Here is a 72,089-nt window from a genome sequence, read left to right on the forward strand (position 1 = left end):
ATGAAAACCAACAGTGTAAAAATTACCTGGGGTGTTGACAGCCTAGGTGTCAATGTAACTTCATTATTTCATAGTTATGCTCCTGTAAATGAGCTAAACTGCTCTAGACTATTTTAATCCTCATTTAAATGATTCACTGCATGTTTATTTGCTATAGGTGGTTGGCAGCATAGCCCATTGTGACAGGACTGATGAGTAAAGGTTGGCATGCTACTAATTGAGAGTAGGCTACTATGAATCCGTGGGGTTGCCCTGGCGATGCCAACTTAGCGTGACTCTGTCTGTCTGACTGTCCTCAGCACTGCTCATTTAAAACCATTACCTTCACTTTACATACTCCATGGTCATAATCAGTTGTTCCGTTCATTATCAATGTGTCCATGTAAATTACAATAATGTATTTATTACACACATATTACACTAGAGGCCCAGAGGCTAGAGAAGAGGACCAGTAGCCGGAAGGTTTGAATCCCAGGCCGGGCATTAAAAATAGTGCCAGAGGCGCTGCACTGCGGCTGACCCTGTGCTACTCCCAAAGTATGGTATTTTTCCACTTCTGATGGACTATAGTGCTACAGGCGCACATTTCTTGATTGATGGACATCATGGGTCGTTGCACTAAAGTAGTTTGGGGCCGGTGTCTGTGAAATGGGACAGCAGCCAACTAGCCAAGTCCATGGGCTGCATCGGTTTCCTCTCTCTTTCTTTTTAATAACCAAATATGATATTTACTTTCGTTTTGATAAATCAATGTCATATCACTCTTTTACACTTGACTTAATATGATGGAAATAATCCTTCCCTCCTATACATGCAATAACAAGTTTTTCTGAGAGAGTGGTACATTCTACAATACTAAGTACACTAAGTGTTTTTCGCAATAACTTAGTAATTTAGAATGTGAAATACACAATAGATTGATGTCAGCAAGTAAGACAAATATAAATCAATATACCAATTATTTAGAGGATATGACTATTGATAAAACATTTATTTTAAGCTTGTTGAGCTTTATTTCTGTGTCTGAATACAGTTTTGTGGGTATTTTTTTCTTCCAATTTATAGTACATTCCAGTACATTATGAAAAGTAATTACGATTAAGGCAGTGTTTTTGTCTGTCATAATGTATTTGGTGTCTGTCATCACCTTGATTTCCTTCCTCTTGTTTGATGAGGGTTTTTACCAGTGATGACTCACTGACATTGCTCAACTCTCCGGGCTTTGAGTGTATATAAGACGTCTCCTGGCCACACACCACACAAACAAGACACTCTTGAGGAAGAAGCATCATGAAGACTTTCAATCTGTGCTTACTACTAATCAACCTGGCAATAGTGGTTTACTCTTTGCCAATATCGCCACCTAGTGAAGAAGATGAAGCCTTTGCAGAGGTATGCTTTTTGTCACATCTTTTGCTAGAAGGGTCTATATGGGTTTTACAACTGAAATGATTGTGATGGAACAGATGTGTACATGTAACTTCATATGGCTTGGTCAGTTTGTTATTATAAAAGAGAATGTTGATAATAAAAATACATTGGACTTAGTTGTGTTGAACTATTGACGTGGAAGTATTATTGAAATACTTGCTTAGTTAGATGCTATACTCATAACACAGTAAAGTCAATGTTTATCTTAACACTTGTTGTGTGAGCCTTGTACACCTACCATAGGATATTATATTCATAACTGTAGTAAAGGTCACCATAATGTACTATCATATTAACATCATGCTTGCTGTGTTTTCTGTAGACGTACCTGAAGAGGTTTTTTAACCTGACAGAGGAGACGGGTCCTGCATTCAAACGGGGGCCCAGCCAGCGGAGCAGGAAGGTCAGCGAGATGCAAAATTTCTTTGGTCTCCAGGTGACAGGAACCTTGGACGCTGAGACTGTGACGATGATGAAGAAGCCACGCTGTGGGGTACCTGATGTCCAACTCAGCCGCTTCACCACCTTCGACAATCGCAAGTGGCAGACCAACCAGGTTACCTACAGGTGAGAGGAGTGAGAAAGACTAATTTGACCATGGTGAATTTATGCTAAGAAAAAATAAGGCTTGTCATGTTATCATTTAGTTATTTGCGTTTATTAATCAGGTGGTCTTTAAACTTTGAGAAAAACATAAAGGCAAGTATCCACTTAGTGTGGATAATAATGTTTTTGTATTTGCAAACATCAAGTTATGCACAAAGACAGTGATGATAGCCCTTTGAGAAATGTTTTTCTAATGTTGACTGTTGGTATATTGTGTTCTTCAGGATTGAGAACTACACCCCTGACATGTCTGTGGCTGAGGTGGACAACTCCATAGAGAGAGCACTACAGGTGTGGGCCAAGGTCTCCCCCCTGAGGTTCACCCGCATCTACAGCGGCATCGCTGACATCAGGATCTCCTTCGGCACCAGAAGTAAGCAACTTTTATCCTACCTAACACAATGAAACAGAAAAATACTGTGAAACATTTATTGTACATTATGATGCATTGTGGGAACATTTTGTGGGTGGGGAAGGAAATGCTATATTTCGAGTGGTACTGTAATTCCATCGCACAGAATACAGTACCAGACCGTATTTTTGGAGTGCCGAAAGCCTTTTGTCCACTAGTGAGTGAATGGCATTGTTGTCTGGCTCATTAACATATTTTGAGGTGTGCCTAGTAAGAGGCTATATTTGTTGCACCCATTAGTGAGAATGCTGTACCAATTTAACTGGTATGTGGTAGAAGTGCCCCATCAATTTACAATGTATAGGGGACAAATTGGAGTGGCAGCAAGTCTTAAACCTTTAATTGTCAACCTCAAATTACCTAACAGCCAACCTGCTGGCACCAACCCCATGTAATTACAGCAAAATACAAACCTTACCTCCCCTAATTGAATATCATTCATTCATCCATTCCAGTCTACTATAGTCAATTCTGCAGTATTGTAATGTGTGTAATTACACAGTGCATGCTTTGATACTGTATTTAGATTACAGGTGGTATATTGCAATATGAAATACAGTAACTTACTAACCACTTGCTGCTTGTAAGTTACTGTCATATTCACAGCAACCCCTTTACAGTGTACTATAATTAGCTAATAAGCTGATGTACCAAAATGTCATACTGTAGGTGTTCACAAAGAATGTATCCATTTAAAAAGGGAACATAAAGTACTGTATGTACTGTATAGTGCTTTGTTTTGAAAGACAGACGGTCACTTCAAAGGCTCTCAGGATGGTTTTGTATAGCAGAGTTAGAAAGGGAGGGATGCAGGGAGATACCTGTAGAGGATCCACTGTTTGCATTCCTCCTGTCAGAGCATAGTGCAGGTATAGACCTATTCAGGGGCAACCTCCGCTACATGCCACTTACATAACCAACATCACCACCACTCACAAACACAACATCATCCACAATGGTCTCAGTGGCATTCTACTGCACTTTAATCTCTTTTACATGGTTTGATGTGCTGACAGAATGGAGAGACACCCAAATACCACTTACATAACCATCATCACCACTCGTAATCTTAAACACATACATCCACAGTAGCATCAATATCATGTCACTGCTTGCCCCTCACTGTAATCCGTATTTACAGTTTGATGAGTTGAAGGGGTGTTATTAGAGCCACTCTGCCTTATTTCACCCTCTGAGGTGTTACGAAGTGTATCGGTTTTAAGAAACTAACATTCTATATAAATAATTTGAATATAAATGTTAAAACAGTATGCATTTGTCCTCATCTCTGATGGCTCAAATGATGATTTCTCCTGTCCGTGTAGATCATGGTGATTCTTACCCCTTCGATGGCCCTGATGGCACCCTGGCCCATGCCTTCTCCCCTGGCGCTGACATTGGAGGAGATGCTCATTTTGACGATGATGAGTCCTTCAGCTTCAGCTCAACCAGAGGTGAGACCCTCTATCACAACAATATGTGGAACATGACTTCATTTACGCTGTTTCAATTGTAGGACAGTCCTGAGTGACATGTCATGATAATTGCCACAAAAGAGTAGAAGATCTGTAATTATGTATTGTCATCATAAAGGGTACAACCTGTTCTTGGTGGCTGCCCATGAGTTTGGCCATTCCCTTGGTCTCAGCCACTCCACCGACCCTGGAGCGCTGATGTACCCAGTGTACAGCTACACAGACCCCAGCACCTTCTCTCTGCCCCGCGATGACGTCAACGGTATCCAGTACATCTATGGTCAGTATTCAATTATCTTTTCTCTTTCTGCCCAGTTTGCTTTAGCTTTATATTGCTATATTCCATTTTGTTTGCTTTTGACTGATCAACAAAAAGGCTCAGGCCAAATAATTTATATAATTGATCTCCAAGTAATTTTATACTGGAACTTGAATTAATGAGTATCTGTGTCCTCCAGGTCCAAACACAGATGTGAACCCCAACCCAGACAAGCCAGATCCTACACCCCCTTCCACCCCTAATGCCTGTGACCCCACCCTAGTTTTGGATGCTGTCACCACTCTGCGTGGGGAGAAGATGTTCTTCAAGGGCAGGTACAGCAAATCATGTAGCCTAGATCAAATGTTCAGTGATGGTAACCTACAGCTCAAAAAAAGTCAAAGAATGACACGGTTTCCCAGGAAAACAGGTTGCCTGTTCATCTGTAATCAAGAGCTTTAACGTCCTGATGTCTTCCCTCCATCCTCAGGTTCTTCTGGCGTAGCTACTCTCAGAGCAGCAAACCACAACAGAGCCTCATCAAGAACTTCTGGCCCGAACTCCCCGACAACATCAATGCTGCTTACGAGAGCCAGCTATCTGACAGAGTGTTCCTCTTCAAAGGTATGGCAGAGTCACCAAATGCCTCAAATTAGCCCTGGTATGGCTGTAGTCTCCATAACTTGTCTAGAGACATATCAGAGCTAGCCTCATAGACTACAGTGGGTTGCGAAAGTATTCACCCCCTTGGCATTTTTCCTATTTTGTTGCCTTACAACCTGGAATTAAAATTGATTTTTTGGGGGGTTTGTATCATTTGATTTACACAACATGCCTACCACTTTGAAGATGCAAAATATTTTTCATTGTGAAACAGACAAGAAATAAGACAAAAAAACGGAAAACTTGAAAACGTGCATTACTATTCACCCCCCCAAAGTCAATAATTTGTAGAGCCACCTTTTGCAGCAATTACAGCTGCAAGTCTCTATAAGCTGGCACATCTAGCCTCTGGGATTTCTGCCCATTCTTCAAGGCAAAACTGCTCCAGCTCCTTCAAGTTGGATGGGTTCCGCTGGTGTACAGCAATCTTTAAGTCATACCACATATCCTCAATTGGATTGAGATCTGGGCTTTGATTAGGTCATTCCACAACATTTAAATGTTTCCCTTTAAATCACTCAAATGTTGCTTTAGCAGTATGCTTAGGGTCATTGTCCTGCTGGATGGTGAACCTCCGTCCCAGTCTCAAATCTCTCGAAGACTGAAACAGGCTTAGCCCAAGAATTTCCCTGTGTTTAGCTTCATCCTTTAATTCTGACCAGTTTCCCAGTCCCTTACGATTAAAAATATCCCCACAACATGATGCTGCCACCAACATGCTTCACTGTGGGGATGGTGTTCTCAGGGTTATGAGAGGTGTTGGGTTTGTGCCAGACATAGCGTTTTCCTTGATGGCCAAAAAGATCAATTTTAGTCTCATCTGACCAGAGTACCTTCTTCCATATGTTTGGGGAGTCTCCCACATGCCTTTTGGCAAACACCAAACGTGTTTGCTTATTTTTGTCTTTAAGCAATGGCTTTTTCTGGCCACTCTTCCGTAAAGCCCAGCTCTGTGGAGTGTACAGCTTAAAGTGGTGCTATGGACAGATACTCCAATCTCCGCTGTGGAGCTTTGCAGCTCCTTCAGGGTTATCTTTGGTCTCTTTGTTGCCTCTCTGATTAATGCCAACCTTGCATGGTCTGTGAGTTTTGGTGGGTGGCCCTCTCTTGGCAGGTTTGTTGTGGTGCTATATTCTTTCCATTTTTTAATAATGGATTTAATGGTGCTCCGTGGGATGTTCAAAGTTTCAGATTTTTTTTTATAACCCAACCCTGTCTGTACTTCTCCACAACTTTGTCCCTGACCTGTTTGGAGAGCTCCTTGGTCTTCATGGTGCCGCTTGCTTAGTGGTGTTGCAGACTCTGGGGCTTTTCAGAACAGGTGTATATATACTGTGATCATGTGACAGATCATGTGACACTTAGATTGCACACAGGTGGACTTTATTTTGCTAATTATGTGACTTCTGAAGGTAATTGGTTGCACCAGATCTTATTTAGGGGCTTCATAGCAAAGGGGGTGAATACATATGCATGCACCACTTTTCCGTTTTTTTTTTTTTTTTTAATGTTTTGAAACAAGTACATTTTTTAATTTCACTTCACCAATTTGTACTATTTTGTGTATGTCCATTACATGAAATCCAAATAAAAATCTATTTAAATTACAGGTTGTAATGCAACAAAATAGGAAAAATGCCAAGGGGGTGAATACTTTTGCAAAGCACTGTACTACTACACTATATGCTAGTACACTATACACTATGGCTGTAATGAATACTGTGTGAATATGTGAACCTGTTTAATTGGAGCCAGGGTCATATCTCAGTACTACTTTCTCTATCCCTGCAGATAGTCAGGTCTGGGCTCTCTACGGCTATGACATCGTCCCCGGTTATCCCAGAAACCTGAACAGCTTGGGTCTGCCCAGTACCGTGAAAAAAGTTGACGCTGCCCTGTATGATGTAGATTCTCACAAGACCTTGTTCTTCGTTGATGACAACTACTACAGGTTAGTGGAGTCTGTTTAATCATTACAAGTTATTGCATTTTTATTCATTTTTCTATGTACTGTGTATTGCCATTAGATGTCAAGAGTATCACAATCTCACTAATATTTCTGTTACCGTAGTTACGACGAGGCAATGAAAAGGATGGACAAAGGTTTCCCCAAGCGTGTTGATGAAGGGTTCCCAGGCATGACAAGCAAAGTGACTGCCGCCTTCCAAGTCCGAGGTGAGTGTGATACAGCATCTAAACACATTACAAGCCAAGCATATGGAAATATACAATGACGTAGAAAAAAATGTTGATTCAACCAGTATGTGCCCAGTAGGATGTCTCTAACCTCTCTACCCTATATGGTTTTACAGGCTTTACCTACCTCTATAGTGGCTCCTACATGTTTGAGTACAGCATGAGGACCAGGAGACAGTTACGCGTGCTAGGAAACAACTACTTCCTGCCCTGTTAGAACATCGTCCCTCATGAGCCGTTTAAAGTAGCAGCCATGAACAACAATGAATGAAGCCAAATATTTTTTTATAATATATAATATAGTTGTTGTAACTTTGACATTTTAAAGATTTGTTTTCTAATAAATATTATTGTCACATATCTATTTAAATATCTATTCAAATATCTATTCATGTATCTCAATTATTTTATATGTTTCTTGATTAAATTGTAACCTAAATAATCTGAAAACATGAATGTATTGAATGAAGGCCAAACAAGTTTTTACACTTTGCATATTCAAATAAATTCCAAGTAATTGCGATTTTTTTTGCCTTTTACTATGGTGTACTTGTGGTGGAAACATTATGGAGAAAATATGCGTATTTGATCCATTGCTTCAAATGACATTACCAAACAATTCACTTAAACAAATATACAACCCACAGAGGGTCGTACTAATCACCCCAAACAACCCCAAAAAGGTACCCCAAACAACCACAAACAACTACAGAACAGGTGTCCCAAACAACCCGCAACAACCACAAACAGATACACCAAACAACCCAAAACAACCACAAGCAACCACAAACAGATAACGCAAACAACCCAAACAAACCCAAACAACCACAAAGAGGTACCACAAACAACCTCAAATAACCACAGAGGTACCACAAACAACCTCAAATAACCACAAAGAGGTACCACAAACAACCTCAAATAACCACAAAGAGGTACCACAAACAACCACAAACAACCTCAAATAACCACAAAAACAGGTAACCAAAAGAACCCCCCAAAAACCCAAACAGGTACCCAAAAGAACCCAAAAGTACCCTGTCCCCAAATAATGAGAAGCATCCAGCTGCAGATTATGCACACTGAGGCCACCTGTTATAAACGAAACCTCAAAGTGCATTTTGTGGTGTATTTTTGCATCTCAGTTGGTATGTGTTCTCTAACGCCCTGGACCACAGCTATAATATGTCACTAGCTCTGGTCCAAGGCATAGCTTGTAGCTAGCTATGGTCCCCACTCGCTCTGGTCCAGGGCATAGCTAGTAGCGCTGGTCCCCAGATCCTCAAAAGGTTCTACAGCTGCACCATCGAGAGCATCCAGACCGGTTGCACCACCGCCTGGTATGGCAACTGCTCGGTATCCGACTGTAAGGAGCTACAGAGGGTAGTGCTTAAAGCCCAGTACATCACTGGGCCCAAGCTTCCTGCCATCCAGGTCCTACATATATACGAGGCGGTGTCAGAGGAAGGCCCAAAAAATTGTCAAAGACCTTTGTCACCCAAGCCATAGACTGTTCTCTCTGCTACCCCATGGCAAGTGGTACCGGAGTGCTAAGTCTAGGTCCAAAAGGCTTCTTAACAGCTTCTACCCCCAAGCCATAAGATTGCTGAACAATTAATCACATGGCCACCCGGACTATTTACATTGACCCCCCCTGTAACGGTTGTCGTCTGGAGGAGAAGAAGAGGACCAAGGTGCAGCGTGGTAATTGTTCATCTTGTTTAATGAAGGTGAACACTCAAAATAAAAAAACAACAAATGTGAAAAACCGAAACAGTACTTGTCTGGTGCAGACACACAAAGACAGAAAACAACCACCCACAAAACCCAACACAAAACAGGCTACCTAAATATGGTTCCCAATCAGAGACAATGACTAACACCTGCCTCTGATTGAGAACCATATCAGGCCAAACACAGAAATAGAAAAACATAGATAAACAAACATAGACTGCCCACCCCAACTCACGCCCTGACCATACTAAATAAAGACAAAAACAAAGGAAATAAAGGTCAGAACGTGACACCCCCACCCTTTGTTTTTACACGCTACTCGCTGTTTATTATCTATGCATAGTCCCTTTACCCCTACCTATATGTACAACTTCCTCGACTAACCTGTACCCCCGCACAAATACTCAGTACCTGTACCCCCTGTATATAGCCTTGTTATTGTTATTTTGTTGTATAACTTTTTTTTTTTTTTTTTTACTTTAGTTTATTTAGCAAATATTTTCTTAACAATTTTTCTTGAAACTACATTGTTGGTTAAGGGTTTGTAAGTAAGCATTTCACAGTAAAGTCTACACCTGTACATGTGACAAATAAAATTTGACTTGATTTGAGCAATGGAAAGAAACCATGAGCTAGCATGACAGTCCCCAGGCTACATGAGAAAATGACACACATTTGGCAACTATTCTGGTTTGCTTGATCTAACCCCCATTATAGTCCAGTGACACAGGAGAAAATGATATGTTATGACACATCAAAAACAGGTAATCAGTTGTCACATCAGTATGAGGCATGCTAGCGATACACAAAGAGGCTAGTCTCCTCTCATGACAGGTGCAAGCTAGGAGTCAAGATCCTCCCCCCTTGCCAATTACATTTTTACAATTGCCTAATCCCCTGTTTCTGCTCTTTGAGCTACAATTGAACACATACATGGAAGTTACAGTAGGTCAACATCAGTTTAACAAGTTTCTCCCGTAAGAAAATATTCCACAGTGATTTATAAAAATGTTGTATATGTCTGAACGCTTGCTTGGATTGAATTAATCAGCAACTTTAAATAATAAGCGAATAATAGTCTGAATAATAGAGTTCCTCTCAATCCTTTTCCTATGTTTTAAGTTGTCAGCTTCAGTGTACATCCAGTAGCCTATGTTAGAGGCTGTCTGCAAACTTTCTGTATTCTGCATCAGGACGTCCGTACATAGCTAGCAATAGTTATGGTAATGCATCCTTAGTCCCAGTTGGTAGAGCATGGTGCTTGCAACACCAGGGTTGTGGGTTCGATTCCCACGGGGACCAGTATGACAATGTATATACTCACTACTGTGAATCGCTCTGGATAAGAGTGTCTGCTAAATTACTAAAATGTAAATTGTAGTTGTGCCTGTCTGGGCATGAGTAAACATTTGTAGAGAAACCTCACTAGCCTCTGACTGTTCAAGTCATTGTCAATGTCATTTAAAGCCTAGTTTAAGTATTTAAGAGTGACAATCTCAGGGCTCTTGGAGTGGGTGTCAAAATAGCTAGACTTGTTTTGGGGGGATTCCAGGTTTTCTCCACAGTTTTCCAATCAAGATTTTACAGCGGACTCATATATTCCCTGGCCGATGTTGTTGTCCAGTACTCCCCCTCTCACAGCACTACTTGCCTAATGGCAATAACTAGCTAAAACACAGCAACCTAACTTGTTGGAATTTGTTTGATCACAGAGTGAAATAAATGTATTTATACTTCACTTTAGGTTTTTAACCCTAACCAACTTTGGTATCCATTAGTGATGTGTGAGTTAAATTGTTTTTTATTCTCAATCTACACACAATACCCCATAATGACAAAGCAAAAACATGTTTTATTTTTTGGGGCAAATTTATATATATATATATTTTTTGAAATATCACATTTACATAAGTATTCAGACCCTTTACTCAGTACATTGTGGAAGCACCTTTGGCAGTGATTACAGCCTCAAGTCCTCTTGGGTATGATGCTACAAGATTGGCACACCTGTATTTGGGGAGTTTCTCCCATTCTTCTCTGCAGATCCTCTCAAGCTCTGTCAGGTTGGATGGAGAGCATCGCTGCACAGCTATTTTCAGGTCTCTCCAGAGATGTTCAATTGGGTTCAAGTCCAGGCTCTGGCTGGGCCACTCAAGGACATTCAGAGACTTGTCCCAAAGCCACACCTGCGTTGTCTTGGCTCGGTGCTTAGGGTTGTTGTCCTGTTGGAAGGTGAACCTTCGCCCCAGTCTGATGTCCTGAGCGCTCCAGAGCAGGTTTTCATCAAGGAACTCTATGTTATTTGCTCTATTCATCTTTCCCTTGCTCCTGACTAGTCTTCCAGTCCCAGCCACTGAAAAACATCCCCAGAGCATGATGCTAACACCACCATGCTTCACCGTAGGGATGGTGGCAGGTTTTCTCCAGATGCGATGCTTGGTATTCAGGCAAAATAGTTCAATCCTGGTTTCATCAGACCAGAGAATCTTGTTTCTCATGGTCTGAGAGTCCTTTAGATGCCCTTTGGCAAAGTCCAAGCGGGCTGCCATGTGCCTTTTACTGAGGAGTGGCTTCCCGTCTGACCACTCTATCATAAAAGCCTGATTGGTGGAGTGCTGCAGAGATGGTTGTCCTTCTGGAAGGTTCTCCCATCTCCACAGAGGAACTGTGGAGCTCTGTCAGAGTGACCATTGGGCAAGAAACAACATCTCCACTTCGCTGATCCTCAACACTGGGGCCCCACAAGGGTGCGTGCTCAGCCACCTCCTGTACTCCCTGTTCACCCATGACTGCATGGCCATGCACGCCTCCAACTCAGTCATCAAGTTTGCAGACGACACAACAGTAGTAGGCTTGATTACCAACAATGACGAGATAGCCTACAGGGAGGTGGTGAGGGCTCTCGGAGTGTAGTGTCAGGAAAATAACATCTCACTCAATGTCAACAAAACAAAGGAGATGATCGTGGACTTCAGGAAACAGCAGAGAGAGCACCCCCCTATCCACATCGGAAGGACAGCAGTGGAGAAGTTGGAAAGTTTTAAGTTCCTCGGTGTACACATCACAGACAAACTGAATTGGTCCACTCACACAGACAATGTGGTGAAGAAGGCGCAACAGCGCCTCCTCAACCTCAGGAGGCTGAAGAAATGTGTCTAAGACCCTCACACATTTTTACAGATGCACAATTGAGAGCATCCTGTTGGGCTGTATCACCGCCTGGTACGGCAGTAACACAAGTGTGTGTGGAAGGGCGGTAACACTATTGTGTTTGGATGGGGGGTAATACTAGTGTGTGGAGGGGGGGGGGGGGGTAACACTAGTGTGTGTGGGGGCTGGGGTAACACTAGTGTGTGTGGATGGGGGTAACACTAGAGTGTGTGGGGGGTGTAACACGAGTGTGTGTGGAGGTGGTGTAAAACTAGTGTGATTGGAGGGGGGATGACACTAGTGGGATTGGAGGGGGATGACACTAGTGTGTGTGGAGGGGTAACACTAGTGTGTGTGAAGGGGTGGGTAACACTAGTGTGTGTGAAGGGGTGGGTAACACTAGTGTGTGTGGAGGGGGGTCTGGTAAATAGCAGGACGACCTCGGTATGCAGTGGAAGTCCTGGCTGGTAGCCTCTTAGATGAGAGAGGTGTGTAGGGCCTCGCAGCTCATCTTCCTCAGGTTCATGATGGCTTCATGGGACAGTGTGGGCTGAGGTGGGTGGTGACAGGCATATCTTGGCAAGACGCACAGACTCTTCTTCGGGGCGATACGCCCACAACCGCAGAGCTCCAGAGGGTGGTTTCAAAATAGCCTCCAACACTTTAGTCAGCAAACTGGATGCAGTCTATCACAGTGCCATCCGTTTTGTCACCAAAGCCCCATATACCACCCACCACTGCGACCTGTATGCTCTCGTCGGCTGGCCCTCGCTACATATTTGTCGCCAGACCCACTGGCTCCAGGTCATCTATAAGTATTTGCTATGTAAAGCTCCGCCTTATCTCAGCTCACTGGTCACGATAACAACACCCACCCATAGCACGCGCTCCAGCAGGTATATCTCACTGGTCACCCCCCTTAGCCAACACCTCCTTTGGCCGCCTTTCCTTACAGTTCTCTGCTGCCATTAACTGGAACGAATTGCAAAAATCGCTGAAGTTGGAGACTTATATCTCCCTCACTAACTTTAAGCATCGGCTATCTGAACAGCTAACTGATCGCTGCAGCTGTACACAGCCCATCTGTAAATAGCCGATCCAACTACCTACCTCATCCCCATATTGTTTTTATTTACTTTTTTGCTCTTTAGCACACTAGTATTTCTACTTGCACGTCATCATCTGCACATCTATCACTCCAGTGTTAATTTGCTAAATTGTAATTACTTCGCCACTATGGCCTTACCTCCTCACGCCATTTGCACACACTGTATATATACTTTTTTTCTATTGTGTTATTGACTGTGCCTTTGTTTATCCATGTGTAACTCTGTGTTGTTGTTTGTGTCACACTGCTTTGCTTTATCTTGGCCAGGTCGCAGTTGTAAATGAGAACTTGTTCTCAACTGGCCTACCTGGTTAAATAAAGGTGAAATAAAATAAAAAATAATAAAAAAAATAGCCCTTTTGTCTGTGGTAGATTCCTTTATATAACTACAAGTTGTGAATCGTTTTTACTACAATGACCACAATGCGCACTGACGTTTTGCAAACACACCTCTCGCTCTGATTGGTCCATTGGGTTGGCGCTGTACTAGTCGGCTGAAGGTGAAATAGGTCCAACTTTGCGAACAGACCTCCGTTGCAGTTCAACATTATGTCATCAAGTGGACTTTTAACCATGCGTTCTCAACTTTGCAAGCGTTTGGTAAGTGGGGGTGACCAAAATCAATGTGGGCACTTCAAACGGGAAGCATTCGTTCTCATTTTATCGGACGCATGCACATGCTAGCTATTGTTGTTTTGACAGCCGGTTACGATAGAAAAGGCTTGCCTTGTAAACTTCGCTATCTATCTGATATAGTTAGTTAGCCACAGCAATCCCTGTAATGTGTTAGCTTGCTATATAATGTTAGTTGACTCCTAGAAATATATTGCTGTATCTACACCTCAATAATAGCAATAGTAGCTAATCAGATTGCTAGCTGGCTGAATTTGGCATAAGGTTGTCGTCCCCCCTCACACACTGACCGTTAAAAAACAGTACCTAGCTGCTAATGAGTATATCCCTCCTCTGCCCTTGCAGGCTCACAAGTACCTGTCAAGGACATATTCAACTCGCCCTTCTTTAAATGTAAGTAAGTGACTGAAATGTTTTGGAACATCATTTACCCTTTTCCGGATCTTTGCAGCTAACTTGACACATTGAACTGACTGAGTGAAAGTGAGAATGTAGTAAGCTACCAAAGGGTTTTGCCAAACTTTGATGGGTCATTTCAGGAAGTGGTCATCGTCAGTGCCGTCCGCACCCCGATGGGGTCCTTCAGAGGGAGCCTGGCAACCATACCGGCCACCAAACTGGGCTCCATCGCCATCAAAGGAGCCATTGAGAAAGCAGGTATGGGAGTGATATGAAGACTTTACGTCATTACATTCATTCACAGTAAAATTATTGACAATTAGATGCATGTTTTGACACAGGAATAGTGCTGAGCGATTAGTGCTTTTTGAGGTCGTTTCGGTTTGATTGTTAAAAAATAATAATGGTTTTCTGTTTTGATACATTTTTTTAAACAAATGCATTATGTAGGTTGTGTGCTGTGACACATAATAAAACGGTTAATAAAAGTCCATTGATGGCAGTGACTGCCCATTATTGCTTGTCACTTAGCCCTCATTTATTCACATTACTTTAATACAATATTTAGGTTGTGTATATTACATTTGTTTTATTTGATGACTATTATTTAATTCCAAGTTATCTTCTCATCTCTATAGAGCTGCTGTCTGACAAAATCACAATTTTAGTACTTCTTAAAAGTAAATAAGGCATACTTTTATCACTGCTGAATACCAATTATCAATCACTTAGATCATGTATTTTCTGGTAGAGATACCTTGCGAAGCAACTGCTCTCTATCCCTTAATCGCACATTCTTCTGTCTCTGTTACGTAGCAGGTGTAAAAGTAACAGACCGGACAAGTAGTTGTACAATAGATTATGGTCATTGTCGTTAATTGCCAAGTTTTCTGCACTAAAGTATGTAGAATATTGGCCTGTTGGAAACTACAACTCCCTACTACATCACATATTTCGGGCTTGATCTGATTTATTTCTCTTTTACTATTGTAAATTACATTGTGTCCATAAAATGTATATAGTATGTATAAGCTGGAGGTAGAAGCCTACGTGTTGTCTGTTAGTTTACTCCAAATAGGGGAGGGGCGGTAGGGTTAGGATAGATATATTTTAAAATGTATAATTTTCCCCTATCTACAGTGCATTCGGAAAGTAATCAGACTCCTTGACTTTTCCTTATTTTGTTACTTTACAGCCTTATTCTAAAATGGATTCAATAGTTTTTCCCTCAATCTACACACAATACCCCATAATGACAAAGCAAGAACAAGTTTTTAGAAACCTTTGCGCCGTTCATCTTACCTTCAATCCTGACTAGTCTCCCAGTCCCTGCCGCGAACAACATCCCCACAGCCTGATGCTGCCACCACCGTGCTTCATTGGAGGGATGGTGCCAGGTTTCCTCCAGACGTGACGATTGGCATTCAGGCAATAGAGTTTAATCTTGGTTTCATCAGATAGAGAATCTTGTTTCTCATGGTCAGAGTCCTTTAGGTGCCTTTTGGCAAACTCCAAGCGGGGTGTCATGTGCCTTTTACTGAGGATTGCTTCTGTCTGACCACTCTACCATAAAAGGCTGATTGGTCAAAGGGTCTGAGTACTTCCCGAATGCACTGTATAGTGTGTGTGTGTGCCTCTGGGATAAAGTCTATCATGCTGGCTGCACAGAGTCTGATGTGTGTGTATATACACTACTGTTCAAAAGTTTGGGGTCACTTAAAAATGTCCTTGCTTTTGAAAGAAAAGCACTTTTTTTTGTCCATTAAAATAACATCAAATTGATTAAAAAAATACAGTGTAGACATTAATAAATTTTAAAAATCATGGAATATCTACATAGGCGTACCGAGGCCCATTATCAGCAACCATCACTCACTCCTGTGTTCCAATGGTACGTTGTGTTAGCTAATCGAAGTTTATCATTTTAAAAGGCTAATTGATCATTAGAAAACCCTTTTGCAATTATGTTAGCACAGCTGAAAACTGTTGTTCTGATTTAAAGAAGCAATAAAACTAGCATTTAGACTAGTTGAGTATCTGGAGCATCAAATCAATCAAATTTTATTAGTCACAGGTGTAGACCTTAGTGAAATGCTTACTTACGAGCCCCTAACCAACAATGCAGTATAAAAAAATAAATACGAATAAGAAATAAAAGTAACAAGTAATTTAAGAGCAGCAGTAAAATAACAATAGCGAGACTATATACGGGGGGGTACCAGGTACCGGGTCACTGGTTAGTTGTGATAATATGTACATGTGGGTAGAGTTATTAAAGCTTTATCTTGGCCAGGTCACAGTTGTAAATGAGAACTTGTTCTCAACTAGCTTACCTGGTTAAATAAAGGTGAAATTAAAAAAATTAAAAAGTGACTGCATAGATGATAACAACAGAGTAGCAGTGGTGTTAAAGAGGGGGGCAATGCAAATAGTCTGGGTAGCCATTTGATTAGGTGTTCAGCAGTATTATGGCTTGTGGGTAGAAGCTGTTTAGAAGCCTCTTGGACATAGATTTGATGCTCCGGTACTGCTTGCTGTGCGGTAGCAGAGAAAACAGTCTATGACTAGGGTGGCTGGGGTCTTTGACAATTTTTAGGGCCTTCCTCTGACACCGCCTGGTATAGAGGTTCTTGATGGCAGGGAGCTTGGCCACAGTGATGTACTGGGTTGTTCGCACTACCCTCTGTAGTGCCTTGCAGTCAGAGGCAGAGCAGTTGTCATACCAGGCAGTGATGCAACCAGTCAGGATGCTCTCGATGGTGCAGCTGTAGAACCTTTTGAGGATCTGAGGACCCATGCCAAATCTTTTCAGTCTCCTGAGGGGGAATAGGTTTTGTCGTGCCCTCTTCACGACTGTCTTGGTGTGGTTGGACCATGTTTCGTTTGTTGGTGATGTGGACACCAATCAACTTAAAGCTCTCAACCTGCTCCACTGCAGCCCCGTCGATGATAATGTGGGCGTGCTTGGTCCTCTTTTTCCTGTAGTCCACAATCATCTCCTTTGTCTTGATCACGTTGAGGGAGAGGTTGTTGTCCTGGCACCACACGGCCAGGTCTCTGACCTCCCTATAGCCTGTCTTGTCGGTGATCAGGCCAACCACTGTTGTCATCTGCAAATGTAATGATGGTGTTGGAGTTGTGCCTGGCCGTGCAGTCATGAGTGAACAGGGAGTAAAGGAGGGGACTGAGCATGCACCCCTGAGGGGCCTCAGTGTTGAGCATCAGCGTGGCAGATGTGTTGTTACCTACCCTTAACACCTGGAAGCGGCCCGTCAGGAAGTCCAGGATCCAGTTGCAGAGGGAGGTGTTTAGTCCCAGGGTCCTTAGCTTATTGATGAGCTTTGAGGGCACTATGGTGTTGAACGCTGAGCTGTAGTCAATGAATAGCATTCTCACATAGGTGTTCCTTTTGTCCAGGTGGGAAAGGGCAGTGTGGAGTGCAATAGAGATGGCATCATCTGTGGATCTGTTGGGGCGGTATGCAAATTGGAGTGGGTCTAGGGTTTCTGGGATAATGGTGTTGATGTGAGCCATGACCAGCCTTTCAAAGCACTTCATAGCTACAGACGTGAGTGCTACGGGTCGGTAGACATTTAGGCAGGTTACCTTAGTGTTCTTTGGCACAGGCACTATGGTGGTCTGCTTAAAACATGTTGGTATTACAGACTCAGACAGGGAAAGGTTGAAAATGTCAGTGAAGACACTTGCCAGTTGGTCAGCGCATGCTCGCAGCACACGTCCTGGTAATCCGTCTGGCCCTGCGGCCTTGTGAATGTTTACCTGTTCAAAGGTCTTACTCACTCACATCGGCTGCGGAGAGCGTGATCACACAGTCTTCCCGGAACTGCTGGTGCTCTCATGCATGTTCCAGTGCCTTTTGCCTCGACGCGAGCATAGAAGTAGTTTTGCTCGTCTGGTAGGCTTGTGTCACTGGGGAGCTCTCGGCTGTGTTTCCCTTTGTAGTCTGTAGTGCTTTGCAAGCCCTGCCACATCCGACGAACGTAAGAGCCGGTGTAGCATGATTCGATCTTAGTCCTGTATTGACGCTTTGCTTGTTTGATGGTTCATCGGAGTTCATAGCGGGATTTCTTATAAGCTTCCGTGTTAGAGTCCCGCTCCTTGAAAGCGGCAGCTCTAGCCTTTAGCTCAGTGTGGATGTTGCCTGTAATCCATAGCTTCTGGTTGGGGTATGAACGTACACTCACTGTGGGGACGACGTCATCGATGCACTTATTGATGAAGCCAATGACCTATAATGTGGTGTACTCCTCAATGCCATCGGAGGAATCCCGGAACATATTCCAGTCTGTGCTAGCAAAACAGTCCTGTAGTTTAGCATCTTCTTTCTGTCCACTTTTTTTATTGATCTAGTCAGTGGTGCTTCCTGCTTTCGTTTTTGCTTGTAAGCAGGAATCAGGAGGATAGAATTTGTCAGATTTGCCAAGTGGAGGGCAAGGGAGAGCTTTGTGTGTGAAGGTGGTCCAGAGTTTTAAAAAAAATCCTCTGGTTGCACATTTTAACATGCTGATAGAAATTTGGTCAAACGGATTTAAGGTTCCCTGCATTAAAGTCCCCGGCTACTAGGAGCGCCGCCTCTGGATTAACGTTTTCTTGTTTGCTTATGGCGTAATGCAGCTCATTCAATGCTGTCTTTGTGCCAGCCTCTGACTGTGGTGGTATGTAAATAGCAACAAAAAATACAGATGAAAACTCTCTCAGTAGGTAGTGTGGTCTACAGCTTATCATGAGATACTTTACCTCAGGCGAGCAATCGCTCAAGACTTCCTTGGATATCGTGCACCAGCTGTTGTTTACGAAAGTACATAGCCCGCCGCCCCTTGTCTTACCAGACGCCGCTGTTCTATCCTGCCGGTACAGCGTATAACCAGCCAGCTGTGTGTTGATAGTGTCCTCGTTCAACCACGACTCCGTGAAGGATAAGATATTACAGTTTTGAATGTCCCGTTGGTAGTTTAATCTTCCGCGTAGGTCATCTATTTTATTCTCCAAAGATTGCGCTTTTGCTAGCAGAATGGAAGGAAGTGGTGGTTTATTAGATCGCCTTCAAATCAGCATTAGTGGGTTCGATTACAGGCTCAAAAAGGCCAGAGTCAAAGACCTTTCTTCTGAAACTCAAAACACCAGTATCAACATCAACAGTGAAGCGGCGACTCCGGGATGCTGGCCTTCCAGGCAGAGTTGCAAAGAAAAAGCCATATCTGACTGGCCAATAAAAAGGAAAGATTAAGATGGGCAAAAGAGCACAGACACTGGACAGAGGATCTCTGCCTATAAGGTCAGCATCCCTGAGTCCCCTCTTCACTGTTGACGTTGAGACTGGTGTTTTGCGGGTACTATTTAATGAAACTGCCAGTTGAGGACTTGTGAGGCGTCTGTTTCTCAAACGAAACACTCTAATGTACTTGTCCTCTTGCTCAGTTGTGCACCGGGGCCTCCCACTCTTTCTATTCTGGTTAGATCCAGTTTGCGCTGTTCTGTGAAGGGAGTAGTACACAGCGTTGTACAAGATCTTCAGTTTCCTGACAATTTCTCGCTTGGAATAGCCTTCATTTCGCAGAACAAGAGTAGACTGAAGAGTTTCAGAAGAAAGTTCTTTGTTTCTGGCCATTTTGAGCCTGTAATCGAACCCACAAATGCTGACGCTTCACATACTCAACTTGCCTAAAGAAGGCCAGTTGTATTGCTTCTTTAATCAGAACAAGAGTTTTCAGCTGTGCTAACATAATTGCAAAAGGGTTTTCTAATGATCAATTAGCCTTTTCAAAATGCTAAACTTAGATTAGCTAACACAACGTGCCATTGGAACACAGGAGTGATGGTTGCTGATAATGGGTCTCTGTACGCCTATGTAGATATTCTATTAAAAATCAGCTGTTTCCAGCTACAATAGTCATTTACAACATTGACAATGTCTACACTGTATTTCTGATCAATTTGATGTTATTAAAATGTGCTTTTCTTTAAAAAACAAGGACATGTCTACGTGACCCCAACTTTTGAATGGTAGTGTATATGACAAACACACACGCACATGATTTATCTCTAGAGAAACTCCTCAATGTGCGCATTGAGCTCACAAAAAAAACGAACAAAAATGGAATTCAAATAATTGAACTGACTTAATCGGTAGGCAGTATACAGCACTGTACCGCAGTTAGGCTAGTAAAACATTGTACATTTCATCTGAAAGGAGGTGTCAACGGCACAGTCAATTTGTTTTATCTGTATGGGTATGTATATTGTGTGATGGTGGCCAGGTATCCCAGTTGAGGAGGTGAAGGAGGTCTACATGGGAAATGTACTGCAGGCTGGGGAAGGACAGGCCCCTACAAGACAAGCCCTGCTTGGTGCAGGTATGTTTAGAAACACACACACATACACACACCACATTATCAGGTGTGCTAATCGACTGCTACTTACCCCCCCAGGGCTGTCCCTCTCCACTCCAGCAACAACAATCAACAAAGTCTGTGCCTCTGGAATGAAGTCTATCATGCTGGCTGCCCAGAGTCTGATGTGTGGACACCAGGTACAGTAACATAACAGCTCACTGTGTTACCATAACATGACTTGACACCAGACTTAGCTGCTATTACCCCTGCTCTGATCATCTGCAGTATCACTGTTACTCAGTTTGCCAAAACATTATGGTAGGTATGCCTATGAGGTCCAACACTCCATGGAAGAACACTGGATTTTACTACATAAACAAGATTAAAACCCTGGTGGCATTGCACTCACAGATTACAGATGTCCGGTGATGGTCATTGTGACAAATATAACCATGTCGTTAATCTTTATCTAATAAGCCCATTATTTTTCTATGGAAAGTGTTGCATCATGTAACATAGGAATAATCTCCTAAAGTGTTCAGGTTTTTGCTGAGAAACAAATCTGGTTGCTTTCATTTTTGTTTGTCTCACTAACTCTGACTGTGTCAGGATGTGATGGTGGCAGGCGGTATGGAGAGTATGTCCAATGTCCCCTATGTGATGACTAGGGACACTCCATCCTACGGAGGCGTGAGGATGGAGGACCTCATCGTAAAGGACGGCCTCACTGACGTCTACAACAAATTCCACATGGTATTTTATCACTGTGTATTAAATATTTAAATAGAGCAAATGTTCTCTATAGGAGTGTATGTGTTGGTGTTCTTGCTGGCCGCTGTCCGGACATTATTATTTCCATTCATTTGGAGACAGAGTAAGCAATGGTTAGTAGTTGAGTTCTTGACTTTTGAAGAGGATATAATGTGTTTTAATGGAATTGAATGTGTAGGGAAACTGTGCAGAAAACACAGCCAAGAACAGCCAGATCAGCAGGGAGGAGCAGGATGCCTACGCCATCAGCTCATACAGCCGCAGCAAAGCAGCATATGAATCAGGAGTGCTTGCCAAAGAAATAGTCCCCGTTAGCATCCCCCAGAGAGGTAAAGGATGGTATCTTGTAACATATAACCTCAATAACTAATGTGTAACTAAATAAACTAAACCAAACCATGTTACCATGTTTATCCATAGGGTTATTATCAGTGGTCAGATGCATGTAGCTGACATAATGTTGTTCCTCTGCAGGCAAGCCTGATGTGGTAGTGTCAGAGGATGAGGAGTGGAGGCGTGTGGACTTCAGCAAAGTCCCCAAACTGAGAGCAGTGTTCCAGAAGGAGAATGGTAAGTGTCCTAGTTGATAGGCCTCTGAACTGGTGTCTGCTGCATGTTTGCTTATATATTACTGAGTAGGAGGGCATCTGAGCTTACAGAAAGCCAAAAATAGATGTCTGTTTTTTCAACGCTTGGGTCGATATCCTTTTTTCATGGTAGCCCAAGGTAATCCATGATAATGGGCATAAAGAAAACGTCTTCAGAAGTTGAACTACCGTGAAAGGTATTTGCATAAGGACCGAGACCGACTCAAACACTCGCTGATGTGCTTGAGACAAACCTCTGTGTGCAGATTAAGTTGATTCTGATTGGTGATTTGGATTCCAGGCACGGTTACTGCAGCCAATGCCAGCACGCTGAACGACGGGGCCGCCGCTCTGGTTCTCATGACGGTCGACGCTGCAAAGAGACTCGGCGTCACTCCATTGGCCAGGATCGTCTGTAAGACCCCCCCCCCCCCCCCCCACGTAGCCCATTACACTGTAGTTACATAATGCTATGGCACATAGTGTCTTTGTAGAGAACAATCCAGGGGGATTCCCAGGAACATCATGAACTTTCACCTTAAAGATGCAATATGCAGAAATCCCTCTGGTTGATAAAATTCTAATAGTTCACTTAATTTCAGTTTATGTGACAAAACAAGCAAGTTTAGTGTAGAGAATCATTGTGCCATCAAAACATATTTTCATTAACCAAAAATGTTGTACAATGCATTCGGCAAGTATTCAGACCCATTGACTTTTTCCACATTTTGTTACATTAGACTTATTCTAAAATGTATCAATTCTTTTTTTCCCTCATCAATCTACACACAATACCCCATAATGACAAAGCAAAAACAGGTTTTTAGAAATGTTTGCAAATGTAATAACATTTAAAAACATGTACCTTATTTACCAAAGTATTCGACCCTTTTCTATGACACTGGAAGTTGAGCTTAGGTGCATTCTGTTTAAATTGATAATCCTTGAGATTTCAACAACTTGATTGTATTCTACCTGTGGTAAATTCAATTGATTGGACATGATTTTGAAAGGGGCACACCTTTCTTTATAAGGTCCCACAGTTGACAGTGCATGTCAGAGCAGAAACCTAGCCATTAGGTGGAAGGAATTGTCTGTAGAGCTCCGAGACAGGATTGTGTCGAGGCGCAGATCTGAGAAAGGCTACCAAAACATTTCAGCATCATTGAAGGTCCCCAAGAACACAGTGGCCTCATCATTCTTAAATGGAAGAACTTTAAACAACCAAGACTCTTCCTATAGCTGGTCGCCCGGCCAAACTGCGCAATCGAGGGAGAAGGGAGGTGACCAAGAACCCGAACCTGACACAGCTCCAGAGTTCCTCTGTGGAGATGGTTATCCTTCTGGAAGGTTCTCCCATCTCTGCAGCGCTCCACCAATCAGGCCTTTATGGTAGAGTGGCCACACGGAAGCAACTCTCAGTAAAAGGCACATGACAGCCTGCTTGCATTTTGCCAAAAGGCACCTAAAGGACTCAGACCATGAGAAACAAGATTCTTTGGTCTGGTGAAACTAAGATTGATCTCTTTGGCCTGAATGCCAAGTGTAACGTCCGGAGGAAACTTGGCACCATCCCTACGGTGAAGCATGGTGGTGGCAGCATCATGCTGTGGTGGATGTTTTTCAGCGGCAGGGACTGGGAGACTAGTCAGGCTCGAGGGAAAGATGAATGGAGAAAAGTACAGAGATCCTTGATGACAACCTCCTCAGGATCGACTGGGGTGAAGTTTCACCTTCCAACAGGACAACGACCCTAAGCACCCAGCCAAGACAACACAGGAGTGGCTTCGGGACAAGTCTCTGAATGTCCTTGAGTGGCCCAGCCAGAGCCTGGACTTGAATCCGATCTAACATCTCTGGAGAGACCTGAAAATAGCTGTGCAGCGACGCTCCCCATCCAACCTGACAGAGCTTGAGAGGATCTGCAGAGAAGAATGGGAGAAACTCCCCAAATACCAGGGTGTCAAGCTTGTAGCGTAATACACAAGAAAAATCGAGGCTGTAATCGCTGCCAAAGGTGCTTCAGCAAAGTACTGGGTAAAGGGTCTGAATACTTATGTAAATGTGATATTTCCATGTTTTTTTATGTTTTAAAAATTCTAAAAATCTGTTTTTGTTTTGTCATTATGGGGTATTGTGTGTAAATTGAGGGGAAACAGAAATTTCATCCATTTTAGATTAAGGATGTAAAGTAACAATGTGGATAAAGTGAAGGGGTCTGAATACTTTCCGAATGCAAAAGGTCAAAGATGAAAGTAAACTTTTCTTTTTTTTCTTTTTTTTTTTAAACGACACTAAAAAGGAACACTGTTACATCCAATGCCTGTTTGCCTGAGACTGATGCCACGTGTATACACTCTGTTTCGGGGGGGACTGTGGAGGGGTCTTGGATGGTTGAGGGGCAGCTCTCAGGGGAGCTGTGGGGGGCTCTTCGATGGTTGCTGGCCTGGCGGGGGGCTCTTTGATGGTTGGGAGCTTAGGCCGGTGGCTGAGATGTCGCTGGTTCGGGTTGTTAAGGTTCATTCCCTACATCCTTCTTTGTCAATCATTGGTTCATTGGTGAAATTAGCATTATGACTATCTTTAATTAAATCATTCAAAAACCTTTATTAATGCAATTGCAGACAGAAGTTGACAAACAGGAACATAGCACGCATGTTTCTGAGTAAGTTCTGCATCAAACAAAAGGTCTCAAGTTGTTTTATTAAACCGAAGTCCCACCTTAGTGATGTCACTGACTACGTCATTACCTTTTTACTCCTGAGACCAGTGTTTATCTAAAAGCTAGGCAATAATTGTCCCCTCCCCAAAGTTGATTTATTGTGGAATGTTTGAGTAGTCTCTTATCTCACACACCCCCCTGCAGAGTTCTGTCTCAGTCACACATTTCTAAGAGGGGTCTTCTTTATAAGAGAGAGAAAGAAAGAGCAAACAACTGTGGACCAATTCTAAAACTATATAATGAATATATATATTGTTAATCAGTAGTCTAGGACCCTATAAATTTAAGGAGGAAGGGGTCTTATAACCCCTCCCCTTCTATTAATATAACATAAGCATAATCAATTATTCTAATACATCAAACATTTGTACAGCCCCAAATCATGACCGCTAGGTGAATCCTGACAGGGTCCCCGATTTGACTTGGTGGGAGATCTGTCCATGTGCTCTTGGGCGGGGCGCTTGACCCTGGTTGCTCCTGTTGGTCGTTCTGGATGGGAGTGTCTGCTAGATGACCGACTGTAATGTAAATGTTGAGCGACTTCACTGTACTGTTTAAAAAATGTAATCAATAAATTAAAGCATAGAAATGGTGCACATAGAACAGATCTACTGCTTCTTAGACTTGCTTTCAATGAGAGTGACAGATCTATAACTCACATTTCTATGTGAATTTGGTCCGGTCGCCCAAAAAGTTACATATTGCAGCTTTTAATAACACTTTAAAAATCTGCTATTCATTTTACAATTCAGGTTAAATTGATAAGCTTTATAAAGAGCAGTATTTCCCCTTTATGCATTTAGCCACTGCGCACTGCCGCTGCTAAATCGTGGCCGCCACTGTGGGATTGTAAAAACGTTTGTGTAAACTTACACAATTAAAACCAGATATAAATTATGTAGGAAAGATAATAGCAATATATTTTTTTGTAAGTTCTTATAATCACCAAAATAAAAACTAGACAGTCGGGGAGAATCTAAAATTCAAAAAATAGCATGACATGGGGCCTCCCAATTTTGACGTTATGTTTTGAGTCACTCCGGTAGCCTAAGAACAAGGCATAAGCCATGGCAAAATGTGTATATTTCCAGGAAATTTGCTTTGAAACAGCTAAATGTTTTCTTTGCTGCCAAGAGGGCCTCTAAAACCGTGCCATTGGCCATACCCACTACAATGCCCCCCCCCCCCCCCCCCCCCCCCCCCCCCCGATATAGTTTTAAAGGTTATACATGTCAAATTTCCACCTGCAACTAAAACCAAATGTCAATCACATACCAGTAATTTTTAGAATGCCGCGTGATGCTGCTAATCAGTTGTTACCGCAGCTAGCTGGTCCAGCTGTTGTCTCTACAACTTCCTGTATTACAATAGTCTCAATAGCGATGTTGACCACAATAGCAAAAACATTAGTAATATAAAACTTCTTCACGTACCTGAAAATTGTGTTTTTTGGATTATGATCAAGATGCAAAATGATGGCTGAAATATTACATGTTGCTCCTTTTACATAAAATGTCTTCATTTTCCAGCTTTTGCAGATGCAGCTACTGCTCCCATTGATTTCCCCATCGCTCCTGCCTTTGCTATACCAAAGGTGAGTCTGAGTGTTAATGGGAAATTTCTAAACTCCCTATTCATCTCCAGCACTACCACCAATATCAACATATGTGAAAATACAGCATTTTTATGTTTTGTAGTACAAATACATTTTTACCCAGTCGTAGGCAATGCCTACTCATCATTGGTTGAAGTCACATGATGCATACCTGATGATGCCATTGGAAAAATGTATCTTCCTTTATCTTTTTGACTACAAAACATAGAAACCTGCCATTTTCTCATACAGTATGTTAATGTTGGGGATAGTGCTGGAGAACTATATGATTAAAAAAAAAAATGTTTTTACGTCCCTTTAACAAAATGACTGCTGTAGTGGTTGTTTCAAGTAACTTGTGGGTCTCATCACTGTACCTTTTAGATAATATGGGTTATCAGAGATCGGGACAGTAACATGACTCATGAATATAGCTTCTCGCGGTGAAAAAAGCATCCGTCTTTGTTCAATTGAATTGAATGACAGCACATATTTGCTGTAAATGATCATGTATTCTCAGTCTACCTGGTAAAATAAGTGTGAAATTTAAATAAATAAATGTACATTTTTATGGTCCTCAGGTCCTGGCAGCTGCAGGGCTAAAGAAGGAGGACATTGCCATGTGGGAGATCAACGAAGCCTTCAGTGTTGTGGTTCTGGCCAACGTGAAGATGCTGGACATCGACCCCAGCAAAGTCAATGTCAATGGAGGAGCTGTCTCCCTGGGACACCCTATTGGGTAAGCAGCATTGACAGAGAGTGCTATGCCCCAAAAATCCTGATGATAAACAAATAAAAGCCTGATAATAAGGGAGGGAAAAGCCAGATCTTTGTGATGCCTAATTTCTGTCATCCTGTCAATCTCTTAGGATGTCGGGGGCGAGAATCGTGGGACACATGGTACATGCTCTGAAGTCTGGCCAGTACGGCCTGGCTGGGATATGCAATGGTGGTGGTGGAGCCTCCTCTATCATCATCCAGAAGTTATAGGAATCTTTTCTCTTCCCCTTAAAGGTTATTAACAGACAAGCATATAAACTGCCTGAACTGAGCTGTTAAAACACTTTTGGATGTACTTGTCATGTTTTAGACTATGCCTTATCACTCTAGATAATGTGTCTGAAATGAACAACCTCCAGTCTGGCAGCCTTACTGGTCATCTAACCTACTGGTAATATTATAACTCCCATGTTTAAGTCACTCCTGTTTTCGATGAACGTTTGTTGCAAGAGGCAATTTTATATTTAACTTTGACTGTAAAGATGAATAAATAGTTTATGAAAAAAGAGCCTTCTATCATTGATTTCTTGTCTTCATTGTTATACATAACCTATCCTTACTGTAAATGTGTAGCCACTAAACAATGACCGTTTTGATTGAAAGAGCTTTTCATGATAATATGAATCGTATCAAAACATAGCGGTTTATATCATATGTCAAGGTAATATGATTTACAATTAGATGCACACATTTTCCGAGGCCAACCCAAGAACACTTGGAGAGATGTCCAGGCAGAAATGAATGAGAGCTGCATCAACTTGAAAAACATCCTCTGAACCGATTGAGAACATTCTTCAATGGCCTATGCTCCTTATAGGAAGTGTCACGTAAGTGGATACATGTTAATTTTTTTAACTTTTTAATAAGACAAAAAATGGGGTCTGTCTGCCACTAATAGTCAGAGGGCTTGGCCACAGATTAAAGTACGGTGCTTTCGGGAAGTATTCAGACCCCTTCACTTTTTCCACATTGTTACGTTACAGCCTTATTCTAAAATGGATAAAACATGTTCCCCTCAATCTACACACAATACCCTATAATGGCAAAGCAAAAACAGGTTTACACATTTTTGCAAATGTATTAAATATAAAAAAACTCACATTTACATAAGTATTCAGACCCTTTACTCAGTACTTTGTTGATTCACCTTTGGCAGCGATTTCAGCCTCGATTCTTCTTGGGTATGACGCTACAAGCTTAGCACACTTGTATTTTGGGAGTTTCTCCCATTCTTCTCTGCAGATCCTCTCAAGCTCTGTCAGGCTGGATGTAGAGCATCACTGCACAGCTATTTTCAGGTCTCTCCAGAGATGTTCTAGGCTGGGCCTCTCAAGGACATTCAGAGACTTGTCCCGAAGCCACACCTGCGTTGTCTTGGCTGTGTGCTTAGGGTTGTCCTGTTGGAAGGTGAACCGTTGCCCCAGTCTGAGGTCCTGAGCGCTCTGCAGCTGATTGGTGGAGTGCTGCAGAGATGGTTGTCCTTCTGGAAGGTTTTCCCATCTCCACAGAGGAGCTCTGACAGTCACCATCGGGTTCTTGGTCACCTCCCTGACCAAGGCCCTTCTCTCCCGATTGCTCAGTTTAACTGGGTGGCCAGCTCTAGGAAGAGTCTTGGTTCCAAACGTCTTCCATTTAAGAATGATAGGGGCCACTGTGTTCTTGGAGACATTCAATGCTGCAGAAGGTTTTTGGTACCCTTCCCCAGATCTGTGCTTTTACACAATCCTCTCTCGGTGCTCTATTGATAATTCCTTTGACCTCATGGCTTGGTTTTTGCTCTGACATGCACTGTCAACTGTGGGACATTATATAGACAGGTGTGTGCCTTTCCAAATCATGTTCAATCAATCGAATTTACCACAGGTGGACTCCAATCAAGTTGTAGAAACATCCCAAGGATGATCAATGGTATCCAAGATGGCGTAGCAGTCGGACGTGATTTTGTCTTGTCCTGTGTTAATTAGTCTGTAAATAGTCTGTTTTTAGTTTTTTTCGTATATATTTTAATCTCACTTTCCATCTATGAACTAAATATTACTTTCCTGCAACCTGCCTCAACCAATGTGGTACGGATATGCTTTTTTTTAATACCTTATAACTGGAACCTGCATCAGAAGCTAGCCAGCAAACTAGCTACTAGTCATTGTTTACCACTACTAGTGGTCTTCACCTTTAGCTCGGACACTAGCCAGCTTTAGCTCAGACAATTACCTGCCAGTCTGCACAGCGCGATATCTTCATAGAGCATATCAGACTGCTTTTCTCCACCACATCACCGGATTCCTGCCGCAAGCTCTGGACCATTACACCAGATCATTGCAGCTAGCTAGCTGCAACCGAGTGGCTACTGTTGGCTAACGCCTCTGTCCCGAAGCAAGCACCAGTTAGCCTTGAGCTAGCCTCGAGCTAGGCCCGTCTCCCGGCCAGCCGACGGAGTATACCAGCTAATTCTTGGGCTACAATACCTCTTTTGCCAATTGGCCTGGACCCTTTATTGTTGGCACGGAGCCCCGCCGATCCATCACGACTGGTCTGCAGATGTAATTGTCCGATGTGGTTTCAACAGGCCTTTCTGTTGCGATGTTGCCGAAGACCCATCTGCTAGCCCCGGCCCACTAGCTTTCTGAACGCCGTGACTCCCGCTCGCCCAGCACAGCGACTACCGAATGGCTCTCTAACTCACCTATTGCTGCTCATTGGGCCCTATGATCACTCGGCTAAACAGCTGATGCCTGCTGGTCTGTTCGTTAACACTGTACCTAATTTTGTCTATCTGTCGGCCCCAGCCTCAAACTCAGGTCCTGTATGTACCTAACTGACCCTCTCTGCCAATTCATCGCCATTTACCCGTTGTTGTCTTAGCTCTCCCGACCAACACCCGTGATTTGCTTTATGCCTATCTCTATTGTTGATATGCATTGTCTACTGCTGTTTTGGTTAGTTATTGTTTTATTTCACTGTAGAGCCTCCAGTCCTGCTCAACATGCCCACCCCCCACGCATGCGGAGACCTCACCTGGCTTAGCTGGTAACTCCAGAGATGTAAAAATCTCTGCTCCTTTTATTCTCTGTTCCCAACACGCTAGATGACCAGTTCTTATAGCCTTTAGCCGTACCCTCATCCTACTCCTCCTCTGTTCCTCTAGTGATGTAGAAGTTAACCCAGGCCCTGTAGCCCCCATTCTACACCTATTCCCCAGGCGCTCTCATTTGTTGACTTCTGTAACCGTAAAAGCCTTGGTTTCATGCATGGTAACATCAGAAGCTTCCTCCCTATGTTTGTTTTATTCACTGCTTTAGCACACTCCGCCAACCCTGATGTCCTAGCCTTGTCTGAATCCTGGCTTAGGAAGACCACCAAAAATGCTGAAATCTCCATCCCCAACTATAACATTTTCCGTCAAGATAGAACTGCCAAAGGGGGCGGTGTTGCAATCCACTGCAGAGTCGGCCTGCAGAGTTCTGTCTTACTATCCAGGTCTGTGCCCAAACAGTTCGAGCTTCTACTTTTAAAAATCCACCTTTCCAGAAATAAGTCTCAAACTGTTGCCGCTTGTTATAGACCCCCCTCAGCACCCAGCTGTGCCCTGGACACCATATGTGAATTGATTGCCCCCCATCTATCTTCAGAGTTGGTACTGTTAGGTGACCTAAACTGGGACATGCATAACACCCTGGCCGTCCTACAATCTACGCTAGATGTCCTCAATCTCACTAAAATTATCAAGGAACCTACCAAGTACAACCCTAAATCCGTAAACAAGGGCTCCCTCATAGATATAATCCTGACCAACTTGCCCTCCAAATACACCTCTGCTGTCTTCAACCAGGATCTCAGCGATCACTCATTGCCTGCGTCCGTAATGGGTCCGCGGTCAAACGAAAACCCCTCAACACTGTAAAACGCTCCCTAAAACACTTCAGCGAGCAGCCCTTTCTAATCAACCTGGCCCGGGTATCCTGGAAGGATATTGACCTCAACCCGTCAGTAGAGGTTGCCTGGTTGTTCTTTAAAAGTGCTTTCCTCACCATCTTAAATAAGCATGCCCCATTCAAAAAATGTTGAACTAAGAACAGATGTAGCCCCTGATTCACTCCTGACTTGACTGCCCTTGACCAGCACAAAAACATCCTGTGGCGTACTGCATTAGCATTGAAAAGCCTCTGCGATATGCAACTTTTCAGGGAAGTGAGGAACCAGTATACACAGTCAGTTAGGAAAGGAAAGGCTAGCTTTAAACAGAAATTTGCATCCTGTAGCACTAATTCCAAAAAGTTTTGCGACACTGTAAAGTCCATGGAGAATAAGAGCACCTCTTCCCAGCTGCCCACTGCACTGAAGCTAGGAAACACTGTCACCACCGATAAATCTACGATAATCGAGAATTTCAATAAGCATTTCTCTTTGGCAGGCCATGCTTTCCACCTGGCTAACCCTACCCCGGCCAACAGCTCTGCACCCCCCGCAGCAAACTGCCCAAGCCCCCCCCCTCGCTTCTCCTTCACCCAAATCCAGATAGCTGATGTTCTGAAAGAGCTGCAAAATCTGGATCCCTACAAATCAGCTTGGCTAGACAATCTGGACCCTCTTTCTAAAATTATCTGCCGCAATTGTTGCAACCCCTATTACTAGCATGTTCAACCTCTCTTTTGTATCTGAGATCCCTAAAGATTGGAAAGCTGCTGCGGTCATCCCCCTCTTCAAAGGGGGAGATACTCTAGACCCAAACTGTTATAGACCTATATCCATACTGCCCTGCCTTTCTAAAATCTTCAAAAGCCAAGTTAATAAACAGATCACCGACCATTTCGAATCCCAACGTACCTTCTCCGCTATGCAATCTGGTTTCCGAGCTGATCATGGGTGCACCTCAGCCACGCTCAAGGTCCAAAACGATATCATAACCGCCATCAATAAAAGACAGTACTGTTCAGCCGTATTCATCGACCTGGCCACAGCTTTCAACTCTGTCAATCACCGCATTCTTATCGGCAGACTCATTAGCCTTGGTTTCTCAAATGACTGCCTCGCCTGGTTCACCAACTACTTCTCAGATAGAGTTCAGTGTGTCAAATCGGAGGGCCCGAACCTCTGGCAGTCTCTATGGGCGTGCCACAAGGTTCAATTCTCGGGCCGACTCTTTTCTCTGTATATATCAATGATGTCGCTCTTGCTGCTGGTGATTCTCTGATCCACCTCTATGCAGACGACAGCATTCTGTATACCTCTGGCCCTTCTTTGGACACTGTGTTAACAAACCTCCAAACGAGCTTCAATGCCATACAACACTCCATCCATGGCCTCCAACTGCTCTTAAACGCTAATAAAACTATATGCATGCTCTTCAACCGATCGCTGTCCGCACCTGCCCGCCCGTCCAGCATCACTACTCTGGATGGTTCTGACTTAGAATATGTGGACAGCTACAAATACTTAGGTGTCTGGTTAGACTGTAAACTCTCCTTCTAGACTCACATTAAGCATCTCCAATCCAATATTAAATCTAGAATCGGCTTCCTATTTTGCAACGAAGCTGACTATCCTACCGATCCTTGACTTCGGCGATGTCATTTACAAAATAGCCTCCAACACTCTACTCAGAAAATTGGATGTAGTCTATCACAGTACCATCTGTTTTGTCACTAAAGCCCCATATACTACCCACCACTGCGACCTGTATGCTCTCGTTGGCTGGCCCTTGCTACATATTCGTCGCCAAACCCGCTGAACATTTCTGTTGTCAGTATTACACTGTTTGTTGTGACAAAGATGATTTTATCGTAGACAACTCTCAACACCAGTATGTACAGTGGGGAGAACAAGTATTTGATGCACTGCCGATTTTGCAGGTTTTCCTACTTACAAAGCATGTAGAGGTCTGTAGTTTTTATCATAGGTACACTTCAACTGTGAGAGACGGAATCTAAAACAAAAATCCAGAAAATCACATTGTATGATTTTTAAGTAATTAATTTGCATTTTATTGCATGACATAAGTATTTGATATCCTACCAACCAGTAAGAATTCCGGCTCTCACAGACATGTTAGTTTTTCTTTAAGAAGTCCTCCTGTTCTCCACTCATTACCTGTATTAACTGCACCTGTTTGAACTCGTTACCTGTATAAAAGACACCGGTCCACACACTCAATCAAACAGACTCCAACCTCTCCACATTGGCCAAGACCAGATAGCTGTGTAAGGACATCAGGGATACAATTGTAGACCTGCACACGGCTGGGATGGGCTACAGGACAATAGGCAAGCAGCTTGGTGAGAAGGCAACAACTGTTGGTGCAATTATTAGAAAATGGAAGAAGTTCAATGGAAGAAGTTCAAGATGACGGTCAATCACCCTCGGTCTGGGGCTCCATGCAAGATCTCACCTCGTGGGGCATCGATGATCATGAGGAAGGTGAGGGATCAGCCCAGAACTACACGGCAGGACCTGGTCAATGACCTGAAGAGAGCTGGGACCACAGTCTCAAAGAAAACCATTAGTAACACACTATGCCGTCATAGATTAAAATCCTGCAGCGCACGCAAGGTTCCCCTGCTCAAGCCAGCGCATGTCCAGGCCCGTCTGAAGTTTGACAATGACCATCTGGATGATCCAGAGGAGGAATGGGAGAAGGTCATGTGGTCTGATGAGACAAAAATAGAGCTTTTTGGTCTAAACTCCACTCGTCGTGTTTTGGAGGAAGAAGAAGGAGGAGTGCAACCCCAAGAACATCATCCCAACCGTGGAGGTGGAAACATCATTCTTTGGGGATGCTTTTCTGCAAAGGGGACAGGACGACTGCACCGTATTGAGGGGAGGATGGATGGGGCCATGTATCGCGAGATCTTGGCCAGCAACCTCCTACCCTCAGTAAGAGCATTGAAGATGGGTCGTGGCTGGGTCTTCCAGCATGACAACGACCCGAAACACACAGCCAGGGCAACTAAGGAGTGGCTCCGTAAGAAGCATCTCAAGGTCCTGGAGTGGCCTAGCCAGTCTCCAGGCCTGAACCCAATAGAAAATCTTTGGAGGGAGCTGAAAGTCCGTATTGCCCAGCGACAGCCCCTAAACCTGAAGGATCTGGAGAAGGTCTGTATGGAGGAGTGGGCCAAAATCCCTGCTGCAGTGTGTGCAAACCTGGTCAAGAACTACAGGAAACGTATGATCTCTGTAATTGCAAACAAAGGTTTCTGTACCAAATATTAAGTTCTGCTTTTCTGATGTATCAAATACTTATGTCATGCAATAAAATGCTAATTAATTACTTAAAAATCATACAATGTGATTTCCTGGATTTTTGTTTTAGATTCCGTCTCTCACAGTTGAAGTGTACCTATGATAAAAATTACAGACTTCTACATGCTTTGTAAGTAGGAAAACCTGCAAAATCGGCAGTGTATCAAATACTTGTTCTCCCCACTGTATGTATGTATGTATGTATGTATGTATGTATGTATGTATGTATGTATGTATGTATGGATGATGACAACTACTATAACATATGGCCACCTTTCCCTTCAAGTAATCGTAGGAAAATCTGCCTGTTTTTATCAAGATTTCCTTGAAAGCCCATCTTCTCGCATTCCAACAGTTGAGTCAGAGACAAGATTTGGTAGGGTGGAAGTGAGCCGTAGTCCAGTTTCTTTTTGAGGTTTCAGTTTCATGCATGGCCATCATATCATAAGGAACTTAGGAACTGACTTGTCAGTAAAAAAATGTTTTTCCTTCATTACCTCAGTCCCTCTCATCCATGGTTATATTACATAAAACAACCAGTTGATTTAGCTGAGAGAAGAAAGCTAAATTTCAGCCCACCAATAGCAAAGAACAGTGAAGTGGTTCTGTCCCATTAGGCCCATAGTCAATCATATTCTATCCAGGCAGTGAACAGTCATATGGCATGTTAAATATTGACTGGGTACTTAGTTAGTGTGTCAAAGTCCTGAGGTCATAAAGTTTGTGTGGAGACATTTCAAGGGCCTGTTGTGTGTCAATATCCCCTCAAAGACATGGTCATCATGCATTGCCTGTTGATTAACAGCCAAGAAGAAAGACGACATGGGCAGAGAACCAGGGGCTCTTGTTTACACATTAATAACAATTTGCCATCTTTTCACTTCATTCTATTGATTGCATTTAAGTCATCTAAGGAGTACATTATATTATATACACAAAAGTAGGTGGACGACACCCCTTCAAATTAGTGGCTTCGGCTATTTCAGCCACACCTGTTGCTGGCAGGTGTATAAAAGCAAGCGCACAGCCATGCAATCTCCATAGACAAACATTAGCAGTAGAATGGCCTTACTGAAAAGCTCAGTGACTTTCAACGTGGCACCGTCATAGGATTCCACCTTTCCAACAAGTCAGTTTGTCAAAGTTCTGCTCTGCTAGAGCTGCCCCGGCCAACTGTAACTGCTGTTATGGTGAAGTGGAAACATCTAGGAGCAACAACGGCTCAGCCGCGAAGTGATAGGCCACACAAGCTCACAGAACAGAACCGCCAAGTGCTGAAGCGTGTAAAAATTGTCTGTCCTCTGTTGCAACACTCACTACAGAGTTCCGAACTGCCTCTGGAAGCAATATCAGCACAATAACTATTTGTCAGGAGCTTCATGAAATGGGTTTCCATGGCCAAGCACCCGCACACAAGCCTAAGATCACCATGCTCAATGCCAAGCGTCGGCTGGAGTGGTGTAAAGCTCGCCTCCATTGGAAAACGCGTTCTCTGGAAAAGCTTCAGCATCTGGCAGTCCGACGGACAAATCTGGGTTTGGCGGATGCCAGGAGAACGCTACCTGCCCAAATGCATAGCACCAACCGTAAAGTTTGGTGGATCAAATCAAATCAAGTTTATTTTATATAGCCCTTCGTACATCAGCTAATATCTCGAAGTGCTGTACAGAAACCCAGCCTAAAACCCCAAACAGCAAGCAATGCAGGTGTAGAAGCACGGTGGCTAGGAAAAACTCCCTAGAAAGGCCAAAACCTAGGAAGAAACCTAGAGAGGAACCAGGCTATGAGGGGTGGCCAGTCCTCTTCTGGCTGTGCCGGGTGGAGATTATAACAGAACATGGCCAAGATGTTCAAAATGTTCATAAATGACAAGCATGGTCAAATAATAATCAGGAATAAATGTCAGTTGGCTTTTCATAGCCGATCATTAAGAGTTGAAAACAGCAGGTCTGGGACAGGTAGGGGTTCCATAACCGCAGGCAGAACAGTTGAAACTGGAACAGCAGCAAGGCCAGGTGGACTGGGGACAGCAAGGAGTCATCATGCCCGGTAGTCCTGACGTATGGTCCTAGGGCTCAGGTCCTCCGAGAGAGAGAAAGAAAGAGAGAAGGAGAGAATGAGGATGAGGAGGAATAATGGTCTGGGGCTGTTTTTCATGATTCAGGCTAGGGCCCTTAGTTCCAGTGAAGGGAAATATTAACATTACAGCCTACAATGACATTGTAGACGATTCTGTACTTCCAACTTTGTGGCAACAGTTTAGGGAAGGTCCCTTTCCTGTTTCAGCATGACAATGCCCCCGTGCTCAAAGCGAGGTCCATACAGAAATGGTTTGTTGAGATCGGTGAGGAAGAACTTTACTAGCCTGCACAGAGCCCTGACCTCAACCCCATCGAACACCTTTGGGATGAATTGGAACAATGTAATGTAATAAACTTACTTGTAGATTAAAAATATATATATACTAAACATGTATGCCTGTGATTAAACATTTTGGATAACCTTTCTTCTTCCCTGGCCATTTTCAATGATATACAATATTGTAAGTGAATTGGAGCAGGTGTGTGGGTGGAAGATTCTGGCTATTCAACCTACAAAATCTACAAAAGCAAACAATATACAGTAGGCTACTGCCCAGTTAAATATTTTTGTGTACCGTACATTATCCTCCACAATGCTGTTTATTTTTAAAGGTTGGTCATTGTCTTCAAGTGTGCAGGTGTTTTGGATGGTTGTCTAGTTATTCTTCCCGCATGACCTGGCAGAGATGATCACTAGGGTGTTATTCCTATGCTTCCTGGCTGATGTTTTGGTCACTTTTGAATGCTGGCGGTGCTCTCACTCTAGTGGTAGCATGAGACGGAGTCTACAACCCACACAAGTGGCTCAGGTAGTGCAGCTCATCCAGGATGGCACATCAATGCGAGCTGTGGCAAGAAGGTTTGCTGTGTCTGTCAGCGTAGTGTCCAGAGCATGGAGGCGCTACCAGGAGACAGGCCAGTACATCAGGAGACGTGGAGGAGGCCGTAGGAGGGCAACAACCCAGCAGCAGGACCGCTACCTCCGCCTTTGTGCAAGGAGGAGCAGGAGAAGCACTGCCAGAGCCTTGCAAAATGACCTCCAGCAGGCCACAAATGTGCATGTGTCTGCTCAAACGGTCAGAAACAGACTCCATGAGGGTGGTATGAGGGCCCGACGTCCACAGGTGGGGGTTGTGCTTACAGCCCAACACCGTGCAGGACGTTTGGCATTTGCCAGAGAACACCAAGATTGGCAAATTCGCCACTGGCGCCCTGTGCTCTTCACAGATGAAAGCAGGTTCACACTGAGCACATGTGACAGACGTGACAGAGTCTGGAGACGCCGTGGAGAACGTTCTGCTGCCTGCAACATCCTCCAGCATGACCGGTTTGGCGGTGGGTCAGTCATGGTGTGGGGTGGCATTTCTTTGGGGGGCCGCACAGCCCTCCATGTGCTCGCCAGAGGTAGCCTGACTGCCATTAGGTACCGAGATGAGATCCTCAGACCCCTTGTGAGACCATATGCTGGTGCGGTTGGCCCTGGGTTCCTCCTAATGCAAGACAATGCTAGACCTCATGTGGCTGGAGTGTGTCAGCAGTTCCTGCAAGAGGAAGGCATTGATGCTATGGACTGGCCCGCCCGTTCCCCAGACCTGAATCCAATTGAGCACATCTGGGACATCATGTCTCGCTCCATCCACCAACGCCACGTTGCACCACAGACTGTCCAGGTCTGGGAGGAGATCCCTCAGGAGACCATCCGCCACCTCATCAGGAGCATGCCCAGGCGTTGTAGGGAGGTCATACAGGCACGTGGAGGCCACACACACACTACTGAGCCTCATTTTGACTTGTTTTAAGGACATTACATCAAAGTTGAATCAGCCTGTAGTGTGGTTTTCCACTTTAATTTTGAGTGTGACTCCAAATCCAGACCTCCATGGGTTGATAAATTTGATTTCCATTGATAATGTTTGTGTGATTTTGTTGTCAGCACATTCAACTATGTAAAGCAAAAAGTATTAATAAGAATATTTCATTCATTCAGATCTAGGATGTGTTATTTTAGTGTTCCCTTTATTTTTTTGAGCAGTGTATAAACAGGATACATAGACATCATACAGAATATACAATATCAGAACAGTAACCATTAAACTCTGGAGTATAGGCTGATTGCAGTGCGAATATACAGAGGGGATATATCTATAAGCTGAGGGAGGGATACTGCCATGGCAAATATATACAGTGTTGTACATAGTGCAAGTGCAGTATAGTGTAGATTAGTATTTGAAGTCATTGATGACACGGTGCAGTATTCGGTCTAGGCCTGGACCAGGAAATCACAATGTTATTTATGTTAGTGTTACAGCTTAAATAATTGAACCACCCTACAAGTCATGCTGTGCGCACAAGCTAAGGTGTGGTCATGGCTGTTCATTACCAGGAGCAAAGGGAAAAATGGACTGAGTTAGAGGGAGAGAGAGAAAAAAGAAAGGACGCTGAATCAGTGTTCGAAAGCAACGGTTGAACTAATCCAAGGTAAGTCTGGAAAACAGTACCTGAAATTAATCTGCTGTCATAAAAAACAGTTATACAAGGCTTTGCTGTAGATTTGTATAACTTTTTTGTTAATAAATGTTAAACTGTGGCTAAAATGTTTTTAGAATTTACTTCAAAACTTTTTCAGATTTGATCTTATCAGTACACTGAAAGTGGTGTCGACATGAACAATAACCAGGTAACTTCAGTTGTATATCTCTGATTAGATTTTTGTTTCCCCTATGGGAAAAGGGCAGCCACGTACATTGTTCATACCAGTCATTGATGTTTTGTGGTAATTACAATACTGGTGTAATGTGTATGTTCATCATACCATGGAAAAACCGCTCCAATTTATCAAATACTTTATGGATTTCCATCATTGTAGTTAAACGGAAAACCATTATCCTTCTCTCCGCTTTCTCCAGACACCAGGTCCCCAGTATGTGAACCATGGGTTTCAACAAGGGGAGGGAAGACCCCCTCCATACGCCTCTGCCCCAAAGATGCACAATGTCCCCCCCTCTATTTGTCCTCAGTACGCTCCCCAGTACGCTCCCAAGACCATCAATACCCACCACACGGTCACGCCTGGACTACCACACTCAGTCCCAGAACAAAAAGGTACACTACTTACCTTTCTACTGATATTCCTCTGTTGATAAACATCAGATGCCACACTTAAATGCAAAACAAGCCTTGCCATGATTACATGCTTCCAGGGTGACACACAGATGTTAAGAGGGGCCAATGGTCAAATTCTATGTGATTATCTAGGTCTAGGGTTGAGAGTCCTTTCATGGTAAAAAGTAGAGCAAAAAGTGTTATTGTTCGTATTTTGAGTGTTATTTTCTTTCTGCTCTCTTTCAGTGGTGAAGAAAAGTCACTGTAAATGTATTGTGGCCTCTATCCTCAGTGTCTTAGTTTTCCTTGGGGCAACAGGAGCGTTGGTTTGGTATTTCCGTACGTACAGTACACAGAATCCTCATACAGTAACTGTTTCTTAATTGATGCTTTGGTTGACATAAGCTGACATTAATATTAATAATGTTGAAATGATTTATGCTTCATATGCCACTGCTTGCTACACAGTGGGAAAAGACTAGTTGACATTGTATCTAGAGGCTAAGGAAAATTACCATGTAGTTCTTATTCAGTAATTTAAAAGGACGGCAAGTGTAACCTTATAGTCATGGTCTCGTGTGTGTGTGTGTGTGTGTCCAGTGTCCAACCAGTGTGTGTTGGGGAGGTGCTGTAGGCAGGGAGGTGTGTATCTGAGTGCATCCAAGTGGTGTGATGGCATCAGAGACTGTCCAGGAGGAGAGGACGAGACACAGTGCCGTAAGTCTCCACTCAATCATTTTTGGTTTATCATTACAGTAGACTGTTGATCCCTCAGATCTTTGGCTTTTTCTTTGCAACTCTGCCTAGAAGGCCAGCATCCCGGAGTCGCCTCTTCACTGTTGACGTTGAGACTGATGTTTTGCGTGTACTATTTATTGAAGCTGCCAGTTGAGGACCTGTGAGGCATCTGTCCTGTTAATATTATGTCTCCAGAGAAACCTGGATTCAAATATATATATATTTTTAACGTTTGTCCTAGAATAATTACTTTTCGTGGAATACACACCAGTAAAGCTCTCTATGTAGATTCAGAGCCTATCGGAGTTCTGTATTGCAGTTCTGTCAAGTATTTATACTATTGGCAGACTTTGTATACTATTGGAAGATTTTTGTATGCACAAACATAAGGTAATTCTGGTCTTGTACACGATCATATGATACATGGTACAGAAAAGTACAATCTTAGGAGAGTACATGGGGAGCTATATCTCGGCAGAGGATCTGTCTATCTGGACAGAATCACTGATACAGGCTACCTCCACCCTCTGGTGGTATGGATAACTTGTTATTATGTCTCCAGAGAAACCTAGATTCAAATAAAGGTCCTATCTATCAAATTACTGTAGGCGGAATTGGGTGTTTTTGTCTGGAAGAAATGTGCTTAAGTTTGATTTGATGCGGTGTCTAGGAACACTCTGTTAGAATTCATGTAGATATGGGGGTTGTTCACTCTTTTCTTCATCTACAAGTCTGATTTTTTTATATGATTTGTGCCCAAACCCCATCCCACCCAATTTGAACACTATTCGTCAATCAATTGCAATATCTCCTTTCTTCTACCAGTGCGCCTCTATGGGTCTAGTTCTGTGCTGCAGAGTTACTCATCAGACAGTCAGACGTGGAAGCCAGTGTGTGCTGATGACTGGAATGACAACTTTGGCAGGGCCACCTGTAGAAAGATGGGATACAGCAGGTGGGTCACCATGAGAAATAGGATAACATACGTGTCATATGAGTATCTGTAATTGTAATTGTAACTGTAATCACAGTTCCCACTGTGACTATTAAAACCTACCCAAACCAGAAACCGTGGATAGATGACAACGGTCACCCAAAACTGAAAGTGCAAGCCACCGCATTTAACCATGGTAAGGTGACTGGAAATATGGTTGAATACAAACAGAGTAGTTATTTCCTCCATAAGGCAATCAAACAGGCAAAACGTCAGTACAGAGACAAAAGAGTCGTAATTCAACAACTCAGACAAAAGACGTATGTGGCAGGGTCTACAGACAATCACAGATTACAAAGGGAAAACCAGCTATGTCGCCCCGTAGCACTCACTTCTGTCCTCATGAAGTGCTTTGAGAGGCTAGTTAAGGATCATATTACTTCTACCTTACCTGACACCCTAGACCCACTTCAATAGATCCACAGACGATGCCATCGCAATGCACACTGCCCTATCCCATCTGAACAAGAGGAATACCTCTTTAAGAATGCTGTTCATTGACTATAGCTCAGCCTTCAACCCCATAGTACCCTCCAAGTTCGTCGTTAAGCTCCGGGGCCCTGGGTCTGAACCCAGCAACAGTGCCTCTTCAAACTCAGGAGGCTGAAGAAATGTGGCTTGGCTCGTAAGACCCTAACAAACTTTTACAGATGCACAATTGAGAGCATCCTGTCCGGCTGTATCACCGCCTGGTATGGCAACTGCACCGCCCGCAACCGCAGGGCTCTCCAGAGGGTGGTGCGTTCTGCTCTCTAGGACACCTACAGCACCCGATGTCACAGGAAGGCCAAAAAGATAATCAAGGAAATCCACCACCTGAGCCACGGCCTGTTCACGCCACTATCATCCAGAAGGCGAGGTCAGTACAGGTGCATCAAAGCTGGGACCGAGAGACTGGAAAACAACTTCTATCTCAAGGCCATCAGACTGTTAACTAGCCATCACTAGCCAGCTACAACCTTGTTACTCAACCCTGCACCTTAGAGGATACTACCCTATATACATAGGCAAGGAATCACTGGCCACTTTAATAATGTTTACATACTGCTTTATTCATCTCATATGTACATACTGTATTCTATTCTACTGTATTTTACTCAATGCCACTCAGACATTGCTCGTCCTAATATTTATGTATTTCTTAACTCTATTTTTTTTACTTTTAGATTTGTGTGTATTGTTGTGTGTTGTTAGATACTACTGCACTGTTGGAGATAGGAACACAAGCATTTTGCTACACCCGCAATAACATCTGCTAAATATGTGTAGGTGACCAATACGATTTGATTTGGTAAACTCTGTACCGTACATATAATGTGCATAACATAAGGGCTATTTAAGGGGCATGTACTGACCAGGTCTATCTCTGCTTCCAAGTGGGTCCTATGTTCGGTCCTCACAAAGAAACCCAGGCTCCTTGGCTTCTGAGGGCTATTTGAAGCTGTCTAGCTTTGACCACCAATCCCTTCTACAGGGGCAGCTAACTAGAAGGTGAGTTTAACATGAATGCACTTTCTTATTTTATCAAAACAAACAAAATGTTGTCTATACAGATTGTTTTTGAGTGGTGAACAATACATACAAAATGGAGTTCAAGTACAGAATTGCTTCCATAAACTTTTGTGATGTCACTTCTGCCTGCAGTCCCTACTGCTCAGCACAAGCAGTCTCCCTGCAGTGTATTGGTAAGCCATTACTTTACTCTTCCACTAATTCTCAGTACAGGCTCAGATTACCTTCAGGTTAGAGATTATAGAAACACATTCACGGGAACAAATCTCAAGTCACATGATCACTGTTACATTTACATTTGTTATTGCTAGGCAGGAAATTAAGTGATGCGGGCCATAAACTGTTCCTTCTCCATTAATGTGACCTGACCTCAACCCTCTTTCTCACTAAACCACATCTCTCCACCCTTATCAATGCCTGCTACGTGATTGCCCTTCCTTTACTCAAAACATTCCCCATACAGATAACCATTAACTTCTGGTGTACAAACAAGACTATGGCACTCAATATTTCAATATGATAATCTCCAACATTTCAAGTTCAGAACTCAGAGTCACTTACAGTAGTGAGTGAAAACATTTTCATACTTTTCCCCCCGTGGGAATCAAACCCACAACCCTGGTGTTGTAAGCACCATGCTCTACCAACTGAGCCACATGGGACCGTGTTTAGACTGGTTTACTACTGTGATCTACATCTTGACTAGGGACGTTGGCAATGGCGGTCAGTGCTAAGTGTTAAGATGAGGGAGGATGATGTTTTTTTCATGAGCATGGCCTTATTTCTATTACAGCATATCAAATGACTCTCATTCATATTCCATTCACTCAGTTCAATGTCATTCAGTGATAGGTTTAGGCTACTACATGACACTCAAATTTTCCCTATACCCATCATGAGGTTGCTACAACCTAGCCTATGAATGAAAGTTTACAACGTAGGTGCACACAGGTCGAGAGACACATTTGAGGTGACAGACAGTGACATATGGACTTTTGCTTGCATCTATCTGATATAGGGTGTAATCACTAGTCCAACAGTTGCAAACAAGAGTTTCTATTGGTCTAAATCAGGTATGTTTATCCCCATTTTGTTCCGTTTGCTTCCATTTAAGAAACGTTTTTCAACAGAATTGGCGGAATGAACACACCCCTGATCACGTGTAAACACAGTTCACTTTTATGGCAGCCATGTCCTATGCACTCTCCTTCTCTCACCACTTCCCTTCGCTTGAAACACATCAGCTGTATGTGACCAGGCAAAATAACATTTCCAAGCCAAACCGCTACACAAAGCCTACATCGTTGTCACCATATTACTTAAAGTAACGTCATAGTCAGCATAGCTAATAGAACTAACAAGTTAGTAAACCCGCTAAAATCATGCAGTATCGTTACAGTGTACAGTCAGTAAGTAGGTACACCGGCTGACCCCGGTGTACCTACTTACCAAAAGCTTACCTTGACTTGGAAGAGTTCCAGTTTTGTGTTTGGAAAGTCATAGCCAGCTAGCTAACATAGCATACCTCTGTTTGAGCAGGGTGTTTCAGTAGGCTAAACTAGTTAGCTGCATTTGCTAGCTATGTAAGTGAAACTGAACATCTCTCTCTCTCTATTTCTCTCCTGCTTCTCCTTCATTTTGGAAGAAAATAATTTGTTCAAAACTATTAAACTATTGTCTTATCTCTCTTTGAGTCAACTACTCACCACATTTTATACACTGCAGTGCTAGTTATAGTTATTGCTTTCAGTACTAGATTAATTCTCTGGTCCTTTGATTGGGGGACAACATATCAGTTCATGCTGCAAGAGCTCTGATTGGCTGGCGGACATCCTCCAGAAGTTGTCATAATTGCTGTATAAATCTATGGAAGCGGGGTGAGAACCATGAGCCTCCTAGGTTTTGTACTGAAGTCAATGTACCCAGAGGAGATGGTGCTACCCCACAGAGTGCTGTTGAGGCTACTGTAGACCTTCTTTGAAAAATAGTGTGTTTAAATCAGTTATTTGGTGACGTGATTATATTTAGTGTAGTTTTATCAAATCAAATCAAATGTATTTATATAGCCCTTCGTACATCAGCTGATATCTCAAAGTGCTGTACAGAAACCCAGCCTAAAACCCCAAACAGCAAGCAATGCAGGTGTAGAAGCACATTTTATCTAAATAGGATACATTTTTAAATGTTTTACAATTAAACAATTTATGAAATTCACTGAAGAGGATGGTCCTCCTCTGAGGAGCCTCCACCAGACTTTGGGGTTGGCTATGGAAACATAGGGATGCTATATCGTTTCTATATAATACATAGCCACTTTATCCACCACAGATGTAAACCCTGTTGTGTTCATCTTGAGCCAGACTGGCCATGCAGCTCTCTTTGCCCTACAAAGTTAGTCTTTGAAATGAGTGTGTTGGATTGCATTCTGTAATGTTTCTCTATTGGTTGTTGTCTTGCTTCCAGACTGTGGTGTCAGTATAGCAGCTCCTTGGAGCCGAATCGTAGGGGGGGATATAGCAGTGAGCGGGGCCTGGCCATGGCAGGTCAGTCTGCACGCCAGGGGCCAGCACCTGTGTGGAGGCTCCATCATCAGCCCTGAGTGGATCCTCACTGCCGCCCACTGCGTAGAAACGTGAGTTTAACTGCAACTTATTTAAAGGGAATAAAAACATGTTTTATTAGCCATTTCAATTTTAAAAGCATACGTTTCACACCAAACATCATCTGTTCCTCTCAAAGGAGTTTTCGGCAATGAAGCAGAGGAGGATGGTACTCTTCAAAATGTTACAATATAATAAAAACAAACAAAAGAAAAACCATAAAACTATTAAAAGCATCCTTGTGAATTAAACAACACTATACTATAGCATGATTGTGTGGTGGCAGCATGACAACCATGAAAAAGCAGAGATCCCCTGAGGACATACTGTTGACTGTTTTCTCTCTCATTGTGTACGGTAGGCTATCAGGGCCCAGTCAGTGGACGGTGTATGCTGGCTATCTGGCCTTGACCCAGATGGATTTTGCCACTGGGAATTCAGTGGGACACATAATCTCTCATGAAAAGTACGACAAGCAGACTAGTGATAATGACATCGCTCTTATGAAACTCAGCACACCCCTCACTATGTCAAGTAAGTCCGTGTTCCATTTCAGACATTTGAAAAAGCATGATCCAATAGAAAATCCCTTTTAGGTTTGGAAAAAGAAGAGTATGTGCATTGTCACAAATGGATAGTAAAGTTGCATTCTACCTTTTCATTTTTGTGAAGGAATCCTAACACAGTTAATATTGCTTTTTTAATATGTTCATGTTTTGGAAGTCATATTAGAATCGTACAACACTCCAAGCCAGTCTTAAGTCAGATTCACAGTTGATATTCAAAACAAATCAAATTGTATTTGTAAACAACAGGTGTAGACTAACAGTGAAATGCTTACTTACAGGCCCTTCCCAACAATGCAGAGAAAAAAAAGAGAAATAATTGAAAAATAAAAACACAAGGAATAAATACACAGTGAGTAACGATAACTTGGCTATGTACACAGGGTACCAGTACCGAGTCGATGTGTAGGGGTTTGAGGTAGATATATACATATACTGTAGGTAGGGATAAAGTGACTAGGCAACGGGATAGATTATAAATAGTAACAGCAGTGTATGTGATGAGTCAAATGAGTTAGTGCAAAAATGGTCAATGCAGATAGTCTGGGTAGCTATTGGTAGCTAACTCTTTAACTAAATATGTAGCAGTCTTATGGTTTGGGGGTAGAAGCTGTTCAGGGTCTCCCTGTTGGTTCCAGACTTGGTGCTCCGGTACCACGTGCCATGTGGTAGAAGAGAGAACAGTCTATGACTTGGGTGGCTGGAGTCTTTGACAATTTTTAGGGCCTTCCTATGACACCTTCTGAGTGCCAACTATGGTGTTATGTTGCAGATACGGTGAGACCAGTCTGTCTGCCCAATGTCGGTGTGAATCTGACTCCCCAGCGAGAAGCCTGGATCTCTGGATGGGGGTCCATTAGGAGTGGTGGTAAGACAACTCTTATTACAGGACCAATGACTGTCATTATTAAACACAAGTCATCAAGCCAAAGGTTTTATGACTAAAAGTGATTGATCTTTTTAAGATTTAAAGAATAAAATTAATTTGTTGTAATGAAGCCGTATGATTGACTTATAATTGCTAATCATTTTTATGGCTCCAGGGTTGTCGTCGGGATACCTGCGTCAGGCCCAGATCACCATGTACAGCAGAGAGACATGTAATGCATCGTTGGTGTATAATGGACTTGTAACCGCCTCTATGATCTGTGCTGGGACACTGGCAGGAGGAGTGGACTCATGTCAGGTCAGATTCACACATAGAACCACACACATGTGCAGCACATACTGTAGGCTATATAATCTTTATTCAGGGGAAGACTTTGTGGTTTTAGGGTTTTTTACTTTTTACTTGCTGCATGTATTCTTTATTATTTGATTGAGTATGACAATGTTTTGTTGGATAAGTTGTTTTCTGATTGTGTTATTGTAACCGGTGTGAAATGGCTAGCTAGTTAGTGGGGTGCGTGCTAATAGCGTTTCAATTGGTGACGTCACTTGTTCTGAGACCTTGAAGTAGTAGTTTCCCTTGCTCTGCAAGGGCCGTGGCTTTTGTGGAGCGATAGGTAACGATGCTTCTAGGGTGTCAGTTGTTGATGTGTGCAGAGGGTCTCTGGTTTGAACCCAGGTAGGGGTGAGGAGAGGGACAGAAGCAAAACTGTTACATTGATGCTGTTGACCCGGCTCACTGGTTGCTGGCGAAAAGGAGGAGGTCAAAAGGGGGGTGAGTGTAAACAGGGTGAAATGACTAGCTAGTTAGCGGGGTGCGCGCTAATAGCGTTTCAAATGGAGACGTCAGTTGCTCTGAGACCTTGAAGTAGTTGTTTCCCTTGCTCTGCAAGGGCCACAGATTTGTGGAGCAATAGGTAACGATGCTTCTAGGGTGTCAGTTGTTGATGTGTGCAGAGGGTCCCTAGTTCGAGCCCAGGTTGGGGTGGGGAGGGACGGAAGCAATACTGTGTTACATTATGATAGATCGGATGGTGATATAGTGAAGTATACTCATGTTTTTGAAGGTACAATGCAATCGGAAAGTTTTCAGACCCCTTCACTTTTTCCACATTATGTTAAGTTACAGCCTTATTCTAAAATTAATTAAATTGTTTTTCCCCCTCATCAATCTACACACAATACCCCACAATGAGAAAGCAAAAACTGGTTTTTAGATATTTTAGCAAATGTATATAAAAAAATATAATCATAATCAAATTTACATACGTTTTCAGACCGTTTACTCAGTACTTTGCTGAAGCACCTTTGGCAGCGATTACGGCCTCAAGTCTTCTTGGGTATGATACTACAAGCTTGGCACACCTCTATTTGAGCAGATCCTCTCAAACTCTGTCAGGTTGGATGGGGAGCGTCGCTGCACAGCTATTTTCAGGTCTCTCCAGAGTCCGGTCTCTGGCTGGGCCACTCAAGGACATCCAGAAACTTGTACCGAAGCCACTCCTGCATTGTCTTGGCTGTGTGCTTAGGGTCATTGTCCTGTTGGAAGGTGAACCATCACCCCAGTCTGAGGTCCTGAGCACTCTGGAGCAGGTTTTCATCAAGGATCTCTCTGTACTTTGCTCCGTTCATCTTTCCCTCGATCCTGACTAGTCTCCCAGTCCTTACCGCTAAAAAACATCCCCACAGCATGATGCTGCCACCACCATGCTTCACAGTACAGATGGTGTCAGGTTTCCTCCAGGCGTGACACTTGGCATTCAGTTCTTTAAGTCCTTTAGGTGCTTTTTTGGCAAACTCCAAGCAGACTGTCATGTGCCTTTTCCTGAGGAGTGGCTTCCGTCTGGCCACTCTACCATGAAAGCCTGATTTGGTGGAGTGCTGCAGCGATGGTTGTCCTTCTGGAAGGTTTTCCAATCTCCACAGAGGTACTCTGGAGCTCTGTCAGAGTGAACATCGGGTTCTTGGTCACCTCCCTGACCAAGGCCCTTCTCCCCCAATTGCTCAGTTTGGCAGGGCGGCCAGCTCTAGGAAGAGTCTTCTTCCATTTAAGAATGATGGAGGCCACTGTGTTCTTGGGGACCTTCAATGCTGCTGAAATGTTTTGGTACCCTTCCCCAGATCTGTGCCTCGACACAATCCTGTCTCGGAGCTCTACGGACAATTCCTTCGACCTCATGGCTTTCTTTTTGCTCTGACATGCACTGTCAACTGTGGGACCTTTTATAGACAGGTGTTTGCCTTTCGAAATCATGTCAAATCAATTGAATTTACCACAGGTGGACTCCAATCAAGTTGTAGAAACATCTCAAGGATGATCAATGGAAACAGGAAACAGAAGTCTCATAAGGGCAAGGTTTCTGTTTTTTACATTTAATACATTTGCTGAAATTTCTAAAAAACAGTTTTTGCTTCGTCATTATGGGGTATTGTGTGTAGATTGATGAGGAATTTTTTAATACATTTTAGAATAAGGCTGTAATGTAACAAAATGTGGAAAAAGTTAAGTGGTCTGAATACTTGTATTTTATATTGTATTTATTTATTTAACCTTTTATTCAACAAGGCAAGTCAGTTAAGAACACATTTTTATATACAATGATGGCCTACCAAAAGGCCTCCTGCGGGGACGGGGGCTAGAATTAAAAATAAAAATATAGGACATAACACACATCACGACAAGAGAGACAACACTACATAAAGAGAGACCTAAGAATGGCAGCAACACATGACAACATAGCATGGTAGCAACACCACATGACAACAATATGGTAGCAGCACAAAACATGGTACAAACACTATTGGGCACAGACAACAGCACAAAGGCAGGAAGGTAGAGACAACATCACGCAAAGCAGCCACAACTGTCAGCAAGAGTGTCCATGATTGAGTCTTTGAAAGGAAGAGATGGAGATAAAACTGTTCAGTCTGAGTGTTTTTTGCAGCTCGTTCCAGTCGCTAGCTGCAGTGAACTGAAAACAGGAGCGACCCAGGGATGTGTGTGCTTTGGGGACCTTTAACAGAATGTGACTGGCAGAACAGGTGTTGTATGTGGAGGATGAGGGCTGTAGTAGGTTTATCAGTTAGTGAGCGCTAAGAGGGTTTTATAAATAAGCATCAACCAGTGGGTCTTGCGACTGGTATACAGAGATGACCAGTTTACAGAGTAGTATAGAGTGCAGTGATGTGTCCAATAAGGAGTATTGGTGGCAAATCTGATGAAGTTGACTATACTTTCCGAATGCACAGTATTAAAGTTATAGTCCCATTAGGTAATGCTAACATAGGAGGGGGGGGGGGCGGGTAACTTTTTGTGTTTTTCAGGGGGACAGTGGAGGACCAATGGTGGCCAAGGAGGGTTCAGTATGGTGGCTGGTAGGGGACACTAGCTGGGGTATAGGTTGTGCCCTGAGGAACAAACCAGGAATCTACGGCAATGTCACCCACTTCCTCCCCTGGATATATGAACAAATGCAGGTAGGTACTAACAGTAGGACAATGATAACAGAAAGTGAATTATTGTAAGAAAAGTTAGGCAAGGGGGATATATACATTTCTTAATTTTTTTTACATAAAAAATAAATAAATCACTGAGTCACCAATCAGTGCAGCATATATAGGACCAATAAAATTAAGATTATTACTTTAAAACATGTTTTATACATTTTGAATTTCCTTACAGAAGAATTGATGGAGATGCCAATGAAGACCCACCCTGTTGCTTATCAAATTCACCTGTTTGAATACATTACTTGTACACTGCTTTCAGATATTTTTTGGTGCCTGTTGACTTATAATATTTAAGTTTTCAGGGAATATCTATTTGACATTTTTTTATTAAGATATTTTTATCATGTTGAGGGAAGGTATGCAGGAATTGTCATTTTGAAAGGGAGTACTGTACTCTGCATACTTGCACACACATAAATCCATGTTTTGGTCACCTTTTTTGTTTTACATGAACAGAGCCTTTTCTAATTTTTATGAACCTGTGTATGATAATATCAAGTATTAATTGACAAAAAATAAAGTGTTATGTTTTTATGTACATTAAATAATTTTGCAGTGTTTATTAATTAAAACAAATGTGTTAGAGTGAGTCAGACACTGATACATGTACACTTGCACATTCAATACAGCCAGCCCAGGTGAAAACAATGAATACATACAGTACCAGTCAAAAGTTTGGACACAACTACTCATTCAAGGGTTTTTCTTTATTTTTACTATTTTCTACATTGTAGAATAATAGTGAAGACATCAAAACTATAAAATAACACATATGGAATCACGTAGTAACCCAAAAAATGTCCACCCTTTGCCTTGATGACAGCTTTGCACACTCTTGGCATTCTCTCAACCAGCTTCATGAGGTAGTCACCTGGAATGCATTTAAATTAACAGGTGTGCCTTGTTAAATGTTAATTTGTGGAATTTCTTTCCTTCTCAATGCTTTTGAGCCAGTGTTGTGACAAGGTAGGGATGGTATACAGAAGACAGCCCTATTTGGTAAAAGGCCATATTATGGCAAGAACAACTCAAATAAGCAAAGAGAAATGACAGTCCATCATTACTTTAAGACATGAACGTCAGTCAATCCGGAAAATTTCAAGAACTTTGAAAGTTTCTTCAGGTGCAGTCGCAAAAACCTATAATGAAACTGGTTCTGATGAGGCCCGCCACAGGAAAGGAAGACCCAGAGTTACCTCTGCTGCAGAGGATAAGTTCATTAGAGTTAACTGCACCTCAGATTGCAGCCTAAATAAATGCTACACGGTTGAAGTAACAGACACATCTCAATATCAACTGTTCAGAGGAGACTGCGTGAATCAGGCCTTCATGATCGAATTGCTGCAAAGAAACCACTAATAAAGGACACCAATAATAAGAAGAGACTTGCTTGCCAGGAAACACGAGCAATGGACATTAGACCAGTGGAAATCTGTCCTTTGGTCTGATGAGTCCAAATTTGAGATTTTTGGTTCCAACCACCGTGTCTTTGTGAGACGCAGAGTAGGTGAACGGATGATCTCTGCATGTGTGGTTCCCAACATGAAGAATGGAGGAGGAGGTGTGATGGTGTGGGGGTGCTTTGCTGGGGACACTGTTGGTGATTTATTTAGAATTCAAGTTACACTTAACCAGCATGGCTACCACAGCATTCTGCAGCAATATGCCATTCCATCTGGTTTGCGCTTAGAGGGACTATAATTGTTTTTTCAACACGACAATGACCCAAAACACACCTGCAGGCTGTGTAAGTGAAATTTGACCAATAAGGAGATTGAGTGCTGAATCAGATGACCTGGCCTCCACAATCACCCGACCTCAACCCAATTGAGATGGTTTGTGATGAGTTGGACCGCAGAGGGAAGGAAAAGCAGTCAACAAGTGCTAAGCATATGTGGGAACTCCTTCAAGACGGTTGAAAAAGCATTCCTCATGAAGCTGGTTGAGAGAATGCCAAGAGTGTGCAAAGCTGTCATCAAGGCAAAGGGTGGCTACTTTGAATAATCTAAAATAAACAATATATTTTGATTTGTTTTTTGGTTACTACATGATTCCATATGTGTTATTTCATAGTTTTGATGTCTTCACTACTATTCTACAATGTAGAAAATAGTCAAAATAAAGAAAAACCCTTGAATGAGAAAGTGTGTCCAAACTTTTGACTGGTGCTCTATATCATGGACATTCATTTCAAATAATCATGAAAATGCTTTCCAACACTTCTATCTACAGTATCTGCCCCTCTTCTGGCAAGGCTCCAAATTATGAAGTATTCTCGGGTCATCCTGGATAATCTGGAACAACCCAACAGCAAAATCTCCCTGTTATTGCAGGACATTTCCTATTGGAAGTTTAAAAAGGCTTCTTAAATTTGTAATTTCCACTTAAAAGTTTCAGACTTGATTTGCCCTAACTTGTATCAACCCCTACACAAATGTCCATTAATTATAATCCACACAATAATCACATTTCCTGTTGCTGCAGGATATTTCTTATTATTATTATATTATTTTCCTGCCTTGAGAAACTGTTCAAACTTACAGCACAACAATGGCCATTTGACTTTTAAAGTCTAAGTGTGTGAGTCTACACTATTTATCAGCAGTGGAAAATGGACCAACCAACAATAAGTTAAATCATGGCTTTACCTTCTCTCTATTGATGTTGTCAGGAAAAGTGACGCCTTTGTCACCCAAGAAGGCGTATATACAGTGTAGTAGGCGCTACCTCTATTTCCTTCTTTGCCTCTGGACTAAACCTGTTTCGATTAGGAAAAATAAAAACCTTGTGTGAAAGTCTTGGAGTTAGATACTGTAAGTATATAAGTAAATGATCTGCTTTCAACATGGTGTATACGTGGTGTCACTGTAGAGCATCAGACATAATATAAAGCACCATGTGATTTTCAAATACCTTAGATGACAATACCCACCTGGAGGTTGATATTCTTAGTTCCATGCAATTTAAGTTCATACAGTTGTGGTCTTCATGTTCACAAAATGTTCTGTCAACATATTCTAATGCTCATGTACTACTCATTTGTAAAATACGTCAAAGAATTTTGCCATCAGCACAAAGGAGACGTTTGGAATATTGTGGATGAAGTTGACCAATGCCGCTGAGTTATCCAGGCCTATATGTTCCAGGCAGAGGCAGGACAAGCAGTGAATTCCCATGTTGACAAGTATGTTGGTTATTAATGATCAACACCCAAACACTGCCCCCCTCATTCTGATTAGTCAGATTGGCCTACAGTATCTTTTCGCCCAACATCAAACGCAGCTGTATCTATCTTTTTCCTGATGACGCTGTGAGAGAAAGGGTCTCTGTGTTAGTATGAAATATGTTCACCTCTTAAGTTACAATAAAGATGTCATAAGCTGACAATCAGGACAATCCTTACCATTGACAGCCACAATATTCACCCCCTTGCCGATATTGCGATCTATGTAACACTATGTAAACACTATGACACTATGTAAACTATTCATAAATGTATTATACACAAATAAATCAAAATGATAGCCAGAGGCATGCAAATGTTTATATCTGTGATTAATGAGGGAGATGTGGGAATTACATTTCCTGGAGCTGTTTCTGTATGAGACACAAACATGACTACTTCCTTGTGTCCTTGTGCTCCAAGATTCAGACTGAGAGTGACTCAGCTGAGTTTTGTGATCCCTCCCTCTCAGACCATTGTTTTCAAGGTGTTTTAGTTCACATATTGAAGGGTGAATTTCCTGAATGTGTTTCTTAGGAAACTATTTAATGATATTCTGTACCATTTATTTTATTGGTATGCTTATTAATATGACAAGGTAAACACACCAGGGATTGGACCATTACAAAGCCTGGTTGTTTCTTAATACAGTTTTACTTTCTACTATAGAGGTCATAAGTGAACACTGACATTTCATCTTCAAAACAGACTCATGAGTGGCCACAATCTTGAACGCAAAGCTTCCTGGGAGGCATGGAGACAGGCTGTAACACATCTGGCTTGCTGTGACTTTAAAAAGTAACATAACTATATTAGGTAATGTGGCGGCTGAATCAGAATTAGTTGGGTAACATAGATAAGATGTTTTATTTACATAATATGCTTATGTAAGATACATTAGAATGTCTCCCTTTGGACTATACTGTTGGCAGTTGCACTTTTCCCTTCTCAGCTAGGGAAAAGTCACTTGGGGCCCAGAGAGGGGAGAGGTCAGGCTTGTCTTCATATGTGAATGTATCTGTTAAACCATCTGGTGCTATGCAGAATATCAGAAGGGGAGGAAGGACGGAATGGAACATTGTCTTCATATGTGAATGTATCTGTTAAACCATGTGAAGGGATGATTAAGGGGGAACCAATTATCTCTTGGCTCCACAATGTCTGTGCGCAAGTCACTCCCCTCAGTGAGCTTGTCCAGGAGTGGGGAGAAGAGGGGGATTTACTTGAGATGGGAGAAAATAGAGTTGACAATTGAGTTATGCCTTGGATGAGGTAATGTTTTGCTACTATGAAGTACCAGGAACGAGATTAGAACCTCGTCTTAGAGACCAAACTGAACGATAATTTATAGCTAATGCTATCTGGCTATGGGATACTCCTCTCTCAAGTAAAAGTCTTTCTTTGTGAACTGTTCCTAAGATCTGTGGTTCATCATGTAAGTTGAGAGGGGTGTATCTTGGCTATAAAAGATCTTGGTATTCTTTTGTAGGCACTCTCAGAATTCATTATAGACACTGAATTGATCTGAGAGTCAAAGGGCGATTTTGAAGGTCATATGGTTAAAGATGAAATTTAAGTATAACTCTGACTGGTGTGTGGTTTATAACTCTCCTCATTTGGTAATACAGGAAATTGCCACGACAGTAACTACAGTTGGAGTCGGAAGTTTACTTACACCTTAGCCAAATACATTTAAACTCAGTTTTTCACAATTCCTGACATTTAATCCTAGTATAGATTCCCTGTCTTAGGTCAGTTAGGATCACCACTTCATTTTAAGAATGTGAAATGTCAAAATAATAGTAGAGAGAATGATTTATTTCAACTTTTATTTCTTTCATCACATTCCCAGTGGGTCAGAAGTTTACAATTAGTATTTGGTAGCATTGCCTTTAAATTGTTTAACTTGGGTCAAATGTTTTGGGTAGCCTTCCACAAGCTTCCCACAATAAGTTGGGTGAATTTTGGCCCATTCCTCCTGACAGAGCTGGTATAACTGAATCAGGTTTGTAGGCTTCCTTGCTGGCACACGCTTTTTCAGTTCTGCCCACAAATTCTCTATGGGATCGAGGTCAGCTCTTTGTGATGGCCACTCCAATACCTTGACTTTGTTGTCCTTAAGCCATTTTGCCACAACTTTGGAAGTATGCTTGGGGTCATTGTCAATTTGGAAGACCCATTTGTGACCAAGCTTTAACTTCCTGACTGATGTCTTGAGATGTTGCTTCAATATATCCACATAATTTTCATTCCTCATGATGTCATCTAGTTTGTGAAGTGCACCAGTCCCTCCTGCAGCAAAGCACACCCACAACATGATGCTGCCACCCCCGTGCTTCACGGTTGGGATGGTGATCTTCGGCTTGCAAGCCTCCCCCTTTTTCCTCCAAACATAATGATGGTCATTATGGCCAAACAGTTCTATTTTTGTTTCATCAGACCAGAGGACATTTCTCCAAAAAGTACGATCTTTGTCCCCATGTGCAGTTGCAAACCGTAGTCTGGCTTTTTTATGGCGGTTTTGGAGCAGTGGCTTCTTCCTTGCTTTGCGGCCTTTCAGGTTATGGCGATATAGGACTCGTTTTACTGTGGATATAGATACTTTTGTACCGGTTTCCTCCAGCATCTTCACAAGGTCCTTTGCTGTTGTTCTGGGATTGATTTGCATTTTTCGCACCAAAGTATGTTAATCTCTAGGAGACAGACCGCGTCTCCTCCCTGAGCAGTAGGACGGCTGCGTGGTCCCATGCTGTTTATACTTGCATACTATTGTTTGTACAGATGAATGTGGTACTTTCAGGCATTTGGAAATTGCTCCCAAGGATGTACCAGACTTGTGGAGGTCTACAATTTTTTTCTGAGGTCTTGGCTGATTTCTTTTGATTTTCCCATGACATCAAGCAAAGAGGCACTGAGTTTGAAGGTATGCCTTGAAATATATCCACAGGTGCACCTCCAATTGACTCAAATGATGTCAATTAGCCTATCAGAAGCTTCTAAAGCCATGACATACTTTTCTGGAATTTTCCAAGCTGTGTCAAGGCACAGTCAACTTAGTGTATGTAAACTTTTGACCCACTGGAATTGTGATACAGTGAATTATAAGTGAAATAATCTGTCTGTAAACATTTTTTGAAAAAACTTCTTGTGTCATGCACAAAGTCCTCACCGACTTGCCCAAACTATAGTTTGTTTTAACAAGATATTTGTGGAGTGGTTGAAAAATGAGTTTTATTGACTCCAACCTAAGTGTATGTAAAATTCCAACTTCAACTGTATTACCACAAACACTACATTAATCTGATGTCTTCCAGTGCCAGCACATGCTTTGACCTGGCTTGTTCTCTTTTGTTTCTATTCTAGGTAAAAGGTGGCCAGCACCAAAGTACCAGGCAAGACCACAGAAGATTTGCGGACTGTACACTGACACAAACCAGGTAACTGCCATAATTGACAATCGTGGTTATGCTAGAGTAGGAAAGTTAATAAAAAAACAAAATACATTTGATGTTCAGATGGTCTTAAAAAATGTGGTCTCGTTACACTCTTCAATTATACAAAAGATGCAGATAAACATCAGATGAACATTCAGAAAAGACAATGTCTCAGAGTAATGTTGTGTGCTGATCTATGATCCTGTCCATATAATCATTTTCATTATGATCTGCACCAACTCTGAGACGCTTTATGAGTACGGGCCCTGGAGGATAGGATAAAATGGCAATATATACTGTATAGGCCTATTAGCTCATCTTACCTCAGGGTGGTGCTCCAACATCTATACTAAGAAACATTTGATTTTGCTGTGCATACCACCTAGTCAACCCTCAAGCCCTATATTGTGTTCTGCAGACCTAAATATTTCTAGCTCCCTTCTCTCTTTTCTCTTTTCCACTCCACTCTCTCCCTCTTCTCCTTTCTCTCCCCTTTTCCTCTCTCTCCTCTTCTCTCCCTCCTCCTCCCTCTCCCCTCTCTCCATCAGCATGGCTGCTGATTCACAGCTCATTGAGCCTGGCTTGCTAATTGGCAGATGCTCAGTCACAGAGGCTGCATCTGCTACCTGTTTGTACCAATTAACAGACCCATGACACAGCACTGACACCTCTTCAATGGCTTAACAGATGCTGCAATTAGGCACTAATTTGAATGGCCGCCTGTTTAGCACGAGGGCTCTCGTTGGCGCTGCATCATCCAAGCCAGGGGACCACCCGCTTGCCTTTCATCTATGTGCTGTTTTTGATGCCTCTCTCTCTTAAACGAGGCAGGGAAGGGAAACCCTGGTGTGTTGACAAACAAACGCTCAGCGATGGGCTAAATATGCCCTCTACATATTTTGTAATCGTGAGTGGTTACTGGTTAAGTTAGAGGGGTATACAGTACATTCGGATGGGTAGAGAAATGGAAAAGGTCAAAGTAGTTGTGCCATCTGTTTTCTTTGGTCCCCATTGGCCCCTATAGCGTGCCTTACTGTAACATGGCCATCTATGGGAAGGTCACAGGGCTAGGTCACAGGGCCACCCATTGAGCATGTTAGGGATGCTCTGGATCAATGTGTGCGACAGCGTGTTCCAGTTCCCGCCAATATCCAACAACTTTGCACAGCCATTGAAGAGGAATAGGACAACATTCCACAGGCAACAATCAACAGCCTCATAAACTATATGCGAAGGAGATGTCGCGCTGCATGAGGCAAATGGTGATCACACCGGATACTGACTGGTTTTCTGATCCACACCCCTGCTTTTTTTTTAAGGTATCTGTGAGCCAACGGATGCATATCTGTATTCCCAGTCATGTGAAATCCATAGATTAGGGACTAATGCATTTATTTCAATTGACTGATTTCCTTATATGAACTTTAACTCAGTAACATCTTTGAAATTGTTTCTTTTTGCGTTTATATTTTTGTTCAGTATAGATGTATGCAGACTTGCAGTTCAATGAAGGTGCATGAATTTTAAGAAATAAATAAAAATGCAAGGGAAATGTTGTCAATAAAAGTTCAAGAAATTGTCTCATCAGTAAAACATATTATTTAAACATTATTATTAATTATATTAACCATGTTTATTTATCCATTAAATTCAAGTTCTCAAACAATCATCTAAAAACAGATTATAATTTGTGATGACAGCACATTTTCTCTTTCTATCATTTATAACAAAAAGTTATATAGGATAATGGTTGCCTGTTTTGAAACCACCTCAGTAGAAAGAGAATAATGTTGACATTAAGTATGAAACACCCTGGCTCAGATGAGTACTAACAAAATTACAACACTGTACACAGGGCTATATGCTAATCTTGAGTAAATAATTCCGAGGAGATTTAAGTAAAGAGTGGCTCATGGGTGTGATTCTGCCCCAGATCTCAACAGCACTTTGTGTGTGTGTGTCATTTAGTCTAGAGGGTATGGTCAAACCAACGTACATTCCTCCGTAGCCAATGAGGAGACAGCACTTGTTACTGGGCAGTTATGGGTTTATTTTTTTCTCCTGTTCTTTTATGAGGTCGATGTCACACGTCAAGCCTCATAGAGTCCCAGAACAGCGTGAGTCTTTACGACACACAAGAATCCTGCAGTTGTGATGAGCATCAGCACTCACTGGTTTTGCAGGTCAACCAGTATTGAGCTATGGGTGCAGCTCAGCTACCACCACACAGCCTTGTATGCAGTAGTTTAAGACAACGTACACATCTCTAAGGTCACACTATACCTGTGTATTGGTAAGGTGGTCATCACTGGAGTTTTTATTAAAAAGGAATTCTTGTTTTATTTTACACAATTGTATGGTCTATTGATATATGCTTTAGTGACTTTGTCCAATGAAAAGTGGCTGAAATGGAAAAAGAAGACAAAAAAGCAAAAAGACAATGTCTGACTGCAGTATATTTGGAGAAAAGAAAAAGCAGGGATTCCCTCATTTGATTTAGTCTCTTAGTTTCCTTTTCTTTTGCAGTCCCACTCGTGACCAGGGGAGGGCACTTTCTGCATTGACATACAGTTGAAGGGCTCTACTTCAGATTAGAGAACACACGCACTGTCATGATTGTGACTTTGCTTACGGAATATTCTATGGTTCCAAATCCTCTTTACTGGGCCAGTGAATCTTAATCTTCAGGAGCTCCATACAGTGTTAGATGACGTGGTTACTCCGTCTAAGAACAATATCAACAATAATAACAATAAAAACAACTGTCATCGCATCAGAAAATGTAAACAGCAATGGAATTAGACGTTAATGGCCCCCCACTTCCCAAGCCAATCAACACATGAATCGCTTTCCCCTTTCTAAAGAAACTTCAGATTTTTTATTGAGATGAAGGAATAGTGAATTATAAAAATTTGGAGACCTTGGTTAGTATTTGACTACTGGTATTTATTTACCCAGTGCCCTCTTTTAGCTGGTCAATGTGATGCTGTCCACAGTTTTAATATTTAGGTCAGTGTGGCCCCCTCAGGCCCTGACAAACCACTTTCTCCCAGAGTCACAGTGATTGACACATTCTCTGATGGCAAGTGAAGTCCTCGGCTTCTCAGGCTTTGAATTCTTGATGAGTAACATGGTATAAAATACTACACAGGAGAGCGTTGTTGCTACTTTGCAATCATATTGTGTTTTACGTAAAGGGCAATTCCACAACTTTTCAACCTCATATTCATCATCTCCAGCATCAAACCAGCCTCTCCATATGTGAAAACAGCGCATTTCTATGATCTATGTGTTAAAAAGATAAGAAGAAAGGTAAAAAAAAAAAAAAATCTCTGTGACATCACAGGGTAGGATTAAAAGTAGAAAATGGTGACCTTCAAAACCTGGAACAAGTTTCTAGCCTAAGGGAGGGTCTTTTCTTGCTCCTCATGTCATGTCACCGTGAATCTCATAGCATTTGAAAATCGCTATTTTTTAAAAATGTTTTAACTTTTGATGAAGTCATTGGGTAGAACTTTATATTTGTTTCTACAAAATATAGAAATGCGCCGTTTTCACATATGTTGCCACTGGTATTGTGCTGGAGATAATGACAATGAGGTTGAAAAGAGTTGCCCTATAAGATTTTTTAAAGATTCCATCAGTTGAAGTGTTTCAGCCTTCAACCACAAAATGGATACGTGGAACTTGACCATGAACAGAAATAATTTTTCCTCTAATGTCTATTGAATCTTTCCTCCACAAGCGTTAATCCGTCAGTTCCTCCAATCCCACAAACACACAGATGTCCCAGTCAGATGTCCCAGTCAGGCTGTTTTGACCGTGGGCAGCATTGAGCCGTGATGTTGTCCACCTGTTGTCCCCTGCCTGCCGCGCGCCTCTGCACAGCGTTTCACCATCACCACACCATGCAATGTAGTCATAATCAACAGCCTGGCAAAAACCAGCATTATCAGGACATCCACTAAGCATATAATACCTGTCTTAGACGCTGGGCATCTGTTGACATTTCCACACGATATTCGATGCAGAGTAATTACAGGCTAGGGGAAGAGGAGGAGGAGAGGGACAGGCTGAGATTAAGGAGGAGAGGAGGAGAGGGGGGAGGAGAGGTATGGACTGACCACACGCTCCTCCTGTCGTAAAGCTTGTTTCCTCTGGCCCTTTGCTCTGTTGGACTCTAGATGGCTATTCCAGGTCAGACCTCCCTCGGTGGTGATCCTCTGACCTCTTCGGTGCGGTCTACATGCAGTCATCATCACCATGGTCTCTCTCTCTCTCTCTCTCTCTCTCTCTCTCTCTCTCTCTCTCTCTCTCTCTCTCTCTCTCTCTCTCTCTCTCTCTCTGTGTTTGAGTGGTAAGGCAAAAGCAACCGACTGCAGACGAAAGTCAAGGAGTGAAGTCGAGGGAGGTGCATCTGTGACAGCCGAAAGTCGGCCATTAATGTGGTTTTACAACAGCAAGGCTCAGATCCAACATAGCAGTGTTGCCATTATAACCCCATGTCACACACACTCAAAAACTGAAATCAAATGTGTGTACATTGTATAGTGAGAGAGACTTAAATATCACATTAATTTGTATCCACTGTATGAATCGCGGCAAAGTTGGTTCCTGTTTCAGTCATCTTCTTCGAATATGTGAATATGTGGACAACTATAAATACCTAGGTGTCTGGCTAGACTGTAAATACCTAGGTGTCTGGCTAGGCTGTAAATACCTTGGTGTCTGGCTAGACTGTAAATACCTAGGTGTCTGGCTAGGCTGTAAATACCTTGGTGTCTGGCTAGACTGTAAATACCTAGGTGTCTGGCTAGACTGTAAATACCTAAGTGTCTGGCTAGACTGTAAATACCTTGGTGTCTGGCTAGACTGTAAATACCTAGGTGTCTGGCTAGACTGTAAATACCTAGGTTTCTGGCTAGACTGTAAATACCTAGGTGTCTGGTTAGACTGTAAATACCTAGGTGTCTGGCTAGACTGTAAATACCTAGGTGTCTGGCTAGACTGTAAATACCTAGGTGTCTGGCTAGACTGTAAATACCTAGGTGTCTGGCTAGACTGTAAACTCTCCTTCCAGACTAACATTAAACATATCCAATCCAAAATTAAATCTAGAATTGGCGTCCTACTTCGCAACAAAGCCTCCTTCACTCACATCGCCAAACATACCCTCGTAAAACTGACTATCCTACCGATCCTCGACTTCGGCGATGTCATTTACAAAATAGCTTCCAATACTCTACTCAGCAAACTGGATGCAGTCTATTACAGTGCCATCCGTTTTGTCACCAAAGCCCCTTATACCACCCACCACTGCGACCTGTGTGCTCTAGTCGGCTGGCCCTCGCTACATATTCGTCACCAGACCCACTGGCTCCAGGTCATCTATAAGTCTATGCTAGATAAAGCTCCGCCTTATCTCAGCTCACTGGTCACAATAACAACACCCACCCGTAGCACGCGCTACAGCAGGTATATCTCACTAGTTATCCCCAAAGCCAACACCTCCTTTGGCCGCCTTTCCTTACAGTTCTCTGCAGCCAATGACTGCAATGAATTGCAAAAATCGCTGAAGCTGGAGACTTTTATTTCCCTCATTAACTTTAAACATCAGCTATCTGAGCAGCTAACCGATCGCTGCAGCTGTACATAGCCCATCTGTAAATAGCTCACCCAATCTACCTACCTCATCCCCATATTGTTTTTATTTACTTTTCTGCTCTTTTGCACACCAGTATTTCTACTTGCACATCACCATCTGCTCATCTATCACTCCAGTGTTAATTTGCTAAATTGTAATTACTTTGCTACTATGGCCTATTTATTGCCTTACCTCCTCACGCCATTTGCACACACTGTATATAGACTTTCTTTTTTATCTATTGTGTTATTGACTATACCTTTGTTTATTCCATGTGTAACTCTGTGTTGTTGTTTGTGTCACACTGCTTTGCTTTATCTTGGCCAGGTCGCAGTTGTAAATGAGAACTTGTTCTCAACTAGCTTACCTGGTTAAATAAAGGTGAAATAAAATTTGGTCACGTTCGTGTTGGTCAAAAAAAAACACCCTAATGATTGATTGACAATAGAGCCTCCCACAATGCAGGCAATGGCTGTAGGATGAAGTTGGTGAAGAGCAACTACAGAAAAAACTTGTAGTCGATTGCAGTCAAGTTCATGACCTTTGATCACCAGATTTTTGTCAAGTTCATGCAGTCGACATGTAGGCGCAAGTTGGAAATTTTTATCCCCATAATGCAACACACCTTGAAAGGTGGTGACCAACGATGGTCACCGACTTCAAAAAAGTGATCTGCTTGAACGCTCTCTCTCTTTCACTCTCTCTGCAGACCTTAAAGTTATTTATAAGAGATCATACAAAATATATTTTCAGGACTCTTTTGTTGAAGATGTAAAAAAAATATTTTGTTCTGATGTGTATATGGAGGAGAATCCAGATGCAGTACTTGGAGTATTTGTAAAATTATTCTAGCCAATTGTTGACAAACATTCACCTGTTAAGAAACTAACTGTGACAACTGTTAGAGCCCCCTGGATCAATGATGAATTGAAAAATTGTATGGTTCAAAGAAATTATGCAAAAAAGGTGGAAACAAGTCAGGCTGCTCAGCTGTCAATTGAAACATTTGGTGACTAAACTTAACAACAAATAAAACTTAACAACAAATAAAGTACAATTTATATTACCAAAACAAGATTACATTTTTAAAAAATATGGAAAAAGACTTTGGAGCACCTGAAATGATATTATGGGCAGAAAACCCATTTAATTCCCATCGTTCATTGAAGTTGAGTCATTTATAACAACACTTTGATATAGCCAATCATTTCAATGACTATTTCACTGGTGAAGTGGACAAACTGAGAAGTGAAATGACAACATTGAACAGTGAACCATCATATTTGTGTATTGAAAATCTAAAAATGAAAGAGAAGAATTGCTGTTTTGAATTTGGTCAAGTTTGTGTTGAAGAGGTGGAAAATGTATTGTTATCCTTCAATAATGATAAGCCACCAGGTATAAACCTAGATTGTAAACTACTGAGAATGGTAGCAGACTGTATTGCTACCCCTATTTGCCATGTCTTTAACCAAACCCTAAGGGAGTGTGTGTGTCCACAGGCGTGGAAGGAAGTAATTCCACTACCTAAAAATAGCAAAGCATGCTTTGCTGGTTTTAACAGCCGACCAATCAGTTTGCTGCCAATTGTATTGGTCGCGTACTCACATTTTGCAGATGTTATCGCAGGTGCAGCGAAATGCTTATTTTTCTAGCTCCAACAGTGCCGTAATACCGAACAATACACACAAATTCCCCAAAATAAAATGAAAGAAATCAAGACATTTCAGAATGAACAATGTCAGAGTCTGGAATATAAATATACACTGAGTGTACAAAACATTAGGAACACCTTCCTAATATTGAGTAGCACCCCTTTTTCCCACAGAACAGCCTCAATTCATCTGCGCATGGACTCTACAAGGTGTCAAAAGCATTCCACAGGGATGCTGGCCCATGTTGACTCCAATGCTTCCCACAGTTGTGTCAAGTTGGCTGGATGTTCTTTGGGTGGTGGACCATTCTTGATACACACAGGAAACTGTTCGGCATAAAAAATCCAGCAGCATTGCAGTTCTTAACACATTCAAACACCTACTACCATACCCCGTTCAAAGGCACTTAAACATTTTGTCTTGCCCATTTACCCTCTGAATGGCATACATACACAATCCACGTCTCAATTGTCTCAAGGCTTAAAAATCCTTCTTTAACCTGTCTTCTCCCCTTCATCTACACCAGTGGTACTCATTACGAGGCCCGCAGGCCAAATTTGCGGCTCGCTGTGGTTTTCCTATTTTCCTTTCATAATACATAGCAATGATAGAATTTCAATTCAATGTGTTTAATGCAGGCCTGAATCACTTCATTGAATATCTATTGTGCCCTGGACGGCAGATAGATGGCAGTATAGCGCAGCTGTTGAACAGAAAGGCCGAAATAGAACGTTTGCTGAAATAGAATGCAACTGCTCAGCAACAGCGACCGACACATATCAGTTTGCTACTAGCTCATTTTGTAGTCGACATGGATCGATTTATTGTAAAAAAGAAACGTAAATCTATCGACAATGATAATGAGGGGAAAGAGCTGGAGAACAACTTGACAGCTATGAACGAACAACCACCGGAGAACCAGGAAAATCAGGAAGATGGCGGCGGGGAAATGCAGCTAGCTAACGTAGCTAATGTGGCTAACGTGGCTAACGTGGCTAAGAGAAGGATACGGTCGATTCAAGAAGAACACAGAAAGTTCCAAAATAAATGGACAGACAAGTATTTTTTGTACTGCATGATTGGACTAGCTCGCTTTGTCTAATTTGCCAGAAGGCAGTCAATTGTTTTAAACAAGCAAATTTAGAGCGACATTTCCATTCACACCATGCCCACTTTGACAAAACATATCTGCCACAAAGCAACCTCAGAAACAACAAAATAGAGCAACTCAAAGGACAGCTCAAAGGACAACACCAAATGATGTTACAGATCTAGCACTGTTGCAGAGAAAAATACAGAGGCAACATATGAGATTGCTTGCATACTCGCGAGAAACAAGAAGGCCTTCACAGCCTCGGAGATTGTTAAAGAATGTTTTTTGGAAATATTGTATGCTGATTTCACAAACAAGGAAGCTATTTTAAAGCAAATTAAGGGACTGCAACTCTCAGACTCGACCATAACAAGACGCATTGAGCACATCAGCGAGGATATCGGTATGCAACTGAATACTGACATATCTGTAGCGCTGTGTTTTAGTATCGCGCTTGATGAAAGCACTGATGTAAGTGACATTGCCCAATTATGTGTTTGGGTCCACTTCCCTCAAAACAAGTGGTTCAGAGAGGAACTTTTATGTTTACTGCCCCTTCAGGGACAAACACGAGGAGAGGATGTTCTGAAAGCCCTTGTTACATTTTTTTTCTACTAATAATATTGACTAGTTAAATCTGTCATCTCTGTGCGCTGGCGTGGTCCCAAACATGCGAGGGAAGGAGAAGGTACTTATAGGCCTGATGAGAAAGAGAGCATATTCCCGAATTTGTTACGTTTCATTTTATCATTCATCAGGAAGCACTTGTGGCTTAACTTAAAGACTGAGACTAACAGAATGTGATGCAGCAAGTCGTGTGCATGGTGAACATTATTATTGCGAGGGCACTGAATCACCGGCAATTCCGCGAGTTTCTGGAGGAATACCAGACAGAATACGGCGACTTGATATTTCACAATGAGGTGAGATGGCTGTCTCGTGGCAGAGTTCTGGAAAGATTTTTCTCTCTCCTCCCTCAAATCCGTGAATGTGTTGCAAACAAGGGGAGAGAGGAGCCAGAGCTGGATGATCCACAGTGGATATTTAAGCTGGCTTTTTTTAACTGACATCACCTGCCACCTGAACACGTGAATCTCCAGCTCCAAGGGAAAGCTAAAACTCCAGGCAAAATGCTGCGTGTGGTCACAGCATTTCAAAATAAATCACCACACTGTTCATACCTGACAGACAGTTTGTTCATTTCCCAAAACTCAGAGCAGTCACCACATCCAACCCAGACATAATGAAACATTTTTAGCTATGATGCATTTGTGCGTGTGTTGGAAGAGTTGGAGTTTGAGTCAAGATTCCAGGATATCATGGAGTACAAGGAGTTTTTCAACTTCCTTGAGAATCCCTTTCATGTGCCAGTGTCATCTCTGACCCCAGTCATCACAGGCCTCTGTCCTGACCGTGCTGGAACAGAGAGTGAGATAGTGTCATCTCTGACCCCAGTCATCACAGGCCTCTGTCCTGACCGTGCTGGAACAGAGAGTGAGATAGTGTCATCTCTGACCCCAGTCATCACAGGCTTCTGTCCTGACCGTGCTGGAACAGAGAGTGAGATAGTGGAGCTGCAGGCAAATGACACATCGCAAGGTGAACTAAGATCAGGTGTTACCCATTTCTGGAGCCTTGTGTCAGACACGGAATATCCACTTCTGAAGCAGTGTGTGCAAAAGGTGACATCATTTTTTATCAGCACTTATTCATGTGAAGCAACATTTTCAACAATGAACATTGTGAAACAAAAACAGAGAAACAGACTGACCAATGCACACCTGGATTTCCTCACAAGGATAGCAACAACAGACTATACATTTAGAATGAATTAAGTCAAGGAGCAGAAGAAACATTTTTGCTCATCCAACTACTGATGTAACGCTTAATATGGGTCTTATACATGTGATGTAGCCTATTTGATGTGCGTATGTATATATTTGTGATGTGCTGTACATCAAATAAATTGCATGTGCTCTATTGCTCTGAATTTGCTCTCAATTGATAATTGATAATATTGGAAGAAAAAGTACAACAAATTAAAGATCTGTGCGGCCCTCTGAATGATTGTCTCAACTCAGTGGCCCACTTACAAAAAATAGTGATTAACACTGATCTACACTGATTAAAGTGGATTATAGCCTCGTTATTGTTATGTTATTGTGTTACTTTTTATAATTTTTTACTTTAGTTTATTTGGTAAATATTTTCTTAACTCCTGAACTCCACTGTTGGTTAAGGGCTTGTAAGTAAGCATTTCACGGTAAGGTCTACACTTGTTGTATTCGGTGCATGTGACAAATAAAGTTTGATTTGATTTGAAGAAGTGACATCAATAAGGTATCATAGCTCCACCTGGATTCACTTGGTCAGTCTATGTCATGGAAAGAGCTGTTCCTAATGGTTTGTACACTCAGTGTAGATGTATATGATGGTGTGTATAGACAGTATGGACAGTATGTGAATAGAAAGGGTGTGTACAGCAGTAGTTATATAGGATGAGACTTGACTAGAATGCAGTATATACATGTGAAGTGGGTGAAACAGTATGTAAACATTATTAAAGTGTTCAATGACTATGTACATATGGCAGCAGTCTCTAAGGTGCAGGGTAGAGTACCGGGTGGTAGCCGGCTTGTAACACTGACTAAGTTCATAGCAGGGTACGGAGGTTGGCTAGTTGTGACTATTTAACAGTCTGATGACCTGGAGAGAGAAGCTGTTTATCAGTCTCTCGGTCCCAGCTTTGATGCACCTGTACTGTCTCCACCTTCTAGATGATAATGGGGCTAACAGGCCATTGCTCAGGTGGCTGAGGTCCTTGATGATCTTCTTGGCCTTCCTGTGACACCGGGTAGTGTAGATGTCCTGGAGGACAGGCAGTGTGCCCCCAGTGATGTGTTGGGCTGACCACACCACCCTCTGGAGAGCCCTGCAGTTGAGGACGGTGCAATTGCCGTACGAGGAGATGATACAGCCTGACAGGATGCGCTCAGTTATGCATCTGTAGAAGTTTGTGAGTCTTAGGGGCCAAGCCCAATTTCTTCAGCCTCCTGAGGTTGAAGAGGCGCTGTTGTGCCTTCTTCACCACACTGTCTGTGTGGATGGACCATTTCAGGTTGTCAGTGATGTGCAAGCAGTGGTGGAAAAAATCCTCAATTGTCATACTTGAGTGAAAGTATACATACCTTAATAAAAAATTACTCAAGTAAAAGTGAAAGTCACCCAGTAAAATACTACTTGAGTAAAAGTCTAAAAGTATTTGAATTTAAATATACTTAAGTATCAAAAGTAAAAGTATAAATCATTGCAAATTCCTTATATTACAGAAACCAGATGGCACAATTATTTTGTTTTTTTATTTACTGATAGCTAGGGTAAACACTCAGATATAATTTACAAACTAAGCATTTGTGTTTAGTGAGTCCGTCAGATCAGAGACAGTAGGGATGACCAGGGATATTCTCTTGATAAGTGCATGAATTGGACCATTTTCCTGTCCTGCTAAGCATTCAAAATGTGATGTGTACTTTTGAGTGTCAGGGAAAATGTATGGAGTAAAAAGTACATTATTTTCTTGAGGAATGTAGTGAAGTAAAAGTTGTCAAATATATAGATAGTAAAGTACAGATACTGAAAAAAACTACTTAAGTAGTACTTTAAAGTATTTTTACTCAAGTGCTTTACATCACTGTGTGCAAGCCGAGGAACTTGAAGCACCCTCTCTACTGCGGCCCGTTCATGTAGATGGGGGCGTGCTATCTCTGCTGTCTCCTGAAGTCCACGATCAGCTCCTTTGTTTTGTTGACATTGAGGGAGAGGTTATTTTCCTGGCACCACTTCGCCAAGGCCCCCCCCCCCCCCCGTCTCGTCGTTGGTAATCAGGCCTACCATTGTTGTGTCGTCTGCAAACTTATTGATTGAGTTGGAGACGTGTGTGGCCACACAGTCATGGTGAACAGGGAGTACAGGATGGGGCTGAGCACACACCCTTGTGGGGCCTTTGTTTTGAGGATCAGCATAACAGAGGTGTTGTTGATACCCTCACCACCTAGCACTGACTGTAACTCATTGCTGAGAGTCTCAGTGAGCTCACAGTGTCTGATGGATAAATGTTTTAAACAAATATACAATACTATTTGTCAAAGAACTTAACGAACAACTTAACTACTGATTTTCAGCATGCATATAGGGAAGGGCACTCAACTTGTACTGCACTGACTGATGATTTGCTAAAATAAATTGATAATAAGTTGATAGTTTGAGCTGTATTGTTAGATTACAGTGCAGCCATTGATGTTATTGATCATAATTTGTTATTGAAAAAACGAACGTATGGCTTTACATCACCTGCCTTCAGGATAGTTGGAGAGTTACTTATCCAATAGAATCCAGAGAGCGTTCTTCAATGGAAGCCTCTCTAACATCAGATATATACAGTGCGGTATCCCTCAGGGCAGTTGCCTTGGACTGTTACTCTTCTCTATTTTTACAAATTATTTGCCACTTGTCTTACAAGAAGGCTGTAGGCTGATGATTGCACACTATACACATCAGCACCTACAGCCAGTGTGCTCACTGAGACTCTTAGCAAGGAGTTGCAGTCAGTGTCAGAATGGGTAACTAACAATAAACCGGCCTTAAATACATCTTTTTTTTTTTTTAAGCATTTTATTTGGTTCAAAGCATTCTCTTAGACCTAAACCTCAGCTGGAGTTGTGCATACATGGCGTGACTATTGCACAAGTTGAAGAAGCTGAACTCATAGGAGTAATGTTGGATGGTCAGTTACAGTGCCTTCAGAAAGTATTCACACCCTTTGACATTTTCCTAATTTTGTTTTGTTACAGCCTGAATTAAAAATGTATTAAATTAAGATTGTGACACTGCCATACACACAATACCTCATAATGTCATAGTGGAATTATGTTTTAGACATTTTTACAAATTAATAAAACATTTAAAGTCAGTAAGTATTCAACCCCTTTGTAATTGCAAGCCTACATAAGGAGTTAAGGAGTAAAAATGTGCTTAGCAAGTCATAATAAGTTACATGGACTCACTCTGTGTGTAATAATTGTGTTTAACATGATTTTTGAATGACTACCTCATCTCTGTACCCGACATATACAACTATCTGGAAGGTCCCTCAGCTGAGCAGTGAGCAGGGAGATTTTCCAATGCCTCACAAAGAAGCGTGTCATGTAAAAATCTTCCCAGCGTGAAATAGTGCCCAATCGTTCTGACCGTGTTCTGATTGTGACGTCATGCTGTAAAATGTCTCCAAGCGTGAAAATATTCCCAGTTCAATAATTGCACGCACATCTCTTTATGTGGATGGCTGAGCTCATGTGGATGCCTCCCTCTCACACCAGCTAAGGCAGGGCTTCCATGCCTTACCTGGCTCGAGAGGTTTTCTTGCCTCGGTTGGCTCCCATCCCACGTCATGCCTCAGCCGGCTCGTTGGGCTCCCATGTCTCAGCCGGCTCATCAGGATCCCATCCCACGTCATGCCTCAGCCGGCTCGTCAGGCTCCCACGCCTCAGCCGGCTCGTCAGGCTTCCACTCTTCAGCTGGCTCGTCGGGCTTCAGTTGGAGGTAGGAAACCGCTCAGGGATTTCACCATGAGGCCAATGGTGACATTAAAACAGTTACAGAGTTTAATGACTGTGATAGGAGAAAACTGAGAATAATTACTCCACAATACTAACCTAAATAAAGGAAATATTCCAAAACACGTATCCTGTTTGCAATAAGGCGCAAAAATAAAACTAAAAAAGAAAAATGCTAAGAAATTAACTTTGTCTTGGAATACAAACCATTATATTTGGGGCAAATCTAACACAACACATCACTGAGTACCTCTCTTCATATTTTCAAGCATGGTGGTGGCTGCATCATGTGATGGGTATGCTTGGCAAGGACTAGGGAGTTTTTTTAGGATAAAAATAAACAGAAAAGAGCTAAGCACGGGCATAATCCTAGATGAAAACTTGGTTCAGTCTGCTTTCCAACAGACACTGAGAGACAAATTCACCTTGCAGCAGGGCAATAACCTAAAACACAAGTACCAAGATGACATTGAATGTTCCTGAGTGGCCTAGTTAGAGTTCTGACCTAAATCGGCTTCAAAATCTATGGCAAAACTTGAAAATGGCTGTCTAGCAATGATCAACAACCAACTTGACAGAGCTTGAAGAATGTTTAAAATAATAATTAGCAAATATTGTATAATACAGGTGTACACAGCTCTTAGAGACGTACTCAGAAAGATTCACAGCTGTAAATGCTGCCAAAGATTCTAACATGTTTCCACTTTGTCATTATGGGGTATTGTGTGTAGATGTGTTTTTTACATTTTTGTCACGACTTCGCCCGAAGTCGGCTCCTTTCTTTGTTCGGGCGGCGTTCGGCGATCGACGTCACCGGCTTTCTAGCCATCGCCACTCCATTTTTCATATGTCCATTTGTTTGTCTTGTTCCATACACACCTGGTTTTCATTCCTCAATCAATCTACATGTATTTAGTCCTCTGTTCCCCATCATGTCTTTGTGTGTAATTGTTCTTTGTTTATGGTGTATGTTCATGCGCGATACTTTTATAGTTTATTTTCTGTGTTTTTGGGCACTTATGTCATTATTTGTGCCTATTGTTGAACGGAATAAAAGTGTGCATGTTTACTCTACTCTGCTCTCCTGCACCTGACTTCGCCTCCCTTACACAACCATAACAATTTTTTAATCCATTTTTATTTCAGGCTGTAACACAAAAGAATGTGCAATAAATCAAGGGGTATGAATACTTTCTGAAGGCTCTGTATAATGGTCAAGTCCTATTGACAAAGTTTTTGTGAAGATGGGGAGAGGTACAGAATATCTGCGTTTTTCACAGAAAAATCAACTGTACTAGTTGTACAGGTTCTGGTTTTGTCCCATCTGGATT

General features: G+C 42.3%; 3 protein-coding genes and 1 non-coding gene across 4 annotated transcripts; 3 read left to right on the top strand and 1 right to left on the bottom strand.

The window, feature by feature from the left end:
• The first annotated feature begins 1,273 nt into the window (after positions 1–1,273).
• On the top strand, positions 1,274–7,562 carry LOC120057088 (collagenase 3-like). The gene is made up of 10 exons (XM_039005492.1): positions 1,274–1,392; positions 1,754–1,998; positions 2,262–2,410; positions 3,775–3,903; positions 4,043–4,204; positions 4,383–4,518; positions 4,674–4,807; positions 6,638–6,797; positions 6,918–7,021; positions 7,159–7,562. The coding sequence occupies exons 1-10, from the start codon at positions 1,291–1,293 to the stop codon at positions 7,257–7,259; spliced, it is 1,422 nt and encodes a 473-aa protein (XP_038861420.1). The 5' UTR covers positions 1,274–1,290; the 3' UTR covers positions 7,260–7,562.
• Positions 7,563–13,517: 5,955 nt separating this feature from the next.
• Positions 13,518–27,378, top strand: acat1 (acetyl-CoA acetyltransferase 1). The gene is made up of 12 exons (XM_039005493.1): positions 13,518–13,631; positions 14,010–14,057; positions 14,204–14,321; positions 20,342–20,437; positions 20,513–20,613; positions 21,026–21,169; positions 21,366–21,516; positions 21,662–21,757; positions 22,076–22,189; positions 26,026–26,090; positions 26,672–26,829; positions 26,960–27,378. The coding sequence occupies exons 1-12, from the start codon at positions 13,581–13,583 to the stop codon at positions 27,078–27,080; spliced, it is 1,263 nt and encodes a 420-aa protein (XP_038861421.1). The 5' UTR covers positions 13,518–13,580; the 3' UTR covers positions 27,081–27,378.
• An 11,224-nt stretch (positions 27,379–38,602) lies between these two features.
• On the top strand, positions 38,603–50,638 carry tmprss2 (transmembrane serine protease 2). Its single transcript, XM_039004701.1, has 14 exons — positions 38,603–38,665; positions 38,814–38,864; positions 39,094–39,289; positions 39,536–39,628; positions 39,890–40,006; positions 40,853–40,982; positions 42,399–42,512; positions 42,666–42,706; positions 44,997–45,165; positions 45,495–45,667; positions 46,472–46,567; positions 46,743–46,885; positions 49,912–50,064; positions 50,270–50,638. The coding sequence occupies exons 2-14, from the start codon at positions 38,850–38,852 to the stop codon at positions 50,276–50,278; spliced, it is 1,449 nt and encodes a 482-aa protein (XP_038860629.1). The 5' UTR covers positions 38,603–38,665; positions 38,814–38,849; the 3' UTR covers positions 50,279–50,638.
• Positions 43,123–43,195, bottom strand: trnav-uac. The gene has a single exon. It is a non-coding gene; the product is annotated as a tRNA-Val (tRNA).
• Positions 50,639–72,089: the final 21,451 nt, after the last annotated feature.

The sequence above is a fragment of the Salvelinus namaycush genome, chromosome 12 (genome assembly GCF_016432855.1).
Source record: "Salvelinus namaycush isolate Seneca chromosome 12, SaNama_1.0, whole genome shotgun sequence".
Lineage (NCBI taxonomy): Eukaryota > Metazoa > Chordata > Actinopteri > Salmoniformes > Salmonidae > Salvelinus > Salvelinus namaycush.

Excerpts from the sequence above, each read along its gene's own strand:
- tmprss2 (XM_039004701.1), top strand. Across the intron at positions 42,707-44,996 it reads AGTCTCCCTGCAGTGTATTG|ACTGTGGTGTCAGTATAGCA; the intron begins GTAAGCCATTAC and ends TCTTGCTTCCAG. Across the intron at positions 45,166-45,494 it reads GCCGCCCACTGCGTAGAAAC|GCTATCAGGGCCCAGTCAGT; the intron begins GTGAGTTTAACT and ends TGTGTACGGTAG.
- acat1 (XM_039005493.1), top strand. The coding sequence starts at position 13,581 with ATGTCATCAAGTGGACTTTTAACCATGCGTTCTCAACTTTGCAAGCGT. Across the intron at positions 20,438-20,512 it reads ACAAGCCCTGCTTGGTGCAG|GGCTGTCCCTCTCCACTCCA; the intron begins GTATGTTTAGAA and ends TTACCCCCCCAG. Across the intron at positions 26,091-26,671 it reads CTGCCTTTGCTATACCAAAG|GTCCTGGCAGCTGCAGGGCT; the intron begins GTGAGTCTGAGT and ends TATGGTCCTCAG.
- LOC120057088 (XM_039005492.1), top strand. The coding sequence starts at position 1,291 with ATGAAGACTTTCAATCTGTGCTTACTACTAATCAACCTGGCAATAGTG. Across the intron at positions 2,411-3,774 it reads GATCTCCTTCGGCACCAGAA|ATCATGGTGATTCTTACCCC; the intron begins GTAAGCAACTTT and ends CTGTCCGTGTAG. Across the intron at positions 3,904-4,042 it reads CAGCTTCAGCTCAACCAGAG|GGTACAACCTGTTCTTGGTG; the intron begins GTGAGACCCTCT and ends GTCATCATAAAG.